The following is a 72,089-nucleotide window of genomic DNA, read 5'->3' on the forward strand; positions in this document are numbered from 1 at the left end:
ATGCATGGAGAAAGTTCATTAAAATGCCTAACCTGAGAGCTTCCTTTCACCCAGAAGGGGACTTCAAAGGCCAATATCCACCTGTGAATGTGAACATAAGACTCTGCTCTAATCAGAATCGAGATTCCTAGGGCCTATGGAAGTGTGTGATGGCCTGAGAAGTGGAAGGGAGTAGGAGCATGGAGTGTGTGAGCAGATGTGGGTATTTGGAAAAGACTCATACCATACTGGTGCCCCAGGAGGGATGCAGGGCAGGGGGTGGAGAGAAGTGGGGAGGAGACAGCAAGCTTGTTTTCTGAGTTCCTTTTCTTGGGATACTAATTCATCTTCTCTTTTTCCTTCTTTTAGGGCAAGCATATAGCCTGTGGTCTGTGCTTTTTCATTTATGATAGGCTATTCAGCAGAAGAAAGAACACCAAAGGCAACAGCCCTTCACTTCTCTTTGGGCTGCACATGAAATCAAACCTGGAACAGCCATCCCCTGTGTTACTCTCTCTGCTGCCCTGCCTGTTGCCTTTCTCTGCTCTAATTCTTTCTGTTTCTTCTCACATCCCCACTCCTGGGTTCCTTTATGTAGCTGTGCAGGTTGTGCACTGTATAACCTCTCCCAACCCCAATCCCCTCTGTGTTTTGCCTGCCATGCTTCCCCAGTCCCTTTAACCCCTTAGAGCCCTTCTTACTTCATTTCCTGCAAGTTCCTCTTCCCTAACTGCCTCAAGAGAGAAGAAGCCTGACCTCCTTAGAGCCTGACCCACATTCATGACCCTTGGCAGGGTAGGGCAGGGCCAAGGCCAGGTGTCTACTGCTCAAGAGAGTCAAGTGGCCTGCTTTCCCAGTGAGCTGCCCCAAACAGCTCACAAAGCCCAGAATCTTTTGCTCATCACAGTTTCGCCTTGCCAGATGTAAATTGTTTTCTAGGTTCACCAAAAGGCCAAAGAATCTGTTTCATAAATAAGCTTAGCATCGACTTTTGCGTATTCCCTTTAACCTGGCAGGCTGCTCCTCCCCTCCAGCACCAATTTGGTAGAACTACATACGTACATCCTTACAGCACCCTGCACAGTTCACAGCCTCAAGCATGCTAAAAAATTAAAGGTGACCTTGCTTTCTCTCCTTAACAATTCCATGATAGAGATATTGACCAGTTTTATGGAAAAGAAAACTGAGGCTTGGGTCACATCCCTGTGGCAGAGTCAGATTTGAACTGAAGTGTGCTTGTCCCAGAGAGATCTGAGGTCTGTCTGTGTTCTTAGTCACCCTAGATCTTTGCTCCCCTGAGCTGTCCCACACCTGCCTCCCACCTTCCCTGTTCCTCTCAGCACCTATGCTCATGGCTCATGGCCTTTGCCTCACCCATTGGACCTATGTGTCCAATTCCAATGCCTACCTTCTCTCCTCGATCCCATCTCACATTTGTCCTCCTGGACTGCTTTCAGCCACTCTTCACATAACACTGCTATCTGACCCAGCCCAGCCTGGGCACCTAGCACTTAGGAATATGCCCACAGGACTGGCATTCTTGCTGGGTGTGTCCCATCCAAATACACAAGATTTTCCTTTTCCCTCCAGCCCATGGCAGTGCCCTTCATCCAGTTCTATAGTATAAACTGGCCATAGGCCCACAACAACCCCTCTAGCTTGAGCACTGCCTTAACAAAATAACAACAACAACAACATCATCATCATCATCAATAACAACACAAGTCTCAACGGCTACCTGCCTCCTCTCCATCCCAAGCCTCTTTCCTCCTCCCTCTCTTCCCCCAGCCCTCAGGGACCAAGATGGGGAAATTGTCTTGTAATTGCATTTTACATGCATGTGCACAGGATCGAGGCATTTCTCTCATCTGGTTATCTTTGGAAACACTGGAAGGGAAGAGGATATTAAAGAAATCCTCCTCTGCTTCCATCTTGAAAAAAAAAAGCAGCACATTTTGATTCACTACCTTATCTTTAAAGAAACCCGACATGGAAAAGGCAAGGAGATAAGATCTATGACTTCATCAGCTTGTTCTCTGAAGTTGTTTCAAGCTTCACCATTCCCCGACAGGCCCCTTCATTTCCTGTTTTCAATATCTAATGGCAAAGAATACACAGCCGCTCAGAGCTAAGTGACCCTGGGGGTCAGCACAGGAAGCTGGCCAGGGAGGAAGCTTTTAAGATCCAAACTGGAATCTGGCCACAAGTCAGGAGCACATCTTCTTAATTCAAATTTTATTTTTACCTTCACTTTGTGGTCAGCAGCTCTCAGAACAGCTGCTGGTTTGAAATACCTTAAATGCAATTTGAAAACTCATAAGGTTTAAAATTAAAAGAAAAAAAATACTTTAGGATCTTATAACAGGAATTCTTGATAACCTGTTTCTTTCAAGATGCTCCAAATGCCTCCCAGACGTGATTGCGTCAGCTCTTGCCGCCTCCCACGGTGAGGCCGAGGAACCAGTACCATCTGAATCATTTTATGGAGGGGAAAACACAGACACCCACTTGTTCCTGCTTACCCAGCAAGTCGGCACAACATTGTGACAGGTGTTTTCCCGGGCCCAACCAGCCTAGAGTAGGGAGTGTGTGTGCATAATACGGGTCACAATCACAATGTTAAGAGCAAGGAAAACTAACTATCTTGGCTCTGGCCACTTGCCATAGAGGTGCACTTCCTGGCATTGGCAGTTTTCATTCCATCTCTTCTGTCACCAGAGGGGTCCTTGGGTGGGCTTTTGTTGGTTGCCATGGCAATACTGCCAGCTACTCTCTTGACAGTCAGGGAATAGTATTCCTTGCAGGAGGCATCACACATAAACATCCCCAGCTGCCAGGATCATCCACTATCTGAGGGGCTGAGAGCATGTTGCTTATATGGCAAACTGAACTGCATGGGGCACTAAGCTTCGTCTCTCTTAGATGGGTTTCCTCTTCCTGGTTCCTGTCCCTGATACTTCCCAAAGGCCAGAGGCCTGATCACACAGCTGTGGACCTTGGATCAGGGAGCAGATCTGCCACCGGCAACCCAGGGTGGTCCTCTATGATGTGGGTCTGGAGCATAAGCTCAGGGCCTTCTGCCTGCAAGGCTGATCTGAGGCAGTGTTGCCTATTCTGGAGGTTGTAGTAGATGCTGTCAGAATTCAGCCCATATCCCCTTGTCCTTAATATATATTTTTTTTATTATTGAGGAGTTATTTACTTGCAATTATGTAGTCACTTTTGGAATAGGTGTGATATGGTACTGATAAGAATGTATGTTTTGTGTATTTGAAGTGGAGAGTTCTATAAATGTTTATTAAGTTTACTTGTTCCGGGTCTGAAATCAAGTCCTGGATATCCTTGTTAATTTTCTATCTTGTTGATCAGTCTAATATTGACAATGTGATGTTACAGTCTCCCACTATTATTGTGTGGGAGGCTAAGTCTCTTTATAAGTCATTAAGAACTTGTCTTATGTATCTGGGTGCTCCTGTATTGGGTGCGTGTATATATAGGATCGTTAGCTCTTCTTGTTGCATTGATCCTTTTACCATTATGTAATGTCCTTCTTTGCCTCCTTTGATCTTTGTTGCTTTAAGGTCTATTTTATCAGAGGTGAGAATTGCAACTCCTGCTTTTTATTTATTTATTTATGTTTGCTCTCGGTTTGGTTGGTGAATCTTCCTCTGTCCCTTTGTTTTGAGTCTTTGTGTATTGTTGCATGTGAGATGGGTCTGGATACAGCATACCGATGGGTTTTGGCTTTTTAATCCAGTTGATAATGTATATGAGTTTAATACTGCCATTTGATGCTAGCTGGATATATTTTTGGAAAGGCTGATACTGGTTGTTCATTTATATGTGTAGTGTTTCTTTCAGAAGTTTCTGCAAAGCAGGCCTGGTGATGGTAAAATCTCTAAGTACTTGCTTGTTTGCAAAAGATTTTATTTTTCCTTCGCTTTTGAAGCTCAGTTTGGCTGGATATGAAATTCTGGGTTGAAAGTTCTTTTCTTTAAGGATGTTGAATATTGGCCCCCACTCTCTTCTGGCTTGTAGGGTTTCTGCTGAGAGATCTGCTGTTAAGTCTGATAGGCTTCCCTTTGTGGGTAACCTGACCTTTCTCTCTAGCTGCTCTTAGTATTTTCTTCTTCATTTCAACCCTAGTGAATCTGACGATTATGTGCCTTGGGGTTGGTCTTCTTGAGGAATATCTCTGTGGTGCTCTCTGTATTACCTGGAGTTGAATATTGTCCTGTCTTACTAGGTTGGGAAAGTTTTCCTGAATAATCTCCTGAAGAGTATTTTCCAACTTGGATTCATTCTCTTCGTCACATTCAGGTACATCTATCAAATGTAGATTAGGTCTTTTCACATAGTCCTGTATTTCTTTGAGACTTTGCTAATTCTTTTTTATCCTTTTTTCTCTAATCTTGACTTCTCGCTTTATTTCATTAAGTTGGTCTTCGAACTCTGATATCCTTTTTTCTGCTTGATCAATTCGACTGTTAAAACTTGTGCATTCTTCGCGAAGTTCTCCTGTTGTGTTTTTCAGCTCCATTAATTCACCTATATTCCTCTCGAAATTGTCTATTCTCGTTAGTATTTCGTCAAACCTTTTTTCAAAGTTCTTAGTTTCTTTACATTGGGTTAGAACAAGTTCTTTTAATTCACAGAAGTTTCTTATCATCCACCTTCTGAAGCCTACTTCTGTTAATGGAACACACTCGTTCTCCATCAGGGCTTGTTCCGTTGCTGATGAGGAACTGTGATCACCTGCAGAGGGAGAGGCGTTCTGATTTTGGGTATTCTCAGCCTTTTTACGCTGGTTTCTTCCCATCATTGTAAATTTATCTGCCTGTCGTCTTTGTGATTTCCGACTTTCAAATTAGGTTTCTGAGTGGACGTCAAACTTGTTGATTCCCAGCGCCGAAATCTGAGCAATCCACTGCGCCAGCCAAAATAGCGGCGTCAAGATTGATGGTGCTTTTCTGCCCAGGAATCGGCCAAAAGGGGACCCAGTCCCGCTCACTCTGCACCAGGAACTGCCATGCTGAGGTGCCAGCAAAACCGCCGCGCCGGCCACAAGAGTCATGCTAGTGACCCGTGGGGCTACTCCGCTGGGAATCTCCTGGTCCGTGAGCAACAAAAATTCGTCTGAAAGTGTGGCGTCCTCTCGTTCTCTGTACTTTCACTAGGAGCTACTATCCTGAGCTGCTAGTGGTCAGCCATCTTCCCTTAATATTTTAAAGAATACCACCCAACTTCCAGCCACCGATTCATTTATTCCTTTGCTTCAGGGCTTTCCTAGGACAAGAAGCCTACTTTACCTGTTGTTGCTGACAGCCAGAAGTACCAAGGATTAACATCCCTCCTAATCCTGCAGAGCAACCCTCAGCCATTGACAGATGGGACCAGGTGTATAAATACCCCAAATTCATCATCCCCAGGTGGGCTAACTCTGAGACACACGTTCTGTGCTGACCCTCAGTGGTTTCCAGCAGGATTAAGCTCCAGTTGCCCACAGTGGAAACTTACTTGGTGATGCCTTTTATTTCTCCACTCTCTTTACTACTGCTTTTTGGATTAGTTCCAAAATAAACTATTTTCACTTGAGTCCTTATCTCAATTCTGCTTCTGGAGAACCCAACTGAGTCAGAGGAATAACTTTTCTGCCACCCCAGCCACTGATAGGGCTGTCACTTCTAAGCCTGAAGCAAAGATTTCTGGCTAATTCTGGGAACTTTTCTGTCCTCTTCTTAGGCCTCTTTAAATCTCCTTTGCCATGATTCCATGATTCTTAAAGTCTTGTTCCCAACATCATCCTTAGCTACAAGGTATCATCAAGGTCTAGTACAATGTTCTCATTCTTAAGTTTTATAGAACACAAAACTGAGGCTTAGAGGGGTAATAAATTTGCTCAAATTTACTTACTTTGCAAATGTCAGGCAAAGAACAGACCAAAACCCAAGCATCTAGATTTATAGTCCACAGTACTTGTCACGTAAAACTATGTATGTGTAAACTTGGCTCATGGGTTTTTGTTCTGAATCCTTCTTCTTTTTCGTTACAGCAAAGAGTTGGATCCTGAAAGTAGCATACTCAACGGGGACTGTGAGCATGCATCACTTAATCAGTACGTGGGCACTGCACTCCCTCCTGGGCCAGATTGTATGTAGGTCAGCACCTCCAGTAGCTGAACACCCAGAAGGGCAATCACAAAGATCTGAGAATCTGTCTCCTTGAAGACTGTGAGAAGTGGTAACATAGACACAGCTTGGCTGGTAGCATGACAGAAGGTCTAGCGGGGCAACTGGGACTCCACCAGCCCAGGGACAAGGTCTTTGCATTTACTCTTTTTTTGGCCTAGAATGCTGTTCCCAGATGACCACATGAATTAGCTCCTCACCTGCTTCCAGAATTTGCTCAAATGCCATGCTCAGAGAGACCTTTCCTGATCACTGTCTAAAATAGAGCCTCTTGTCCCACGAAGTTTTTACCCCACTTCATTTTCCCTCTTAGCATTTGTCATCCACTACTTGATATTGTGTGTTATCTTTATTTCTGCCCCTGTATCTTAACCCCAGCCACGAGTATGTGCATTCCACAAGGAAAGATATTTATTTTCATTGTTTTTTCTACTGCTTTATTCTCATCACCTAGAAAAATGTTAATGGATCCTAGAAGCTCAAGAAATACATGTTGAATGAGTTAATTAAACACTAAAAGCGAACTATGGCTCAGTTAGGACAGGTTAGCTACCTGGGCCCAGGTAGCACATTCAGCTAACTGGGGCAGAGGAATGATGGAGCCCCAAGTCAGCTTAACTCCATGGCCTCTGGCCCATATTCTCTACCTTGTGCTGGGCTCATTAAGTTTCCAAGTAACATGGGACTCATAAAGCAGAAAACAAGGGGAAGAGAGATGGATTCTCAGTGGTGATAGGACATATTCCCTTCCCTCTCTCCTCCTCAACCTGCCTCCTCCCTCCTCTCTTATCCCAAGGAGCTCTTTAGGAAGAAAGCCATCCCCAGTCTCTCCCAGAAACTGCTCTCTGAACACTCGGATGCACAATCAACCAATTGTTAAGTCCTCGACAATACCTCATCAGCAAGCACAGCACTATAATTAAAAGTAAATCCAGCTCAAGCTCTTTAAAATAGGATCTAATTTAATTGGTGCATTTAATCTATCACTGTCACTCCAAGCCAACGGGGAGAGAATCTCATCGCAGCAGGAGGTGATGGGAAGACCTAAGCCGCCCCACTGCGGGGTCTCCCTGCTGCCCCAGGCCTTATGAACCATTGGGAAGGTAAGGCAGCAGCAAGACTGGGAACCACGTGGGTGCCAACTGGAACTTGGATGTGGCTGCCGTGGAACTGTCCTGACATCCAGCCACAGTCCCATGAAAGGCTTTCAATAGGGAGCCTGGGCAGGGGTCTTTTCCTCCTATCCACATATTCTCATACACAAATCTCAGGGCACCATGCAGAGAAACTTCAAGAGAACTAAGCTCCTCTTCACAAGGCTGGCTTTAGGATGTAAACTTTCTGGAGTCACTGTGTGTCTTCACTTTGTGTCACCATTAGTTTGAGACCCAACTCAGAAAAAAAACTTCTGTCTTTTCAGAGTAAGATAACACAAAGCACAGATCAGTTGGGAAATCATAAAGTTTTGTGCATGATCCTGGGTAAGCTACTTACTAATTTACGACTTTTAGGATATTTTAACCCCCTACCCCGCCTTCATTTCATTGTTTGCAGAGTGAGAATAAGAACACCTATTTTAAAGTTTTGTTATGAGGTGAAAGTGTCACACATGGGCTTCCACACAGAAGCTGTTGGTGCCCCTCCCACATCCCTGTGGTCCACTCTGGAGGTTAAATGTAGTCAGCTGTCATTCTGCTGGTGACTTCCTGTGTGTTTCTGCCTAAGCTTGTTCTTTGACCCTGGAGGAACCCTCCAACGATAAGAGGTGGGAGTTGGTGGATAAAAGCCCCAGCTTCCACTCCAAGGCATGTTCATGATCTATGCAGTCTCTGAGAGGCCTCTCATGGGCCTGAGACCCAGTAGCCCATGCTGGTAATACACACATACGCTCACTCTCCACTGACTTTCCTCTCTCCCTTTTTCACTGCTTCACCTTCTCATGGTGCCTCCTGGATCACTTCCCAAAAAAAATGATTGCACTTACATCCTCATCTTGGGGTCTGCTCAGGGGGAATCCAAGTCCAGATATTGGCAAGACTCTAAGTGCTTAATAAATAGACTGTGTCACTATTGTACTTCCTAGACACTCAAAATTCAATTGTGGATCTCTCTGCTTACATTTTGTGTTTTCTATGTAAAAAATTCCCTAAGGCCCTCCAGGAAGGACTCCTCTTCCTGTGGCTCCATGCCAGCCTTATGATCTGCAGCCATAGGGAGGATTGCTGGGCCAGTGCTCTCGAACCTTGGGGCTGTCATCCCAAAAACTCCTTGGGCTCCATACAAAAATTGACCTTAGGAACAGTGAGTTGCAACAACTCCATGTGAGTATTCGGAGGCTTTATAGGTTGAATTATAACTCTCCAAAGAGATTTGTCCTAAACCTCAATTCCTTAAAATGTGATCTTATTTGGAAACAGGGTCTTTGCAGAGGAAAGTTAGGATGAAGTCATTAGCATGGTCCCCAAATCAATATGACCGGTGTCCTTATTAAAAGTGGAGATTTGGACACAGACAGACACAAACAAGGAGAACACCATGTGAAGATTGGGATCATGTGGCCAAAAGCCAAGGAACTACCAGAAGGTAAGAGAGAAGACCAGGAGCAAATCCTTTCCTAGCGCCTTTAGAGAGAGTGTGGCCTAGTTGACACGTTGATTTTGGACTTCTACCTCCAAAATTGTGAGACAATAAACACCTGTTGTTTAAGCCACCAAGCTTGTGGCACTTTGTTATGTCAGCCCTATCAGATGGATACAGGGGAATTGTCTTTATGTATTGCCTATATGTGGTGGCAGGAACTGTGTGTATGTATAACAATGGGGTTTTCATGATGTTGGCTCTTTTTTTTCTGTGTAATTCTACAGATTCCTAGATAATATCAGGTGTTGACACTGGCAGCCCAGTCTGAGCTTTTCTCCAATGTCCTCCAACCCTGTATTTTCTTAGCCCTTTGTCTCCAGAGTTGTGTTGTCTCCCTTCCCCTCCTGTTGGCCTGTGGCTACCAAAGTTCCAACATGGCTTCATGGAGACATATGGGGGCTCCCTCTCCACAAGGCCCTTTTTTCTCAAAGATTCATTCAGGCTTTGTTTTTACATGTTATCAATGCTCCATTTTACACTGAAGTTAAAGGCAGATGGGAAACAAAGTCTTGCCTCTCTCAGAAGTATGTACTTATTAGAAAAAGCTCAGCATCCAAGAAATGATCCTCTAGTGGCAGGAATTTCAGCCTGGTGTCTCCCGATAACTCACAACCTCCACTAGAGAGTACCTCATGCTCTTCAAACTCCCTGATCTCAAAAGTAACTTTACCTGCTTCCACCTCTGGCCTGGCCAACTTCAGGGACCTCCTGGACTGGATATTCTGTTTGCCACTCTAGACTCAGTCTTTGTGCTTCTCCACTCTATTAGTCCATTCTCACATTGCTATAAAGAAATACTGGAGACTGGGTAATTTATAAAGAAAATAGGTTTAATTGGCTCACATTTCTGCAGGCTGTACAAGAACCATAGAATTTATGCTTCTGGGAAGGCCTCAGGAAGCTTCCAATAATGGCAGAAGGCAATGTGGGGAGTGAGACATCTCACATGGCAGGAGCAGGAGCATGAGAGAATGATGGGGAGGTGCCATAGATTATTAAACAACCAGATCTCGTAAGAACTCATTATCATGAGAATACCACCAAGACGTTGGTGCTAAACCATTCATAAGAAACCCACTTCCATGATCCAATTACCTCTCACCAGGCTCTAACTCCAACATTGGGAATTACAATTTGACATGAGATTTGGGCAGGGACTCAGATTCAAACTATATCATTCCACCCAGCCCCTCCCAAATCTCATGTCCTTCTTCAATTGCAAAATACAATCATGCCTTCCTAATAATCCCCAAAGTCTTAACTTGTTCCAGCCTGAACTCAAAAGTCCAAAGTCCAAAGTCCAAAGTCTCATCTGAGACAAGGCTAGAAATTAGAAAATTAGTTACTTTCAAGATACAATGGAGGTATAGGCATTTGGTAAATACCCCCATTCCAACAGGAAGAAGTTGGCCAAAAGAAAAGGGCTACAGGCCCCACGCAAGTTCTAAACCCAGCAGGGTAGTCATTAAATCTTAAAGCTCTAAAATAATTTCATTTGACTCAATGTCCCATATCCAAGGTACATTGACACAAGGGGTGGGTTCTCAAGGCCTTGGGAAACTATGCCCCTATAGCTTTACAGGATTCAGCCCCCATCACCTCACTCATGCATGGGCTGGTGGTGAGTGCCTGCAGCTTTTCCAGGCACAGGGTGCTGCAAGCTGCTGGTGGATCTACCATTCCAGGGTCTGGAGAATCATGACCTTCTTCTCACAGCTCCATTAGACAGTGTCCCAGTTGGGACTGCTTGTGTGAAATTCAACCCCACATTTCCCCTTCACACTGCCCTAGTAGAGATTCTCCATGAGCACCCTGCCCCTGCAGCAGACTTCTGCCTGGACATCCAGACTTTTCCATACATCCTCTGAAATTGAGGCAGAGGCTCCCAAGCCTCAACTCTTACACTCTGTGCATCTGCAGGCTTAATGCCACTTGGAAGCTGCCAATAATTATGGTCTGTCAAAAGGAGTGGCCAGAGCTGTACTTTAATCCTTTTGAGCCGCTACTAGAACTGGAGCAGTCCAGTTGCAGGGAGCAGTGTTCCAAGGCTGTGCAGGGCATCAGGGCCTGCAAAACCATTCAGTCCTCCCAGGCCTCCAGGTCTGTAATGAGAGGGGCTGCTGAGAAAGTCACCAAAAGGCTTTTGAGGTTTTCTCCCCATTGTTTTGGGTCTTAACAGTGGCTCCTTTTTACTTATGCAAATTCCTTCAGCCTGCTTGAATTCCTCCCCTGAAAATGGGCTTTTCTTTTCTACCATATGGCCAGGCTGCATACTCTCCAGACTTTTATATTTTGCTTCCCCTTTAAATATAAGTTCCAACTTTAGGTTATTTCCTTGCTCATACATATGAGCATAGGTTATTAGAAGCAACCAGACCAAATCTTGCATGTTTTACTGCTTAGAAATTTTTTCTGCCAGATACCCTAAATCAGTGGTCCCCAACCTTTTTGGTACTTGGGACCAGTTTCATGGAAAACAATTTTTCCATGGACAGGGTGGAGGGGGTTTGTTTCAGGATGAAACTGTTCCACCTCAGAGCATCAGGCATTAGACTCTCATAAGGAACATGCAATCTAGATCCCTTGCATGTGCAGTCCGTGATAGGGTTCACACTCCTATGAGAATCTAATGCCCCCAGTGATATGGCAGGAGGCAGAGCTCAGGTGATAATGCTCTTGCCTGCTGCTCACCTCTTTCTGTGCAGCCCAGTTCCTAACAAGTCATGGACTGGTACCACTTGGTAGCCTGGAGGTTGGGGACCCCTGCCCTAAATCATCATTCGTAAGTTCAGAGTTCCACAGATCCCTAGGGAAGGGTCACAATGAAGCCAATTTCTTTGCTAAGGCATAACAAAAGTGACCTTTGCTCCATTTAAGTTCCTCATTTCCCTATGAGACCTCTACAGCCTGGCCTTCACTGTCTGTATCACTATCAGCATTTTGATCACAACCATTTAACTGGTTTCTAGGAAGTCCCAAACTTTCCCTCATCTTCCTATCTTTTTCTGAGTCCTCCAAAGTCTTCCAATTGCTGCCTGTTTTCCAGTTCCAAAGTTATTTCCACACGTTTAGGTATCTTTATACAGGTATCTTTTACACCTAAACATGTGGAAGTGGTATCAATTTTTTGTGTTATTCATTCTTGCATTGCTATAAAAAAATACCTGAGACTGGGTAATATATTTTTTTTAAAAAAGAGGTTTAATTGGCTTATAGTTCTGCAGGCTACACAAGAAGTGTAGTGGCTTCTACTTCTAGAGAGACCTCAAGAAGCTTCCAATCATGGCAGAAGGCAAAGGGGGAGTGAGACATCTCACATGGCAGGAACAGGAGCAAGAGATTCATGGGGGAAGTGCTACACACTTTTAAATGGGCACTACTCACTGTTGGGAGGACAGTACCAAGCGAGATGGTGCTAAACCATGCATAAGAAACTTGCTCCCATGATCAAATTACCTCTCACCAGGCCCTACCTCCAACATTGGGAATTACAATTTGACATGAGATTTGGGCAGGGACACAGATCCAAACTATATCATCCACCCTGCTCTGAACCCCAGAAAGACTGGCCTTTGTGGGATGCATCAACTGGGAAGCCCTGCCATCTGGCTTCTGGTTGGATTTTACCAAGGAGAGTTTCTGGCAGGAGCTAAGAGGGTGAGCAGGCAGACAAGTGGGAGCATTTGTTCCCCTGGCTCCCCAACCCTCCCTGCCAGGTTGAGGTTGGTTCTGGCTGCTTTCCTCCACCTAAGGCCCCAGCTCCTGTTGAGTGGCCCTCTCCTATAGCCATGGGACTCTCTGATGTCTGGGAACTCTTCCACTCCTTTTGAGAGTGCCATCTGTTTCCTGCCCAGAGCGTGGCTGGCAAAGCTCCTAATCATGATCTTTGGGATCCAATTTCACCTGTCACCATTCAACCCACCCTCCAAGCTGCTCTCTGAGTGAGCTTGCTAAAGCTCAGAACATGTCACTATTTAAACACTGATGGGCCCTTATTGCCTCATGGGGGCTGAAATGTAAACATCTTCTTCAGGTAGATTCATGTTCCTGCACAATCTGGTCCGTGTTTACATTCTGGCCAACCTTTTACTGCTCCGTATAATGGAGCCAATGTTTTGGCCAGGCCAGGCAGCCTGCACTTCACACTGCACATGCCTTGCACACTCAGGCCTCACTGCTTGTGCTCCCTGGTGTTCATTGCTCCTCCTTCTGTGCCTGAAGAATGTTCATCCTTCAAGGATTGGCCCAACTATTGTGTCTTCCTGGAAGACATCACTGATTTTTCACTTCTCCCAGCCCAAGGTGAATTACATGCCCCTACACGGGTTTTATGGATCACCAAGCCAAGACTTATCCCAGCATCTGGTGGTTAGATGGCTTGTTTGTCTTTACCATGAGCTGATGAGTTTTTTGAGGGCAAAGGTAACATGTTTAATTCATCTGTCCATCTGTAGCAGACCCTGTTGCTGTCTGATCCTCAGCCTGTATCACCTTGGCCCACCTGAGTTACCCTCAGCCACAGTATATGGTTCAAAGCACACCAATAACTTCCAACCTCAAGAGCCTGCTTTTTTTAGCTTCTGTGCCTCAGGGTTTCCCCAGAACCTTGGGAGTGTGCTCTGCCGCAGTAGGCATAACCCTATAATTTAAGGAAATTAATACCTCTGGGACCAAAGCAGTTAATGCCCTGGAGATGAGACTTGGTGGATTGATGCCCCAGGCTTTCCATCCTCTTTTAAGAGTATTCCCAGGATGTTCTACATGGTGCCTCAGAGAGTCCTCGGGGAGATCGTGCCCAAGTTGCCCAGTGGTAACCTGCTTATTAAAGTCACTAGCTTTTCTTCCTTCCCTGCCTCACTTTTCTCATTCCCTTGCTTGTGCCTCCTACGTATTCTCTTGAATAAACAATCTGTACCTTAGACCTTGTCTCAGGACTTGCTTTGGAGGGAACCCAAACTAAGACAACATCGTCAACACCCACACAGTGTCTGGCACATAGTAGCAGCCTAATAAATCAAAGAGGAATAAGTGATTAAGAACACAAGATCTGCTGACCCAATTTGGCCACATGAAGAACCTCGCTGGCATTCAGAAACTGTGTTGTTTTGAGCAGTTGGGTGCTCTCTTAGCCAGGAAACGCCACCCACATCTTAGGGGGCAACCTGAGCCTTTTCCCAAGCAAGATGCCTCCTGGGAGGACTAGTGCAGACAGACAGTTCTGATTATGTATGCAAATGCAGGTCTGGCCCTGAAGCTTATTTGAGAGCCACACAGCTCAGTTAAGCCACCCTGGAGAAAGAATCTTACAAAGAATACTAAAGAGCATCCAAGTGTGAAGAATGAAGCACATGTGAGTTTTCTTTTTTAAAAAATGGAAATCAAATTGTACTTTCATCTTGGCTTTCTTATAAGTCAGCAGTACCCAAATAAGCCCTAAAAAGGCAGAAAAAAAGACTTTATCCAGCTTTCTGGCCTGGATTTAGACCAGTCATTAACCTTATTAGAGCGAAACTCATGAAATATTATGTGTCTATTCCCAGAGATGAGCCCCAAGAGAATGAGGAAGGGACAGGCTGGTGGGATCTGATTCCCATCTCCACCTTCACAGAATGCACATGAAGTCCAGACATGGCGTAGCCAGGGAGACCCATTAAGACCACCAAAAGCTTGGAAATAAGGATGCAAGGGCAAAGGATGGCATTATAGGCAGCAAGAATGGCATGCACCAAGTCATGGTACTGTGTGGGGTCTGGGGGATGGAGGGAAAAGAAATAAGAATGAAGAAGTAAGCATGGGCTTTATCAGAAAAGACCCTGTGCATCTTTCCTTGGAAATTCCATGAGGAATCCCTGAAAGTGGATCCAGGAACCAGTTTTGAGACTGCTGCAACAATCCACATGGGTGCTGAAGCCAAAGAGGTTTGCATATGGATGCAATAAGCAGAGATGGATTTAAGGGGTTTGAAGAAGGTAGAATGAAAAGGACTGAGTTAACCAGATGGAAAATGTGGTCCTTTAGTGAGTCAGTGTATCCAACAGAGAGAAATGAAAGAGGTTATTTTGGTGGTAGTAGTGATAGTGTGGGCTGATGAGCTCATTTTGGATCCAATAGATTTGAAGCACAGGTGAGAACCTCCAGATGGATGTGTCCTGTGAGTAGTTTGATGGACAGTCTCAAGGAGACATGGAATTTCATACTATCAACATGTAGATGGTAATTGAAGTCATGCGAGCAGATGAGTTCATCCAGGGAAAATAAGCAGAGGGAGGAACAAAGAATGTTGAAGACAAAAATTCAGGAAAGATAAACATTAAAGGAGTGGAGCCAGCAAAAATGATTGAGGAATAGTTGAAGAGTTCAGAGAACAGGAGATGATTTAAGGGAAGTCAAGGGAGTAAGGAGGTTCTGTAAATTGGCCAACAGTGTCAAATGCTACATAGACACCTAGAAAAGTGAAGACTGGCAACTATTCTCTGTATCCTATTACTATCTCAGTGATTTCTTGACTTGGTGCTTGGCGTTCCATATGTACCTGTCAATTGTTGGGGGAGGAGGGTTTATTGACCAGTTTATGGGCTACCCATGCCCTTTGTCTGCTCTCTTTTGAGTCATTTCACAGTTTATCAGCCCTTCAACCAAAGGCTGGACAAGGGAAATAAACTTTCCCCAGTAAATTTTATGACATAATCTATCAGTTCTTTGGAAAGATTTAGCAGAGGAATAATTTGAAATGATTAGTTGGTTTCTGTTTGTTGTTGTTGTTGCATTGTCTATGAATTTCATCTTTCGGGGTAGGGCTGGTGGTCTTCTTTGGTGTCAGCCATACCCTTTCACTACATACACAAAATAAATATCAAACGGATTAAAAACAGATGTATAATTTTTAAAATATCTAGTAGAAAAACCAGAAAGAAATAGAAATGTATATTTAACAAACCTGTAAGGGAAAAACTTTCTATGTGTTGAAATGATAGAAGACACCAGAAACAAAAGAGACCAACCAGTTTAACTTTATAGTTATTCATAGTTAAAAATATTTGTTTAAAACAAGCCCATTCAAAAATGGGCGAAGGATATGAACAGATACTTTACAAAAGAAGACATACATGAGGCCAACAAACATATGAAAAAATGCTCATCATCACTGGTCATTAGAGAAATGCAAATCAAAACTACATTGAGATACCATCTCACGCCAGTTAGAATGGCGATCATTAAAAAATCTAGAGACAACAGATGCTGGAGAGGATGTGGAGAAATAGGAACACTTTTACACTGTTGGTGGGAGTGTAAATTAGTTCAACCACTGTGGAAAACAGTGTGGCGATTCCTCAAGGACCTAGAAATAGAAATTCCATTTGACCCAGCAATCCCATTACTGGGCATATATCCAAAGGATTATAAATCGTTCTACTATAAGGACACATGCACACGAATGTTCATTGCAGCACAGTTTACAATAGCAAAGACCTGGAACCAGCCCAAATGCCCATCGATGATAGACTGGACAGGAAAAATGTGGCACATATACACCATGGAATATTATGCAGCCATTAAAAAGGAGGAGTTCACATCCTTCGTAGGGACATGGATGAACCTGGAAAACATCATTCTCAGCAAACTGACACAAGAACACAAAATCAAACACCACATGTTCTCACTCATAGGCGGGTGTTGAACAAGGAGAACACATGGACACAGGGAGGGGAGCACTATACACGGGGGTCTGTTGGGGGAGGGGGGATAGTGGGGGGGGTGGGGAGTTGGGGAGGGATAGCATGGGGAGAAATGCCAGATATAGGTGAAGGGGAGGGAGGCAGCAAATCATACTGCCAGGTGTGCACCTGTGCAACAACCTTGCATGTTCTTCACATGTACCCCAAAACCTAAAATGCAATAAAAAAAAAAAAAAAAAAAAAAAAAAAAATATTTGTTTATATATATAACATATATGCATACAACATTTATAAAATACAGCAGCAAATTTATTTTTATATAGAAATCAGAAAATGGAGAGAAAACAAAAGCACTCGGTTGTTAATATTTCAATGGGCAAAGAGCATGAGTAGATAATTTGCCAAAGAGAAAATACAGCTAGTTCACAAACATTTAGAAGAATGTCATGCCTCATTAGTAAGAAAATAATTGCAAATTAAAATAATGAGGTGCCTTTTTTTCCCTATAAAATTGCCTAAAAACTTACCTAGTGCTGATGATGGTGTGGTGAAATTATTGTTGAAAATGATGTCAATTAATAGAACTATGTTGGGAAGGCATTTGGTAAATACAAATTAAGATCCATAAAAATTTTCGTATGGCTAGACTCAACAATTCCACTTCTATCCAAAGGAATCTAGTCTTAAGACATGATCATAAATCTGGAAAACACTATATGCATTGGAATGCTATAACAGCAGCATCACAAATACAAAAATCTAAAACTTTCAGCTACAAGGGACTGATAGAATAAATTGTGGTGCATTTACCAGATGCAACATTTTGAATATATTAAAAATGGTGGCTAGGAAGACTGGCCATGGCCAGTCTTCCTAGTATCATGGGCAAAGGAACATTGTATAATGTTGACTGGGAAGGGGAAGAAAATTTGCTCAAAGCACTATGTGATAATTACATAGACTCATACTCACAAACACACACAAATTACAACATGAAAACAGGCAAGGTAAAAATACACCCAAACACTATGTTACAATTCTGCTTTTGAGTTAACTTTTTTCTTTTCCATATTTTCCATATGGTAAAATGATTATAAACTTGGATTCAGGGTATCAAATACTCTTGGGTTCAAATCCTAGTTTTATCGTTTGCTGTGTTATATTGGTTGAATTGCTTAATTGAAGCTTTAAGTTTCCTTTTCTGTAAATGGAGAATTATAACATCTACCTCATAGGAGTGTTAGGAGGATTAAGTGGGAAAATGTAGTAAAATTGCTTGTGATTGTGACCACAACATAGTAAGCTATCAGTAAATGGGAAGTTTTATTATTGTAGTTATAATTACTTAGATAATGTAAGGAATCCTACAATTTTAGGAACTTGCTGAACCCCAGGGACTAGGAAGTATGTCCTGAATCGAAACAATATTGTCTTTTATTTCCTGTCCCCCTTTTGTCACAGTCAACTACCAAGAAAAAGTTTCAGTGTTAATTTTAGGGAGGGAAATGTTTGCTTTGCTTAATGAATGGGAACTTCTTCATTTTTCTGGTTTGTTTTTCTTTCAAGTTGTTTTTATATCAACACCACCCAGGAAGGATGTGTCAGGTGACAAGACTGTGGGAAATTCCACATAAAAATAACTTTCCCATTTCACACACTGAGATGCCAGGCCTCGGGGCACTAACAGTTTGGGTCACTCAACATGCCCAACATTTCTTATTATCTCAAGTCTGGGTGACTCCTTTATTGTTTTCCACACTCTCAAGCCTGTCTTTCTCTTTTAGTGAGCATTAGCAGTCACCAGGGATTTTGTAGGATGTCGTAGCAAGAAACCTTAGCAACACAGGGATCAGAGGACCTGAGTAAGACTGTGTGTGAGTGTGTGGGGGTGTGTGTGTGTGTGTTGGGTGGGTGGGGACCTTCATGAGAAAGGTCAGCACTATGGTTTGAATGTCCCCTCCAAACTCATGTTGAAATGTAATTGCTATTATAACAGTATTGAAATGTTGGCCCTTTAGGAGGTGATTAGGTCATGAGAGCTCTGCTCTCACGAATGGATTAATCCTATTATTGTAGGAGTGGGCTAGGCATTGTAGGAGTTTGACCCCCTTTTTCTTTCTGTCTCATATGCTCACTTGCCCTTTTGCCATGGAATGACAGAGCATGAAGTCACTCACCAGATGTCTGTGCCATGCTTTCGGACTTCCCAGCCTCTAGAAACATGAACCAAATAAAGTTATATTCTTTATTCTGAAGTTATATTATTTATTTTAAAGTTTTAAATTACCCAGCCTGTAATATTCTGTTACAGGAGCAGAAAATGAATGAAGACAACCAGGTAGGAATTAGGTAAAGGCAGAATTCAAGTGGGTAGTCAAGGGCCAAAGAAATAATATTGTGTGTACATCCCTTTTCTGGCCAAGATCAGTGTATGTGTGAAAGCTGCTAGCTCAGAAATTTTCTTCTTTAATCACCATTTTCTGTCTTCTCACTCTCTCATTCCTTTGATCTAACACTCCTGTGTCCACCAGGCCCCCAGGCTCTCCTCTTCTCCCATTCCTCAGTAAACACTCTTTCCTCTTTTTCCCAGACTGGCTTGGACCTCCCCCACTGCCAGTCATTAGCATTATGACCTTATCAACATCCTCAGTATCCTTCCCACTTGATCTTTTTTTTTTTTTTTTGAGACGGAGTTTCGCTCTTGTTACCCAGGCTCACCGCAACCTCCGTCTCCTGGGTTCAGGCAATTCTCCTGCCTCAGCCTCCTGAGTAGCTGGGATTACAGGCACGCGCCACCATGCCCAGCTAATTTTTTGTATTAGTAGAGACGGGGTTTCACCATGTTGACCAGGATGGTCTCGATCTCTTGACCTTGTGATCCACCCGCCTCGGCCTCCCAAAGTGCTGGGATTACAGGCGTGAGCCACTGCGCCCGGCCCCCCACTTGATCTTTACACCAGAATACTAAACCTTTGTTTTCTTCTCCATTACCAGTCACCCTACTGAAGAGAATCTTACAACTATGTCTGAGAAGGAGATTATAAACTGATCTTTTTCCACTTTAGCAGGACTACTGACAAAAGGTGGTCATTTTTTACCCAGCCTAGGGAATCCCCACCTAGCCCCACTGTCCCCACTCACCATTTCCCATTACGATGGCTGCTCCTAACTTTTTCTTCTCTCTTCAAGCTCACAACCCACCTACACCTCCCTCAGTCTTGTTAGGTGCCCTAATTTCCTAATTGGAAGACAAGTTAAAGGCAAGTTGAGGCATAAATTCTCCAGATTCCATCTCCCCTGTCTTCAAACTTTACTTTTTTCTGTTTTTCATTCTTTTCTGAAGAAAAGCATCCCCTTTCCTTGCCAAGAATAACTCCTTTTCCTTGTTCAGAATAACACCTCCCTTGTCCTGATTCTTAGCTATGTGTAGCTAACATGCCGTGAGCAATTCACTCTGTTCCAGCCATGCTTTCAATATTTTTCTTTAATACTAAGAAAAACTCTAAAAGGTTTGTTCTATTATTTTCTTCATTTTAAAGGTGAGAAAACTGAGGTGCAAAGAGGCGAAGCAGCTTACTCAAGGCCACCTAGTAGTGATTGACAGAGTGAGGACTTGAACACAGACCATCTGGCTCCAGAGCCCGTCGTCTTGGCAACTGCATGATGCTATCCCTCTTGGTTTTCTCAGGAAATTTGTCCCATCAATTATTTATTTAATCTCTGCCATCTAGTCCTCTCTACACATTCAATTTATCTCTCTTCCTAAAATAAACACTTGCTTCCTACACTTCCTCCTCAAGGTGCCCTGTGTTCTTGAAATACCAAATTACCTATGAAAATACACAACATGTTCTATCTACCTCCTTATTGTTGTTTACCCCATGCTCCTCTCAACATAACTCTTTGTCCCACAACATCCCTGAAAACTGAAAACCTTATGGCAGACTATATTTTCCAAGATGACCATAATATGCTTCCTCAAACCATGTGATCATCTTATAATGTGACATTGACAGTTCTGTCATATAGACATGGGGTTTCTGTTTCCCCAACCTTGAATCTGAGCATGACTATGACTGTAGTGGAAGTGACAGTGTGTGATTTCTTTAGCTTTCACCTGTTGAGATGCTCACTCTTAGAATCTAGCCACTGTGCTGTGAGGAAACCTGCCCAGCATCCCCACAGAGGGGCCACATGTTGGTGCTCTGGCTGATAGTTTAGCTAAGGTTCCAGCCAGCAGCCCATATTAACTACGAGACATGTGTGTGAAGATGCTTACAGATGATTCCAGGCCCCAGACTTTGAGTCTCCTTAGTGAGGCCCTGACATCATGGACTAAAGACAAGCTATCTCTGCTGTGCCTTGTTTGAAACTGAGAGGTAATGAAATGATTGCTGTTGTTTTAAGGCACTAAGCGTTGGGCTAATTTATCATGCAGCAATAGAAACTGGAGCAGACCTCAACAATTACCAAGACTAATGGTATCTTTATAATACTCATCCCACCAGACTTATCTTCAGTATTTGACTTGGGCCATTTCTTTCTCCTCAAATTCCTCTCTTCAATGACTAGAAGACACTAAAAAGACACAAGTAAATGTAAAACATGATATCATGGATTGGATCCTGGAACATAAAAAGATGACATTAGTGGAAAAACTGGTGAACATGCATGAAATCAGGAGTTTAGTTAATAGTATTGTACTTATGTTAACTTTCTGATTTCAATAAATGTACTATAGTTATGCAAGTCATTAAAATTACAAAAATCAGAGTGAAGGGTATATGAGAATGCTGCACTATTGTTGCAACTTTTCAGTAAGTCTAAAATGATTTCAAAATAGAAAGGTAAATAATAACAAGAATAGCACACAAAATAATGATAATATTTATGAAAAAATCTCTTCTCATTTCACATCTGTGGCCCTAGTTTCCTTGTTTCCTGTTGGTAAGCATTCTTTGTTGCCACCTAAGGTCTCAGCATTCTATTTAGCCCTTCTGCTCTCTCTATGCACCCCTAGTGCACCAGCCACACCTACCACCTGAAGGGTACTTCTTCTGAGTTCTGGACTGAATACCCACCTGCTTCTAGTATTCCAGATTCATCTGTTGATCAGGCAAAATCCAGATTATTGCTTCCCTCATCCCCTCCCTCTGGCTGCACCATCTGGTTCCTCTTGCTCATAACTTCATCTTAGCAAGTAACCTCACTGTTAACTGTGGCCCCTGGTACAAACATCAGTTACACTAATGCAAATGACTCAGCCACCTAAATTGTTTTGAAATTTTGTCATCTCCATTCCACTCCTACAGCCAGATCCCTGTCCTCTCTTATTTAGAAAAATGAAATCGTCTTCTAACTGGTTCTTCTGTCTCTTGTTTATTTCCTCTCTTTCAGCTTAATGATTATCACCAGAGATTATTCTGTAGTACAAATCATGGTCATGGCACTTTGATGACTCTGGCTTTTTGGAATAAAGTTTAACCTCCATAGCATGGGATGCAAAATCTTTCTCAAGACTGCTCCCAGATAATCTATCCAACCTTATCTCCTACCAGCCTTTTTCCCATTTCCGCCATCTTAAGTATCAGCTGTTTACAACCATTCCTCAAACTTCAGAGTGTTTCTTCACACCTGAAAATCCTTGTTTAGGCTGTTTCCTCTGCCAGGAATGATTGGTGAAATATATAGTATCTTCCAGGCCCAGCTCAAATGCTCTCTCATCTAGGCACCATTTTTTGATGCTACCAGTCAGTTCATCATTAATTCTTCCTATTCTATTTCCCTGGTAAAGTTTTTATCAAATGCTCTTATCTTTATATGCTAAAGTGTGAATGTCCAGAGGATATAAAGTGGGACTTACTCACCACTTTATCTCTCAATAAATGTTGAATGAGTAAAGAATCAGATAGATATGTAAAATGATGAATGGATTCTGGGAGGGTGATGTGTGGGTGGAAGGATGAGTGAATGGAGAGGTGGTGGGTAGCATACTTAAGTAGGTGGGAGATGGGTGGGTTTGTGAATGAATGTCTAGGTGGATGGTGGATAGAAGGAAAAAATGAATAGGTGGTGTCTGATAGTCAGATAGAGGGCATGTGATTGGATGGATGGTCAGTGTACGCATAGATATAGAATGGGAGGCAAGTGGGTGGACCAATAGGTGGATGGGTGGTGAATAGGTGGACTGGATATAGGAGTGGTTGTAAGACAGTAGATGGATGAAAGATAAGTGGTGGGTGAGTGAATGCATGAGTGGAGAATGGAATTTTGGGTTGATATCAAGAAAAATCTTAGAGGAAATAAAAAAGCCTTATCAAAGAGTTATGTGCCCTGAAGTCATGTGGTTCAGGGTGGGCTCAATGTCAACTCAAGTCCACCTTGCCAACCTAACTCACACTTAGGTCTCTTGGGTCAGAAACCTGTGCTGATCATCCCTGTCTTCCAGATTCAACCACAATTTCTGCCTTCCTCAAAACAGAGGCTTAATCAAGACTTATTTAGTGGAACTCATGTCTTCTCAACTTCCTCTGATGTTTAGAAACAGAGGGCTTAAATAACTGTTCCTTGTTTGGTTCAGGGGAGAGATCTGGCCTGCCCTTCATCCTGCCTAGCATGCCACGGCTTTGTTCTTCTTTTTCAACAGGGACCAAGGGTCATTTTTTACCTTTTCTGGGCACAAACTTGGTCATCTCTAAAATGAGTCTTGTGCTAAGTCAGTTTGGCTAGCTTGACATCCCTTGACCCAGGATACAAAGGAGGTAAGTAATGGGAAGGCATCTACTGTTGTCAGTATTTCCAAAATCCAGATGGGGAACCATGTGTTTGTCTTTGAGAAGCCCACCAGGCAACTCACAAGTCAAATACCTTTGCTTTGGTGTTGCATACGTCTTCGCTGGAATAAACATGGGCAAACTTTAGATTATGCTAATCAGAAGCCCTGTTTTATAACTGTATTTCTTTTTATTATAAAAACTGTAAATGAGTGAATTATTATACAATAATTGTAGCTAAGTTGCAAAATCCTTCCAAATGTGATGATCATGGAGGGAATGTCTATCTCCTCGTGGTCCTGAAATTCTGCTGGCCCACCCACATTGTCCAGACCACCGGCCTATTTCTGGTAATTGTTGGCCAGCTCTCCCAGACCCCCAGTTCTTCCCACAATTCCAGATCTGCCACTGTGTCTTGTAGATTCATGGCTCCCCTGGGTCTACACCTGCTTTTGGTCCACGTGATTTGTGGAAGCTTCCATAGTTTCCTTCCTTTGAAATACTGGTTGCTTTCTCATTAAATATTCTCTACAGCCTCCTCAACTGAGAGATCCTGTCTTTTTTCCTGTGTCATTGCTCCCTTCTGCCCAAATTCACCCTTCCTCCCTACCCAAGACTGCACTGAAGGAGAAGAATGTGGACTGGATCCATAGACGTGGAGGCCTCTGAGGTCCCTTCTCTCCAGAAACCTCCCTCAGCATTGTGAGACGGATCCTCATGACCCAAAGCCAGAGCAGTTGTAGCCACTGAGGGCAGAGCCATAGGGGACATCCCAAATTACAAACATGTGGTCTAGGCCTTTGCTTCTCAAAGTGTGGCACCTGGACCAGCAGCATCAGCAGCAGCTGGGAGCTGGTTAGAAATGCAGAATGTCAGGTTCCACCCAGACCTCTTGAATCAGAATCTGAATTTTAACAAGATCCCAAGGGGATTCCTGTGCACCTTTAACTATGTGAAGCCCAGGGCTAGATGACAAAATCTCAGTGTGATTTAGCCAGTAAGTCCAAACCTGTCACCAGCTCCAAAATGTCTTACCATTCACCTGTCAACAAAAGTCATCTACACCCCATGAAATTATCACCACAAGAAGTGTCTTTATTGTAAAAATACAATTAAAATCCAGGTTAGTGTACTCAGCCATTTATACCTTAGTATAATTTGGTTTTCAGTCACAAGCAAACTAGGCATTCAGCATAGGTCTGAGGAAATGGGACAATAAACAGGTAAGCATTGATAGGAAGGACAAAGGGAGCTAGCAGGGTTAGAGCACAGCCAGATGAGCATTTGGTGGTGGGGGCGGGGGAGGAGTAGAGGAGTGGAATGAGGTAAGGAAGTACGGCTGGAGGGGGTGAGCAGACCCCAAATGAGGAAATAGGGGAATCCCTACCAAATTCACATGTTGAAGCCTTAATCCCTAGTACTTCAGAATGTGACTGTATTTGGCCACAAGGCCTTTAATGATATGATTAAGTTAAATGAGGCTATTAGGGTAGATCCTTTATCCAATAGGGCTGATGCCCTTATAAGAAGTGGAAATTTGAACACAGAGAGAGACACCAGGAGTACACATGCAAGACACAGGATGCATGGTGAAGGGCAGCCCTCCACAAGGCAAGGAGAGAGGTCTCAGAAAAAACCAACTCTGCCATCACCTTGATCTTGGACTTCCACCCCATTGAATTGTGAGGAAATGCATTTCTGCTGCTTAAACCACCCAGCCTGTGGTACTTTGTTATGGCAGCCCACACAAATGAATACATCACCTTGGCCTGTCTTATTGTTTTACCCAGAACTAGTAAAGGAAAGAAGCATGTCATCTCTGTTAGCACTGTCCCCCTACATACAGAGCCTGCTTCTCCTCACAATGAGTGCTGGGAATAAATGTAGGCCAGCTGAACCCAGAACAAAAGCTTGCCATTCCTTAAGGTTTTCTCTTATACTCTTATGCACACTCCCCATAAAATTGCCCACACTATTATAGCCGATTGTCTGGGTTCTTTAAGTGGGAAGAGGGCTGAGCACTTCATAATAAAAAGAGTTAACACGTCCTTCCATAGCACCTACTTTGTTCCAGACACTGCTGTCATCAACATTGTATGCATATTAAGCCACCTAAGTTTGTGTAGTTGGTTCCTGTATTTATGGTCTGCAGTGGAAACTGTATGCCTCCCCCAACTCCCTCAACCTCTTTATGAACAATAATTTCTTTTTCTCTGTTCCTCTCCCCATCTTCTTGCTTGGAATGGCTGTCTACAGATGGCCCTAAGCTATCAGTCTCTTCAGGAATGCCTGATTTCAAAAGAGTCAGTAACCCTCATGCAATACTGATCAATATGAGTATAAAGGCCCAACTTTGTACCCGAACCCTGGATCATCCCAATGTCAGATCCCCCCAAGAGGGAGGTCTGCTGAGGCGTTCATTGATGTGATTCCTTTACATCTGTAGTTCTCCCTTGGCCCGCATTGCTTCCTACCTTTTCACAAGTGTTGGTCTGGAGAGTGTGTCCTAATAACCTTCCTGCATGCCAGTCTCCATCTTAGGATTGGCTTCCTGGGCAACTGAATCTTCCACATCCCACTTTTACAATTCAAGAAACTGAGGCCCAGAAAGAGGTTGCACAATTGTTCCAAGTTCACATCATTAGCAAGTGATAAAGCCAGGACTTGAGCCTAAACAGTCTGGCTCCAGAATTCAAACTTTGAACCACACAATCCCATCCAGTGGATAGCTGATTGCTAACCCTCTTTTTGATGGCTGGTGATCAAGAAAGGGTGGCAATCTGGACTCTCCTCTCCTGTCTTCCTGCAAGTCTATTAGGAGTCAAGTGAAATGGATTTTCTCAGGGCTCCATTCTTCTAAGAGGCAGCCAGCCAGACCACCTCCTATGGAGGCTCTCCCAACATCTGCAGCCGGAGTGGCTCTTTCCAGGTCAGGAGTTATGAAGACAGCCTTCCTTTCTCTGACCTGTTCCTCTCTGCTGCTACCCACCTCATGTAGGAACACATCATAAGTGCTCGCCTTGTGGAAGCGAACCAAATCAGTGTCCCTCTGCTACCAGCGTTAGTGACAGGTGATTGCATCAGGACACTGGAACAGCAGCCAGGGCCTGGATGCCTGTGTTATTTACTGGCCCATCATGTATAATTTCAGAGTTTAATTTTATCTTCACAAACTTACAGGTGCAAAATGCAGGATAAAGTTCTTTAAGGGGCCCCTGTGAGAAACCAGGCTACACTTGTCCTCCCTCCCCACACCCGCAAGAGCTCTCAGGGTGGCTCACTCAAATTAAATCATTACTGAGGAGGAATAATCCTGGTAGGTTCAGAAAATCAGTTTTAAATTCAGCCTGCTAGCAAAATTCTGAATGTATTTACTTTCTAGATTTCATTTCTCCATCCATATTAAAGCTCCGTGGCATTATCAATTATGGGTTTATTGCAAAGCACAATAGGATTCAATCTGGAGGATGCCTCGGGGTATGTCTTAGGAGGACGATAAAGCTAATAGTAATGGGTCTACAACTTCTAAGGCTAATTTCCACAGTTAAAAATTTCATAAATAAATAGAAGGCATGTCAGTTTCCAGTCACCCAGCTTGAGGTCTCTCAGACTGATAAAACAGGACCTTCCAGAGATCAGGGGGCTTCTTTCTGAGTCTTGGTGGGCTGACTCAAAGTTTCTCAGATCCCCCAAGGAAGAGAAATGATGATCACTTGAGATGGAACCCTTTAGGACACTTCTGCTGACCCTCTGACCAGGCCATGAGTTGGTTTTGATGAAAATGGACACAAAAGCACAGCCAACCCTGGAATCCGGGAGGATGGTGGTACAGGGTCAGCTCAGAATCCAGCCAACCTTTGCAACTTGGTTTAAGATGGGCTGTTATGCACTAGTGCTGCCATGCTTAGCCAGGCTTCAGGACTCCAGACAGGTTGGAGCTGTGTTTTATTCAGTCTGAGGCCTCTGTTGTCCTCCAGGAAAGAACAGGCAGGAAGGACAAGGAGGTGGTGGTATAAGGGAACAATTTCTACCCTCCTGTCTGTTCTCAGCTAGGTGCCTCTTATACAGAGAGGATGGGCCCTATCCACTGCTTCTCTGATGCCTGTACTCACATACCTTTCACCTGGACTGCAGTGTGGTCTCAGACACTCTGGTGTACAGAGCTGCATCCTCTGGCAAGCTTCAGCTACAGGCAGTCAGTTTCTTGCAAGCTCAGACTCACCTCCAACTGTCAGCATTCCACCTCATGTGCAGACCTCTAGTCTTTCCATTTTTCTACTCCAGGCTCAAATAGCACCCTTGGCTAGTGCACAAGTACAACCCAGAAGTGCAAGGTTAACACCTGAAGGGGCAATCTTCAATCAATGCAGGACAAAAGCCAGGGATAAATGCTCTTGCCTCCTTTATTTCAGGTGGACAAGTCCAGAAGCATTCTATATACTTCCCAGGGTGTCCTAGCAGGGTCAAATCCTGATTCCTGTGGAAGCAACCCTAAAACACACTTCTAATGTACTGGATTTCCCCTTTTTTGTCTCCTTCGTGCTCCCTCTCTTTGGGATCCTGGGATCACCTCTTGAATGCCCTGCACGCAAGTCTAGATCTCAGGTTCTGACTCCAGAAGAAACAAACTAAGACAGATGCACATCATTGGATTCATTCCTTTGAATGAGATAAAGGCAGGGTATCTTCCCATAGCTCTTGTAAAAGTGCACACATATAACTTGGCAGGGGGAAGAAAAGTCCTCTCCTCTTTCTTATTCATGTGGAAGTTCCACCAAGGGAGTTATTTGTCACCTGGGAAGGCAGAGAGAGAGGATAATCAAGAGATGTAAGATTATTAATGGGAGGGTGGAGAGGTGGAAGGGAACAGGGAAAAAGAGGTCCTGGGGAACCAGGACTCAGCAAGAGTGACAAGAGCAAAGGCAGGCAGCAGGCCACGTGCTCCAGGTTGTGAGTGTGTGTGCGTGTGCACATGTGTACAAGTGCCTATGTAGAAGGGACTTCACAGCTTCCAGGCAACATGAAGGGGCATTCTTAGGTGAGAAAGGGCCTCGGTCCTAAGACAGTGTACTAGGGTCGAGACCCAGTGACAAAACTTTGCCTGAAACTCGATTCTGACTGGACACAGCTTCTGTCCTCAACAGTGACCTCTAGATGCCAGTAGGGTCCATGAGGTTGTACAGTCACAGCTGGCCCACATGAGGTAGATAAACAACAATGCCAATGCAGAGATCAGTCAATAGATGTTTCAGGAGTCTTTGAAAGGTCAACTCAGTCTAAAAACAACACCTATTAGTGGTGGCTGACATTGATTACAAGCTTACTATTGTCCCAGGAACTGTTCTAAATTATTTGCCACTATTAGCTATTTAATCCTCATGACAACTTTATGAGGTAGGTACTATTATTATCCATTATCTACAGATGAGGAAACTGAGGTGGAGTGACTAAAGTTACACAACCAGTAGTGGTAGACTAGGATTTGAAGCCAGGCAATTATATGAGCAAGACAACATATTTGGTGCTTTGGAAACATAGATGTCATGTGGGACACATTTCTGGCATTCAAGGAGTCTAACATTTATTGGGGGAGACAGACATTTACACAAATAACAAAGATATGAAGCAAAAGGAAATAAGCCTCATAATAGCCTCTAGGGTACTATCCTCTTAAATAGTCTCTGATTCTATGGTTTATGTCTCTTTCTAGCTTTATAAGAACAGATGCTTGGAAGTTTTGGGGTGGATGTCCTTAGGGTCCCAGGAGTGGGTGAGGTTAAGTTGATGTTTCAATTCAGATGAAGTCATGCCTTGTTGATGCTGCTTGGGAAAAGGGCTGATTTTCCTTTAGGGATTCTTGCTGAATCACCCCCATATGCATCTTCATTCATTCAATCACTCATTTATTCTGTAAACCCATATTAACCCCTCTAGCTCCTGTGTGCATACCCCAACTTGTTTCAGGCATCATAAATGTTCTGGGAAATCATTCTAGACAGGATCTCCCTATGTCTGTACCCTGCTGAGTAGGCAGCAGGCCAGAGAACCCAACACACTTCCTCTCCCAGAGTTGACTAGACCAAAAATGGTCAACTGACTTATGGCGGTAGAGCAGGGTCGGTAGGTCTTCCGTAAGCTATGCTGAGCCAATTAAACTGTGATTCTACAAAACTTGAAGCAAAAGGAGCAGTCTTCTTCCCATCTGTAGTTGATACTGAAACTTGCAAGGGCTTATAGATTCAGGACTTGGGTGGCTCTGATAGGGTATGCATATTCAGTAAGTGAAGGAATCCTCTCAATAGGAGCCTGAAGAAGGCTCATGCAGAGAGTCCTGGATGAAAGATATCATATGGTCCGTCAGATAGAGTGAGTCCCTCAGTTCCTGAATTTTTATTCCTGGTTCCAGTTTATAGCAGACTTGCTGGTCTCCATTTCCTGCTCTTGAGATTTTGTGAGATCTGTGTATTCACAGATTTTTTCCTTTACAGACAGAAAAACTTTTTATTATTTACTTTTTAGACCAAATGGAATTAACTGTTACATTGTGGTATACTACAAATAATAAGAAAACATGTAAAAGAAAGCAAGGGAATGTACATAATAAATGTTTTCTTCTAAAATATAGAAAAATGTTTTCCTTTAAAACATAGAAAGAACAGATGCAAACATATGAAGTCAAAATCCAGGCTCTACAATACAATGGGTCCAAGTGTAATAATGATAAATGTTCGCAAAAGGAAACACTAATTGTAAATTCATGTCTAGGAGAACATTACACTTTACAACTACAATTGAATTTATTCATTCAGACATTAAAAATACATTTATTGAGTACCCATTATCAGCCAAGAACTTTGTTAAACTTAGGGAATATGGGGTTGAATCTGTCATAGATTATGACCTCAAAATGCTTACAGTCCAGACAAGAAGACAATAAATTAGATAAGCAATAAGAGTATGCCTAGAAAGTTCAGGGAATTACAGTAATACAGTAATACAAAAATTAGTACAGGCTGGAAGTGAAAGAAATGAAACTCCTGAGGTGCCAGGCTCAAATTAAAAGTGAAGTTTGAATAATAAACTCATGAATTGATGCTGCAGCATTGAGACTTCTATCAGAAAGACTATAGATAGGCCTTAGTAGTTAGGGGTTAGAGTTTGAGTGTGGATGTGAAGTCAGAAAAGATGGTCTTGGTCCCTCATAAAATAAGAGAGCTGAAACAGATTTTTGCATAAAGTTGATACCTTGTAAGAATGCAAAAAGGTAGTGGACAACTTTGCCATCAGTCCAGGATAGTGGCACGTATCCTCTTCTCTTTTCCCAGAGCTCTGAGTCGTAAATAAAAAGTCATTTATAAGAAATCAAAGCCATTTGGAGTTTAATTTACACTATATGTATGATATAAGAATTCCACAAGGCATAAAATTACATAAAAGACAAAACTCCTCTGTAGCAATACTGCCACAGTCCAGGGTGAAAAAGACTCCCATGCAACCATCTAAGAAAGGCTATTGAAGATGACTTCACAATTAAAAGACAATTACAAACCGTATGAGGACATGATTCACCATGAGGAAGAGTCAACAAAAAAACAAACACATAAATAAAATATAAGCACCCTAAGAACATGAGGTAATAGGACAACTAAGACTGTTAACAAATTTAAAATAGTTAAATCAATAAAAGAAGTATAAGTTACAATTAAAAAATGTGACAGTATGTAAAAACATAGCAGATACAGTTAAAAAAGAAACAAGTAGAATTTCTGAAAATGAAAAATAAAGGTTACTGAAATTAAAAATCTAATAGATGAGTTGAACAGAATAAGAGACAGAGCCAAGGAAAGGATTTGTGAACCTTAAGATAGAGCAGAAGAAAGCACCTACAATATACAGTGAGATAAAGCGACAGGAAAAAAAAGAGTTGGAGAACATGTAAGATATAATGAGAAGGTTTAATGTATATCTAATAATGTCTCCAGGAATACAGAGAATATAAGAGTATGGCTAAAGTATATACGCTGATGGCAGATAACTTTTCAGAATTAATGAAATGCATGAATCCTCAGATTCAAAACATAATAAGTCCTGAGAAAAATGAAAATTAATCTACAATTAAGTGCATCATAGTGAATAGCAAAGACAGATAGAAAATCTCAAAAACACATCAAGAGTAAAGGAAAGGCCGGGCGCAGTGGCTCACACCTGTAATCCCAGCACTTTGGGAGGCCGAGGCGGGTGGATCACGAGGTTAAGAGATCAAGACCATCCAGGTCAACATGGTGAAACCCCGTTTCTACTAAAAATACAAAAAATTAGCTGGGCACGGTGGCGCGTGCCTGTAATGCCAGCTACTCAGGAGGCTGAGGCAGGAGAATTGTCTGAACCCAGGAGGCGGAGGTTGCTATGAGCCAAGATCACACCATTGCACTCCAGCCTGGGTAACAAGAGTGAAACTCTGTCTCAAAAAAAAAAAAAGAGTAAAGGAAAAGCATTTACAAGGAGCAACAATTAAATGACAGCAGCAGATTTCGCAGCAGCATCAGTGTAGGCCAGAAGAAACAATGGCTGAAGAGCAGAGGGAAAAAGAGTTGCAGATTCAGAATTTTATACCCATCTCAACTATTACTCAAGAGTGAGAATGACAGTGATCAAGCATAGCATTACTAATAGTGAGTCCACATGTGCAGCCTCATATGGTGCAATATGAAATAGGTAGTGTCACCTATGAAGTATTCTTGTCAAAAAATGTTTAACCTAAAAAGAAAGAAATGAGGGGGCTCTTCGGGTTTAAAAGGGATTTAGGAGACATAACAGCTAAATGCAGTATGTGATCCTTGGATTGAGTTCTGATTTGAATGAATCAGCTACAAAACCCATTTTTGGAACAACTGGAAAAATGTGAATATAGACTCAATGTAAGATGATGTTAGAGAATTACCCATAATTTTATTTGTTTGTATGATAATGATATTATGTTCAGGTTTGAAAACTTTGTGTGTGTATGTGTGAACTCTTCTAACTTTATTTTTTAAATTATTATTTTAGGTTCAAGGGTACATGTGCAGGTTTGTTATATAGGTAAACTGTGTGTCATGGGGGTTTGGTGTACAGATTATTTTGTCACTCAGATAAGCATAGTACCCAATAGGTAGTTTTTCAATCTTCACCTTCCTCCCATCTTCCACCTGCAAGTAGGCCTTGATGTCTGTTCTTCCATTCTTTGTGTCAATGTGTACTCAATGTTTAACTTCTATTTATAAGTGAGAACATGCAGCATTTGGTTTTTTGTTTCTGTGTTAGTTCACTTAAGAGAATGGCCTCCAGCTCCATCTATGTTGCTGCAAAGCACATAATCTCATTCTTTTTTATGGCTGCATAGTATTTCATGGTGTATATGTACCACATTCCTTTATTCAGTCTACCATTGATGGGCACTTAGATTGACTCCATGTTTTTGCTATTGTGAATGGTGCTGCAATGACAATACACATGCATGTGTCTTTATGGCAGAACAATTTATAGTCCTTTGGGCATACACATAATCACAGGGTTGCTGGGTCAAATGGTAGTTCTAAGTTCTTTGAGAAATCACCAAATTGCTATTCACAATGGTTGAAATAATTTACATTCTCATCAGCAGTGTATAAATGTTCCCTTTTCTCTGCAACTTCTTCAACATCTGTTATTTATTATTTTTTGACTTTTAATAGCCATTCTGACTGGAGTGAGATAACCATGTCATTGTGGTTTTGATTTGCATTTGTCTAGTAATTAGTGATGTTGAGCATTTTTCATATGCTTGTTGGCCACGTGTCTTCTTTTGAAAAGTGCCTATTTGTGTCCTTTGTCCATTTATTAAATGAAGTTGCTTATTTTTCCCTTATTAATTTGTTTAAGTTCCTTTTAGATTCTGGATATTAAACCTTTGTTGGATGCGTAGTTTGCAAGTATTTTTTCCCGTTCTGTAGGTTGTTTGCTTACACTGTTGATAGTTTCTTTTGCTGTGCAGAAGCTCTTTAGTTTAATTGAGTCCCGTTGGTCAACTTTTGTCTTAATTGCAATTGTTTTTGGTGTTTTCACCATGAAATCTTTGCCAGGGTCTATATCCAGAATGGTATTGCCTAGGTTATCTTCCAGGGCTTTTATAGTTTTGGGTTTTACAGTTAAGTCTTTAGTCCATCTTGAGTTGATTTTTGTATATGAGATATGGAAGGAGTCCAGTTTAATATTTTGCATATGGATAGCCAGTTATCCTAACACTATTTATTGACTAGGGAGTGCTTTCCCCATTGTATGCTTTTGTCCACTTTGTTGAAGGTCAGGTGGTTGCAGGTATACAGCTTTATTTCTGGGCTCTCTATTCCGTTTAATTGGTCTATGTGTTTGTTTTTATATCAGTATCATGTTATTTTGGTTACTGTAACCTTGTAGTATTGTTTAAAGTTGAGTAATGTGATACCTCCAGCTTTGTTCTTTTTACTTGAGATTGCTTTGGCTATTCAGGCCTTTTTAAAGTTCCATATGAATTTTAAAATAGTTTTACTCTACTTCTGTGAAGAATGCCATTGGTAGTTTGATAGGAATAGCATTGAATCTGTATATTGCTTTGGGCAGTATGGACATTTTATCAGTATTGATTCTTCTGATATATGAGCATGGAATATTTGGCCATTTTTTTATGTCACGACTGATTTCTTTTAGCAGTGTTTTGTAATTCTCATTGTAGAGAACTTTCACCTCCTTGGTTAGCTGTATCCCTAGGCATTTTATTCCTTTTGTGGCTATTGTGAATGGGATTGCATTCTTGATTTGGCTCTCAGCTTGGATGTTACTGATGTATACAAATGCTACTGATTTTTGGTGGCTGGCAAGATGGCTGAATAAGAACAGCTCTGGTCTGCAGCTCCCAGCGAGATCAACGCAGAAGGCAGGTGATTTCTGCATTTCCAACTGAGGTATCCAGCTCATCTCATTGGGACTGGTTAGACAGTGGGTGCAACCCACAGAAGGTGAGCCAAAGCAGGATGGGGCATCGCCTCACCTGGGAGGCACAAGGGGTTGGCGAACTCCCTCCCCTAGGCAAGGGAAGCCATGAGAGACTGTGCCATGAGGAAATGTGCACTCCAGCCCAGATACTATGCTTTTCTCATAGTCTTTGCAACCCACAGACCAGGAGATTCCCTCAGGTGCCTACACCACCAGGGCCCTGGTGTTTCAAGAACAAAACTTGGTGGCCATTTGGGCAGACATCAATTTAGCTGCAGGAGGTATTTTTTTTCATATCCCAGTGGTGCCTGGAATGCCAGCAAGACAGAACCATTCACTCTCCCAGAAAGGGGGCTGAAGTCGTGGAGCCAAGTGGTCTAGCTTAGCAGATCCCACATCCATGGAGCCTAGCAAGCTAAGATCTACTGGCTTGAAATTCTCACTGCCAGCAAAGCAGTCTGAAGTAGACCTGAGACACTCGAGGTTGGTAAGGTGAGGGGCATCCACCATTACTGAGGGTTGAGTGGGCAATTTTCCCCTCATGGTAGCCACTGTAGCCAGACTGCATCTCTAAATTCCTCCTCTCTGGGCAGGCCCCAGTCAGGGGCTTATAGATATAACTCCCATCTTCCAGAAACAGAGCACCTGGAAGAAGGGGTGGTTGTGGGCACAGCTTCAGCAGAGTTAAACATTCCTGACTGCCAGTTCTCAAAAGAGCAGCAGATCTCCCAGCACAGCACTCGAGCTCTGCTAAGGGACAGACTGCCTCTTCAAGTAGGTCACTGACCCCCATGCCTCCTGACTGGGAGACACCTCCCAGCAGGGGTTGACAGACACCTCATACAGCAGAGCTCCAACTGGCATCTGGCAGGTGCCTCTCTGGGACAAAACTTCCATAGAAAGGAACAGGCAGCAATCCTTGCTGTTCTGCAGCCTCCACTGGTGATACCCAGGAAAACAGGGTGTGAAGTGGACCTCCAGCAAATTCCAGCAGACCTGCAACAGAGGGGCCTGACTGTTAGAAGGAAAACTGACAAATTGAAAGGAATAGCATTAACATCAACAAAAAGGATGTCCACACAGAAACCCCAACAGAAGGTCACCATCATCAAAGACTAAAGGTAGATAAATCCATGAAGATGAGGAAAACCAAGTGCAAAAACGTTGAACATCCCCAAAACCAGAACACTTCTTCTCCTCCAAAGGATCACAACTCCTTGCCAGCAAGGGAATAAAACTGAATGGAGAATGAGTTTGATGAATTGACAGAAATAGGCTTCAGAAGGTGGGTAATAACAAACACCTCTGAGCTAAAGGAGCATGTTCTAACCCAATGCAAGGAAGCTAAGAACCTTGAAAAAAGGTTAGAGGAATTGCTAACTAGAATAACCAGTTTAGAGAAGAACATAAATGACCCAATGGAGCTGAAAAACACAGCATGAGAACTTTGTGAAGCATACACAAATATGAATAGCTGAATCAATCAATCAAAAGAAAAGATGTCAGAGATTGAAGATCAACTTAATGAAATAAAGTGTGAAAACAAGATTAGAGAAAAAAGAATGAAAAGGAACAAACAAAGCCTTCAAGAAATATGAGACTATGTGAAAAGATCAAACCTATGTTTGATTGGTGTACCTGAAAGTGATGGGGAGAATGAAACCAAGTTGGAAAACTCTCTTCAAGATATTACCCAGGAGAACTTTCCCAACCTAGCAAGACAAGCCAACATTCAAATTCAGGAAATACAGAGAACACCACAATGATACTATTTGAGAAGAGCAACCCCAAGTCACATAATCATCAGATTCAGCAAGTTTGAAATAAAGGAAAAAGGGCAGCCAGAGCGAAAGGTCGGGTTACCCGTAAAGGGGAGCCCATCAGACTAACAGCAGATCTCTCTGCAGAAACCCTACAAGCCAGAAGAGAGTGGGGGCAATATTCAACATTCTTAAAGAAAAGAATTTTCAACCCAGAATTTCATATCCAGCCAAACTAAGCGTCATAAGCAAAGGAGAAATAAAATCCTTTACAGACAAGCAAATGTGGAGAGATTTTGTCACCACCAAGCCTGGCTTACAAGAGATCCTGAAGGAATCACTAAATATGGAAAGGAAAATCCGGTACTAGCCACTGCAAAAACATATCAAATTGTAAAGACCATCGACACTATGAAGAAAGTACATTAACTAATGGGCAAAATAACCAGCTAGCCTCGTAATCACAGGATCAAATTCACACATAACAATATTAACCTTAAATATAAATAGGCTAAATGCCCCAATTAAAAGACACAGACCAGCAAATTGGTTAAAGAGTCAAGACCCATTAGTGTGCTGTATTCAGGAGACCCATTTCACATGCAAAGACACACATAGGCTCGAAATAAAGGGATAGAGAAATATTTATCAAGCAAATGGAAAGCAAACAAGCAGGGATTGCAATCGTCTCTGATAAAGTGGACTTTAAACCAACAAAGATCAAAAAAGACAAAGAAGGGCATTACTTAATGGTGAAGGGATCAATGCAACAAGAAGAGCTAATTATCCTAAATACACATGCACCCAATACAGAAGCACTCAGATTCATAAAGCAAGTTGTTAGAAACCTAAAAAGAGCTTTAGACTCCCACACAATAATAGTGGCAAACTTTAACACCCCACTGTCAATATTAGACAGATCGAGACAGAAAATTAACAAGGATATTTAGGACTTAAACTCAGCTCTGTGCCAAGCAGACCTAATAGACATCTACAGAACTCTCCACCCCAAATCAACAGAATATACATTCTTCTCAGAACCCCATGATACTTAATCTGAAATTGACCACATGATTGGAAGTAAAACACCCCTCAGCAAATGCAAAAGAACAGAAATCATAACAGTCTCACAGACCACAGTGCAATCAAATTAGAACTCAGGATTAAGAAACTCACTCAAAATCACACAATGACATGGAAGCTGAAAAACCTGCTTCTGAATGACTACTGGATAAATAACACAATTAAGACCAAAATAAATAAGTTCTTTGAAACTAATGAGAACAAAAACACAACATACCAGAATCTCTGGGACACAGCTAAAGCAGTGTTTAGAGAAAAAATTATAGCACTAAATGACCACTGGAGAAAAGATCTAAAATCAACACCCTAACATCACAATTAAAAGAACTAGAGAAGCAAGAGCAAACAAACTTAAAAGCTAGCAGAAGACAAGCAATAACTAAGAGCAGAGCAGAACTGAAGGGGATAGAGACACAAAAAAGCCTTCAAAAAAAGCAATGAATCCAGGAGCTGTTTTCTTTTTGAAAAGATTAACAAAATAGATAGATCACTAGCCAGACTGATGATATAGAATAAAAGAGAGAAGAATCAAATGAACACAATAAAAAAGATAAAGGGGATATCACCACTGATCTCACAGAAATACAAACTACTGTCAGAGAATACTATAAACACCTCCATGCAAATAAACTAAAAAATCTAAAAGAAATGAGTAAATTCCTGGACACATACACCATCCCAAGACTAAACCAGGACAAAGTAGAATCCCTGAATACACCAATAACAAGTTCTGATACCGAGGCAGAAATTAATAGCCTACCAACTAAGAAAAGCCCAGGACCAGATGATTCACAGCCAAATTCTACCAGAGGTACAAAGAGAAGATGGTACCATTCCTTCTGAAACTATTCCAAACAATAGAAAAGGAAGGACTCTTCCCTAACCCATTTTATGAGGCCAGTGTCATCCTGATACCAAAACCTGACAGAGACACAACAAAAAAAAGAAAATTTCAGGCCAATATCCCTGATGAACATCATTGTGAAAATCCTCAATAAAATACTAGAAAAGCGAATCCAGCAGCACATCGAAAACCTTATCCACCACGATCAAGTCTGCTTCATCCCTGGGATGCAAGGCTAGTTCAACATACACAAATCAATAAATATAATCCATCACATAAACAGAACCAATGACAAAAACCACATGATTATCTTGATAGAGGCAGAAAAGGCCTTTGATAAAATTCAATACCCTTCATGCTAAAAACTTTCAATAAACTAGTTATTAATGAGACATATCTCAAAATAATATGAGCTATTCATGACAAACTCTCAGCCAATATCATAATGAATGGCAAAAGCTGGAAGCATTCCATTTAAGAACTGGCACAATACAAGGATGCCCTCTCTCATCACTCCTATTCAACATAGTATTGGAAGTTCTGGCCAGGGCAATCAGGCAAGACAAAGAAATAAAGGGTATTCAAATGGGAAGAGAGGAAGTCAAATGGTCTGTGTTTGCAGATGACGTGATTGCATATTTAGAAAACCCCATTGTCTCAACCCAAAATCTCTTTAAGCTGATAAGTAACTTCAGCAGTCTCAGGATACAAAATCAATGTGCAAAAATCATAAGCATTCCTATACACCAATAATACACAAAAAGAGACCCAAATCATGAGTGAACTCCCATTCATAATTGCTACAAAGACAATAAAATACCTAGGAATACAACTTAAAAGGGATGCGAAGGAACTCTTCAAGGATAACTACAAACCATTGCTCAAAGAAATAAATGGAAAAACTATCCATGCTCTTGGAGAGGAAGAATCAATATCATGAAAATGGCCATACTGCCCAAAGTAATTTACAGATTCAATGGTATCCCCATCAAACTACCACTGACTTTCTTCACAGAATTAGAAAAAATTACTTTAAATTTCATATGGAAACAAAAAAGAGCCCGTATAACCAAGACAATCCTAAGCAAAAAGAACAAAGCTAGAGGCATCATGCTACCTGACTTCAAACTATACTAAAAGGTACCAGTACCATGCTGTTTTGGTTACTGTAGCCCTGTAGTATCTCTGTTTTGATACCAGTACCAAACAGCACCAAAATAGACCAATGGAACAGAACAGAGGCCTCAGAAATGATGTCGCTCATCTACAACCTGACAAAAACAAGCAATGGGGAAAGGATTTCCTATTTAATAAATGGTGTTGGGAAAACTGGCTAGCCATATGCAGAAAACTGTAACAGGACTCCTTCCTTACACCTTATACAAAAATTAACTCAAGATGGATTAGAGACTTAAACATAAGGCCTAAAGCCATAAAAGTCCTAGAAGAAAACCTAGGCAATACCATTCAGGACATAGGCATGGGTAAAGACTTCCTGACTAAAACACCAAGAGCAATGGCAACAAAAGCCAAAATTGACAAATGGGAACTAATTAAACTAAAGAGCTTCTACACAGCAAAAGAAACTTTCATCAGAGTGAACAGGCAACCTACAGAATGTAAGAAACTTTTTGCAATCTATCTATCTGACAAAGGGCTAAAATCCAGAATCTAAAAATAACTTTAACAAATTTACAAGAAAAAAGCAACCCCATCAAAAAATGGGTGAAAGATATGAACCAACACTTCTCAAAAGAAGATATTTATGTGGCCAACAAACATGAAAAAAAGCTCATCATCACTGGTCATTACAGAAATGCAAATCAAAACCACAGTGAGATACTATCTCACACCAGTTAGAATGGTGATCATTAAAAAGTCAGGAAACAACAGATGCTGGGGAGGATGTGGAGAAATAGATATGCTTTTACACTGTTGGTGGCAGTGTAAATTAGTGCAACCATTCTGGAAGATAGTGTGGCAATTCCTCAAGGATCTAAAACCAGAAATACCATTTGACCCAGCAATCCCATTACTGGGTATATACCCAAAGGATTATAAATCATTTTACTATAAAGACACATGGGCATGCCTGTCTATTGCAGCACTGTTCACAATAGTAAAGACTTGGAACCAACCCAAATGTCCATCAGTGACAGATGGATAAAGAAAATATGGCACATATACACCATGGAATACTATGCAGCCATAAAAAAGGATGAGTTAATTAACACAAGAACAGAAAAGCAAACACTGCATGTTCTCACTCATAAGTGGGAGTTGAACAATGAGAACACATGGACACAGGGAGAGGAACATCACACACCAGGGCCTGTTGGGGGTGGGGGATTAAAGGACGAATAGCATTATAAGAAATACTTAATGTAGGTGACGGGTTGATGGGTGCAGCACTTGTATACCCATGTAACAGATCTACACATTCTGCACAAGTAACCCAGAACTTAAAGTATAATAATAATAATAATAAAGAAATGCTACTGATTTTTGTACATTGATTTTGTATCCTGCAACTTTGCTGAAGTTGTTGATCAGATATAGAAGCTTTTGGGCAGAGACTGTGGGGTTTTCTAGGTATAGAATCGTATTGACTTCAAACAGAGAGAGTTTAACTTTCTCTTATTTGCATGCTTTTTATTTCTTTCTTTTGCCTGATTGATCTGGTAAAGACTTCCAATAATATGTTGGATAAGGTTGGTGAGAGTGCGCATCCTTTTCTTCTTCTGATACTCAAAAGGACGGCTTCCAGCTTTTGCCTATTCAGTACGGTGTTGGCTGTGGGTATGTCATAGATGGCTCTTATTATATTGAGGTATGTTCCTTCAATGCCTAGTGTGTTGAATATTTTTAACATGAAGTGATGTTGAATTTTATCAAAATCCTTTTCTGCATCTATTGAGATAATTATCTGGTTGTTGTTTTTGGTTTTGTTTATGTGATGAACCACATTTATTGACTTGCATATATTGTACCAACCTTCTATCCCAGGGATAAAGCCTACTTGTTCATAGTGAATTAGATTTTTGATATGTTACTGGGTTCAGTTTGCTAATATTTTGTTGAGGATTTTTGCATCCATGTTCATCAAGGATATTAGTCTGAAGTTTTCTTTTTTTCTTACGTCTCTATCATGTTTTGATATCAAAATAATGCTGGCCTCATAGAATGAGTTAGGGATAAGTAGCATTTCCTCAATTTTGGGGAATAGATTCAGCAGGAATGGTACTAGCTTTTCTTTATACACTTGGAAGAATTTAGCTGTTAATCTATCTGGTCCTGGGGTTTTTCTGGTTGGTAGATTTTTTTTTATTCCTGATTCAATTTTAGAACTCATTATTGGTATGCTTAGGGTATCAATTTCTTCCTGGTTCAATCTTGGCAGGTTGTATGTTTCCAGGACTTTATCAGGTTCTTCTAGGTTTTCTAATTTATGTGCATAGAGGTGTTCATAGTAGTCTCTGAGGGTTTTTTGTATTTCTGTGGGGTTGGTGGTAATGTCCCCTTTATCAATTCTGATTGTGTTTATTTGGATCTTTTCTCTCTTTTACTTTTTTACTCTAGCTAGTAGTCAATCAATTTGACTTTTTCTTTAAAATAACTGACTCAGAAGAATGTATATTTTGTGGATTTGGGGTTCAGAGTTCTATAAATTTCTATTAAGTTCACTTGGTCCAGATCTGCATTCAAGTCCTGGATTTCCTTGTTGATTTTCTGTCTCACTGATTTGTCTAATATTGACAGTGGAGTGTTAAAGTCTCCCACTATTATTGTGTGGGAGTATGTCTCTTTGTAGGTCATTAAGAACTTGCTTTATGTATCTGGGTGCTCCTGTATTGGGTGCATATACATTTAGGATCGTTAGCTCTTCTTGTTTTATTGATCCTTTTACCATTATATAGTGCCCTTCTTTGTCTCTTGATTTTTGTCAGTTTAAAGTCCATTTCATCAGAGACTAGGATTGCCACCCCTGTTGTTTTTTTTTTTTTTTTTTTTTGCTTTCCATTTGCTCGGTAAATCTTCTTCCATCCCTTTATTTTGAGTCTATGTGTGTCTTTGCACATGAGATGGGTCTCCTGAATACAGCACACCGATGGTTCTTGGCTTTTTATCCAATTTTCCAGTCTGTGTCTTTTGATTGGGGCGTTTAGTCTATTTACATTTAATGTTAATATTGTTATGTTTGAATTTGATCCTACCATTTTGTTACTGGTTGGTTGTTTTGCCCTTTGGTTGGCGTAATTTCTTCATTGCATCATTGATCTTTACCATTTGGTTCTTTTTTGCAGTGGCTGGTACTGGTTGTTCCTTTCTGTGTTTCGTGCTTCCTTCAGGAGCTCTTGTAGGACAGGTCTGGTAGTGACAAAATCTCTCAGCAATTGCTTGTCTGCAAAGAATTTTATTTCTCCTTCACTTATGAAGCTTAGTTTGGCTGGTTATGAAATTCTGGGTTGAAAGTTCTTTTCTTTAAGGATGTTGAATATTGGCCACCACTCTCTTCTGGCTTGTAGGGTTTCTGCTGAGAGATCTGCTGTGAGTCTGATGGGCTTCCCTTTGTGGGTGACTCAACCTTTGCCTCTGGCTGCCCTTAGCATTTTTTCCTTTGTTTCAACCCTGGTGAATCTGATGATTATGTGCCTTGGGGTTGCTCATCTAAAGGAGTATTGTTGTGGTGTTTTCTGTATTTCCTGTATTTGAATGTTGGCCTGCCTTGCTAGGTTGGGGAAGCTCTTCTGGATAATATCCTGAAGAGTGTTTTCCAGCTTGGATTCATTCTCCCCATCATCTTTTGATACACCGATCAAGCATAGATTAGGTCTTTTCCCATAATCCCATATTTCTTGGAGGCTTTGTTCATATCTTTTCACTCTTTTTTCTCTTTTCTTGCCTTCTTGTTTTATTTCATTGAGTTGATCTTCAATCTCTGATATCCTTTCTTCTGCTTGATCAATTCAGCTATTGAATCTTGTGTATGCTTCACGAAGTTCTTGTGCTGTGTTTTTCAGCTCCATCAAGTCATTTATCTTCTTCTCTAAGCTGGTTATTCTAGTTAGCAATTCATCTAACCTTTTTTCAAGGTTTTTAGTTTCTTTGCATTGGTTTAGAACCTGTTCCTTTAACTCAGAGAAGTTTGTTATTACCCACCTTCTTAAGCCTGCTTCTGTCAATTTATCAAATTCATTCTCCATCCTGCTTTGTTCCCTTGCTGATGAAGAGTTGTGATCTCTTGGTGGGGGAGAGGCGTTCTGATTTTTGATGGTTTCATCCTTCCTGCACTGGTTTCTTCCTATCTTGTTGGATTTATATAGCTTTGATCTCAGGTAGCTGCTTGGGGAGGTGGCCTTTCTTTTGTCTGTTTGCACACAAAGAGTGGAGTGTCACACACTGCAGTCAGTTGCAGGGGCCTTGGGAAGGGACAGCGGGGGGTGTGGAGAGTGGAGAGATAACTTGGGGAGAAATACCAGATATAGGTGATGGAGGGATGGAGGCAGAAAACCACCTTGCCATGTATGTACCTATGCAACAATCCTGCATGATCTGCACATGTACCCCAGAACCTAAAGTACAATTTAAAAAAGTAAAAAAATAAAAAATAAATAAATAAATAACCAACTCAGAAATTCATTGATCTTTCATCTGGTTTTTTATGTCTCAATTTCTTTCAATTCAACTCTGATTTTGGTTATTTTTTGTCTTCTGCTAGCTTTGGGTTTGGTTTGCTCTTATTTTTCTTGTTCCTCTAGGTATGATGTTAGGTTGTTAATTTGGGATCTTTCTAACTTTTCAATGTGGGCATTTAGCACTCTAAGCTTTCCTCTTAACACTGCTTTAGCTTGTCCTACAGATTCTAGTATGTTGTATCTTTGTTATCATTAGTTTCAAATGATTTTTTAATTCCCCTCTTAATTTCATTGTTTGCCCCAAAATCATTCTGGAGCAGGTTGTTTAATTTCCATGTAATTAAATGGTTTTGTATGATCTTCTTAGTATTTGTTTCTATTTTTATTGTGCTGTGGTCAAAAAGGGTGGTTGATGGGATTATTTTTAATTTGCTAGGAATTATTTTATGACTGAGCATGTGATCAACTTTAGAGTATATGCCATACGCAGATGAAAGGAATGAATATTCTGTTATATTTGGATGGAGAGTCCATTTGGTCAAGTGTCAAATTGAGGTCCTGAATATCATTGTTAGTATTCTGCCTCAATGATTTGTCTAACACTGCCAGTGGGGTGTTGAAATCTACAACTATTATTATGTGTTTATCTACATCTGTTTGTAGGTCTCTAAGAATTTGTTTTATGAATCTGGGTGCTCCTGTGGTGAGTACATATATATTTAGGATAGTTAGGTCTTCTTGTTGAATTGAACCCTTTACCATTATGTAATCCCCTACTTTGTCTTTTTTGATGATTGGTGGTTTAAAGTCTGTTTTGTCTGAAATTAGAATAGCATCTGTGGGACCAGATGAACGGGGCAGACATATGCTGTCTCTACTATTACTGATTAAACAAATATAAGTTTGATTTACTTATTAGATTATAGAGTTCATAGTACACTGAAATATATATCCTGAAATAAACAATAGTGAATGAAAAGCACAGCACAAAAGAGAACAGCTTGTAGCTTGTAAAAGCACGAGCAAAAGCAGTAATGGGAGGCCTAAAGTTAGAGTGTCTGAGAGTGCCCCATTAACAGTGGCACATCCACAGTGTGGTTGCAAGGCAGGAAAACACTGCATTGTTCCCACGAACTCCTTTCCACCATGAGGTCTGCACAGGGGTCTTGTAAAGAGGGCCTGTGTAAACACCTGGGAAAGGTCAGTGACCTCTGCTCACAAGATCCGGGAGGGTCTATGCAGATGGGAGCTGGCAAGGCAGGAAGGCCTTGTGGGCAGAGATAGTGGAATACCTCCTGCTCTGCCTATGTTTTCAGAATATGGGGTAATCTTGGTTGCCCTATGTCCATGGTGCTCGGGAGATAAAAGCCCCTTAATGCATTGTGTGTGGTCAGATCAGGTGGCACCCTACATGCTGTGTTCTGGTGCAGCTGCATATCGATAAGATCGGTAGTAAAACTTGGTGTACTAGATTAGCTTCTTTTAGAAGAGCCACCTGTTTCATTGTATTCTAATGATGTGTGCTTCTCCCCCTGGCTATCTTGCCCCACAATAGTTTCAAGGCCTCCCCTGATAAACCACTCCCCCTGCTTTCCACACCTCAACTAACAAGTGTGTGCACCTAATAAAAACTTGTGGAAACCAGAACTAGGGGCCAATGTGGTCCTCACACTTTACGTTGGTCCCCTGGACCCACACTTAAACTCTGTTTCTGTGTCTTTGTCTTTATTTCCTTTCTCAATCCCTCATCACTGCTGGGGCTTGGGGCACCCATGAACAGGGTTGGGGCTGGTACCCAACAAGGAACCCCTGATTTGTTTCTGTTATCTGTTTGCTTGGTAGATTTTTCTTCATCCCTTTACTTTGAGATTTTGGGTGATGTTGCATGTGAGATTGTTCTCTTGAAGACAGGATACAGTTGGATCTTCCTTCTTAATCCAATTTGCCATTCTGTGCCTTTTAATTGGGCGCATTTTGCCTGTTTACATTGACAGTTTGTATTGATATGTGTGGATTTGATCCTGTCATCATGTTGTTATCTGGTTATTATGCAGACTTAATTGTGTGGTTTTTTATAGTGTCAATGGTTTACATACTTCAGTGTGTTTTTGTGGTGGGCAGTAATGATCTTTCATTTCCATATTTAGCACTTTCTTGAGGACTTCTTGTAAGGCAGGTCTGGTGGTAACAAATTCCATTCGAATTTTCTCTTCTGAAAAATATCTTATTTCTCCTTCTCTTACGAAGCTTAGTTTAGCTGGATATAAAATTTTTGGTTGTAGTTTCTTTTCTTTAAGAATGCTGAATATAGGACCCCAATCTCTTCTGGCTTGTAAGGTTTCTGTTGAAATGTCTGCTGTTAGCCTGATGGGGTTCCTTTTGTAGATGATCTGCCCCTTCTCTCTAGTTGCCTTTAGCACTTTTTCTTTTGCAAAGGAGTTCTCTGCATTTCTTAAATTTGAATGTTGGCCTCTCTAGCAAGGTTGGAGAAGTTTTCATGGATGATATCCTCAAAGATGTTTTCCAAGTTGCTTTCTTTCTTTCTCTCTCTTTCAAGGATGCCAATGAGTTGTAGATTTGGTGTCTTCACACAATCCCATATTCTGCAGAGTTTTGTTCATTCTTTTTTATTGCTTTTTCTTGATTGTTGTCTAATGGAGTTAAGTGAGAGAACTGGTCTTCAAGCCCTGTGATTCTTTCCTCAGCTTGGCCTATTCTGCTTTTAATACTTGCAGTTATATTATAAAATTCTTGAACTGATGTTTTTCAGCTGTATCATATTAGTTTGATTCTTTCTTAAAATGACCATTTCATCTTTCAGCTCCTGTATCATTTTACTGTATTCCTTAGATTCCTTGCATTGGGTTTCGAATTTCTCCTGAATCTTGAGAAAAGGTTTTTTTGTTTTTGTTTTATTTATTTATTTATTTTGACATGCATATTGAAGTACTTAGAAGTGTGGATAAAGTGGAATAATAGAGAAGGATTTAACAAAAAGACTATCTATACAGTATAGTCAGGAGATAAGAAACCAACAAAGTATGTTGAAGCACCCCAGAGCAATAGGGGTTCCTAATCACAGGTCTTAAGAGACAGGAGGGAGCAGTTACTGGGACCTAAAAAAAAAAAGCAGCTATGGCTGTAGTTACAGACAATCTAGTGGCAGAAGCTGTGGACTCTAGTGGGAACACACAACCACTGCTCACTCTTGGCCCACCTTCTGATTTTCTGTCTGATCCTCCCATTGGCCAAACCCAAATAAGAGCAAGAGGTCAAGGGAGTGTGAGTATGCAGTCCAGAAAGGTCAGTTTCTCAAGAAAAAATCAGGATGGAGAAAGGGATAGGGTCAAAATAAAAGTATTCTGCTCTGGCAAAAATGTGAGGATGTCTGTAATAAATGAAGCAACATGGCATATGTTAACAATTGTTAAATCCACATGGATAATATGCATGTTTGCTGTATTATTTTTCCTACTTTTCTATAGATTTGAAATTTTTCATAGCAAAAAGTGGAAAGAAAGTGAGGGTGAAATAAACGTAGACATTTTAAAACAAAGTCTGAAAGAACATACAGTTATGATCCAAACTGGAAGAATTACTGAAGTATTGACTTTAGAAATGAAACCCAGAAATGAAACCCAGAAGGAAGCTATAGGAAGTGAAAAGCAATGATGAGTGATGAACTTGGTAAATATATGAGTAAATCTAAATGAGAGTTAGCTCTTAAGAAATAGCTGGAAATTACAGATCCATGTGTAAAGTGATATTGTAGATGTAGAACAGAAAAGAGGACATCTAAAGTAGAAAGAAAAGGAGAGTTGTGGAGGGCTTCTTGAGAAAGGAAGGAATAACTGATTGACCAGACCAGTGTTAAAAAGTTAAATTGGATTTATCAAAGAGGAATTAGAGGGAATGAAAAATCCAGGTAGAAGGAACAGTATGAGAGACAGCAGGGATGATTCCGAAGATACTTTGCACTTGAGACACTTGAATGGTAAGAGATTCCTTTGGGGGATATGTTAAAAGCTTGATCTTTAGGGATCTAAGCCAAAGTCTTGGGAGCAACTGAAGAATTTTATGCAGAGAAATAACCTGATCGGATCTGTATCTTAGAAATGAAACTCAAGCTCACTTTTGGAGGACTGATTTGAGAGTTCAGATGGGAGGCAGATAGCAGTTGCAGCAATCAAGGACATTGAAGCAATCAAGGTGAGGCAGAATGAATGTCTGAACTAAGGAAGTGACAGTAGTGATAGAGAAGAAACTGATTCAAGAGATAGTCTAGAAGTCAAATGAATAAGACTTGGTGATTGATAGGATGTGAGGCAGTGGGGAATGGCCCTCAGCTTTGCCTGGGTTACTGATGTATGTAGGTAAAATCATAGGACTATCAAATTTTGGAAGGAGCAGTTTGGGAGGAAAGATGATGGTTCAGTTTTCTTCAAGTCTGAATACTTAAATTTGAAGCTATGAACTAGGAGGTAAAACCATAGACATCAAGTCTAAATTCAGAAAAGGAGAAAGTGCAAGGAGAGCCATAAAATCTTGGCTATTTCTTATATCAGAAAGAAAAAATTTCCCAGAGCATATCCCCCCCAACACACACACATACATATTCTTTCCCTTACATCTTCTTGGCTAGAATGAATTGAGTCATATGACATCCCTAGCATCCCAGGAGGCTGGGAAAATGGAGAAGAAAATTGTCATAATTGACTTAGACAAATCATTGTCCAATGCCTGGGAGTAACATAATGCTCCCAAACAAAATTGAATTTCTGTTAGCAAGGAAAAGCAGGGATGGGTACTAGGCAGACAACTAAGAGTGTTTGACCCATATAATCATACTAACCAGGGCTGGGGTTTGGGAACTCTTGAAGATGAACTGCAGGGGAAGGGAGATAAGCTACCACCAGACACTCTACTCCAAAGCATAGAGGTCAGTGCCAGGAGATTCCTAACTTTCTGGTGAGCTTAAAGAATGTGGAGAATTGGCTTCATGTCAAGATACATCAGATTGAGGGACAGACGCCAACAGTGACTGAAAATTTCTTACCTCAATAGGTTGTTCTGGAATCCAGGACTGTGCTGAATGTGTAGAAGGGAAGTTTGATGGACCCAGCTGGAAGAATTCAGGGAGGCAAGGAGTAAGTGAAAAAAAATCAAGTTAATATTAGGTTTGCTCTTAGATGCAGCTTAAAAATCATTCCTAACTGATGCAGTGTGCTACAGCTTTAGTTTTGTTCCAAATTCCAATGTCAATAACTCATCCTACCCCTAGGTTCTCACCTTCATCCCCACAAGGTCTCTTGGGTCTTCCTTGGTTTTTGCTTATCTAGAGCAGGAGTCTAGTCCCCATGTAGAGCCAGATGCCTGCAGCCCCTCTTTCTGAGAATCAATTTCATGGATGCTACCTGCCTGCCTTGACTGCCCAGAATTGCTGTCCCAAAGCCCATCACAGCCCTGCCTGGCTGATCTTCATTATAGTAGAAATTCCTTGAGGAAGAGTAAAAATGGTATCTCTCATCCATCTTTCCAACTTCCATAGTGCTTCATACAAAGTTCTCCTGAAAACTTTTATTATACTCAATTGCATTAACTTGAAGAGGAATATAATTTAGTGGTTAAGAAAGCAGTTTCCAGAGCCAGACATTCTGGGTTCAAACCCCAACTCTGCCACTCTCAGCTATATGATCTTGGGCAAGCAGTAGTGTTCAGCAATACCCTTTGAGCACGTAATAATAGTACTAACTTCCTTAAAGATTGCTTTGAAGACAAAGTGCACTTGGATCAATGCCTGGCACACAGAGAGCACTAGGTGTTTGTTCTTTGCATTAAAGAAGCAGTTAGTCATAAGTTGAGGGCATCAAGGCAACTCCTGGGGAAAGAAGACATTATTTGGCTTCATTCCCTCCCACCACCCTCTCCTTTATTCCTGTCTCCTTCTATGGAAACCTTCTTTCTCATTTCCCATGTCCTTATTGAAGTTTCTCCCACCTGCCCCTGCCTTCCAGGCCAGTAACATCTGCTCCAAAATGACTTTCTTGCCCCTGAATCTTCTAAACCTCTTGGTCCCTGCTACTTGTCACAGAAGGAAGAAGTCTGATCTTAGACACTATTTTATTCTGAAGTGTTAGTGTCTTATACCAGATTAATATTTCACCCCTCACCTCTGCAAGGATGTTTTTATATCAGTAGAGCAGACTTCAACACAATAAGTCAAGGGAGATATTTTTAGAAAGAGAATATTAGGGAACCCTGCTAGGTGCCCTTAAATTACCACCTAGGCTACTGTCCACATCAGTTACTAGCCAGCTGTCAAATGAACTATCCATTGTGTGGGAGAAAGGGCTAGGGTATGGTTGACAGGGCACTGTGGGAACTCCTAAGTGGACCACTTGCCCTTACTGGAACTAAGGATCCAAACAATTTCTTCTGTCTCTGATCAGCCCAGCATCCCCAGAAATATGTCCTTTGGCAGAGCCTCTATTTGCTCCAGTACCAGATCATGAAGGGATACCAGTGATTGAATTCAGGTCAGGAGACTAGAAAAAGGAGACTCTGAGATCCCTTCTGGACTGTCTTGAAGCAAGCTGGTACCCGTCTCTTTCATCTCACACTCTCTCCTTCCTCCCAAAGGGAAAACTAGTTCAAAGAAGAAAATACAAGGGCACACAGAACTTAGAATAATGTCATACCACTACTAATAGTAAGATTATGTCTTAGTTAGGGCTTCTATAACAAAATATCATAGACTAGGTGGCTTACAAAGAACAGAAATTTATTACTCATAGTTCTGGAGGCTTGGAAGTTCAAGATCTGGATGCTGTCATGGTCTTGTTATGGGGAAGCCCTACTTCTGGGCTGAAGACAGCCAGCTGACTTCTCCTTGTATTCTCACTTAGTGGAAAGAGAATGAGATAGGTTTCTGGTCTCTTTCTTGTAGACAGGACACTAATCTTATTTATGAGGGCGACACCTTCATGACCTAATTACTTCTTAAAATAATTACCTATTGATACCATCACACTGAGTCTTACAGACTTGTCAAATTAGGATACAAACCAACAAAGAGAGATTTACCTATATACCATGTCTGTCAGCTGTCCCTCTGCTCTTAGATCCATCCCTGCTGCACTTTTAATGGCAAATAACTACATATCCCAGACTCCCTTAACTTTTAGCTTCCAGTTCAATTTGACCAACGAGAGACACTGGTGGAAGATTGGAGAGCAGGAGGAAGAGAGAAGTGAGAACACTTCATTTCCCTCACTCTCAGTTTCCTATGGCATCTGGCAGCAGAGACATTCCAGCTCCCACACAACAACCCCTCCTTCTGTGGTCACAGCTCTCTAGGGAGTTCTCACCATGGTTTAAGCTCACCCTAGATGGCTCCAGGCCCTGAACTCCATAAGGCCATCCCTTCCCTGTGTCCTTTGAGACTTCGAGATGGTAGCAGCTCTTCCCATGTTGCTGATCTCTGGATTGCCTCATGATTCTCTGTTTGGCTTTTTCTCTCTTCCAATTTCTGTGTGATCAATTCCCTGAATTAACTTGAAAGGCTTGGAGAAGTTTCTGTTTTCCTGTCTAGATCCTGATTGATAAACATACGTTGTACCCATAAAACATATGTATATATGTACATACTCTTGGAAAAATACAAATATAACATGAATGCATGTCTCTTTGTATAATCAAAAAGTTAAACATGGAGCTCATTCATGACTTTTGGTGTTGGTTTCCCTCTGTTTTTTCAGAAAAGTACCAACACCTCCAGTGTTGTGGCTTGCCACTGGAAGTGACACTCAGGTCACCCTCTGATCCCACAAGTGAGAACAGTGCCCTGTACAAAAGGCCACAATTAATTTTTATTGCACATACATGTGGGGAGATACCTGCTTGGCATCCGTGTGAGAGTCATAACTCTCTTAAATTGATGTGTCAGCGAACTAAAACTCAATATTTTTTTCACACAGTGTATTTTACAGTCAGAGGCCCTTCCCTAATCGGAATAAAGCAATTTGGCTCCCTGTCATTGCTCACTGAAAACATATGAGCTGGTTGGCATTTCTAGCAGCCCAGATTTATCAGGGTCTCTGATCTGGTGCACGGGAGGTTCAGGGCTGTGGCATAGACAAAAGTGGATTTTTTATGATAGCATTGTGCTGCACCTCTGTATAACTAGATTTATCCCTTCATCTCAGAAATATTTCTACTGTCTTTAGTCCCAAATCTACTTCAGTTTGAAAAGATTCCACACAGTTTGCATGAGGGTTGGGGGTCACTCTGTAACTTGCAAGCTTGAATTTCTATCTTATTAAAAAAAAAAAAGTTGCTGAGTTACTCTCTTCAGCACTGTGGATTCTGGGAGTTAGAGCTCTGAAATACTAAGTCTCCTGCATTTCAGCTGTCAGCAGCATTAGAATGGGCCAAAGACAAGACTTTTGGAAACTGAAGACCAAGTTGTCATCCACAAAGTCTTGTAAATCTATATCAGAACAGAGCCAACACTCACACAAGTGAGACTGTGCCATACCTCCCTAAATTTCTGTTCTCTTGAGGGAACCCTTAGTCAATGACTGGAGGGTAAGGGAGAATGAAAATTCCTCTCCCTTGCCTGGGGTCACCACAGAATATGAGGTGATTTACACACCAGAGCTTTCCTGTGGGATCAGGCTGAGGCCCGGACTTTCCTTGACATGGAACTCTTCTTTGGCTTCATTCCCTTCTCTATCCTGCTTCTTCCACTTCCTCACTCCCCCTGCCCTCAGGGCACATTTCATTACTAAATCACTCAATCTACGACAGTATGTTAAAAGTTTCTTATTGCAATCACGTATAGGATACTACAACATTCCTTCCAAGTGATCATCAAGCATCTACTTACTTACTTCTAGAGAAGGGCACTCACCACCACCAAGGATAGAAAACCAATGGTGCAGGCAACTCCATTCAGCAGAGAATTATTGGATATAAAAGCTGGGAGCAGCCTTGGAGGTGATCTAGACCAGTCTCAATTTTGATATGAGAATGATGTTAATGCCCTGTCCCATGTTGCCTCAGCACACTTGATTTCTAGAAGTCTTGGACAACCTTTGGCATGCACACAGCTTTCCACTTCAAGAGTTTGCCCTTCATTTCTCTAGAATCATGAGCACAACCCAGAAATGTGGGTAAGCTGATGCCCAAGGGGAAATCTTGAATGAGTGGGGAATAGGAGTTGGTGCTCAAATGCCCCAGCCTTCCCTTCCTCCAGGGGGCTGATTCGGAGGTGTGATCCACACGTTGTTTTGCCTGGCTCCCCACAGCATTGAATCTTAATTACCTTCAACATAACCAGCGTATTAACATGCATTTATTACCTTTCTTCCCTTCTATCACTTTCCTTGTTTCCTTACTTGCAATTCTTGAGGCTACCCTGCAAATAAATGACCTATACCCAATCTTCATCTCAGCATCGGTTTTGAGGGAATTCAAGCTAAGACAGGAGCCCAGAGAGGCTAAAAGATTTCTGTTCCTTTCCCCTGGGAGGCTATTCCTCCCACTAAATGAACTTCTTTTCTGAAGATCCACTGAACTGGCAGAATCCATTCAATGAGAGATGATGAGCCTCAACCCCTGAAGCTCCAGGCCAAGGCTCTTGACATGATTCTATGCCATGTGCATTCATTTTGTTGAATAAACCACAGTTCAGCTTTGTTTGGTAATGCTTTACTTGAAACTTTCCTCAATATATTATTTTTTATAACTCATTTACATAAACACATAGTATTTTATTTATGTTTATAGCATATATATTTTCTTAGGACACATTTTCTATGCCATAAATTAGATTCTGTGCTGGTTTATGTTACTTGTGTTACTAATGAGGGGACGAGTTAGGCCTCATGATCCCCAAGTCCACACACATTAACCCACAGTGGCCACCGACAGCCCTACTAGGCTCCCCTAAGAGCTCAACAGAGAGACTTCCCAGTAAAGTTCCTTTGCTTAATGCCATATGACTTTGACCTCAATTCCCTATGCACCCATGTGTGGAACCCCGGGATCTAGAGAGCATGGCTGAGTCATGGCAAGCCACAGGATTCCATTGCCCCTCTTCCCTAAGGCCCAGACTGAAGTATGTCCATGCATCATCTTTTTCTCTGACCCATCCAGTTCCTGCCAGGGTTCCTTCCATGTGGAAAGGGCCACTCCTGTGACACCAGCCACAGAGGATTCTCAAAAGGTTGCATTCCCAGGGAAGGTAAAAAAAAATCATGCACATGCAAAACCCATTACCCTCCTGGCTAGGCATAGTCAAAGTTCACCTACCCACACCCGGGTCCAATAATATCCTTGACCTTGACCATTTCTATCAGTCCTCATCCTCCCCAGTGCAGAGAGGGAGGAGAGAGAAGCCTTGAGCTCCCCCTGGAGGTTATATGTTTCCACTTACTGTTTCTTCATCAAGTGTTGGGAGTTTGTGAAGAATAAAGACACTTATCTCCGGAAGAACAGGCTTAGGTAGGGGCTACATATTGGTAATACACATTATATGTACCTCATAATTTAATATCTGAGTCCAGCATGATTAAAAACGAAGTATGAAATATATAATCTGTGTAATGCTTAGAATAACAATTGTCAAGTAAATACTATCACAGTCTCACTCTTGAATAACAAAACTATGTTATTATATGTGTGATTATAAATTGGAAATACGTAATATGGATGACTATTTAGTAAAGAACTAAGGAACATTATTGTGAATCTTGTCTCCTGCTACTAGGGATAAATGTAAATTGGGTGAGGTCATCATTACTCAGGCACCATTTTGAGTTCAAGATGAATGCACATAGGCAGATGAAGACTGTAATGCTCCCTGTGGCCACCACAAGGCTAACAAAATACCTCTATGCAAGCAATAGTGCTACAGAAACAAACCTTGCACACTCATATTATTTTTTTCTGGGTACCTAGTAAGAACCTTTATGACCGATATGGCCTATAACACTTTCCAATCTAAGTGTAGAAGTCTGAATTTCAAGCTCCAGCTCAACCACTAAATAGCTGATTAACCTAATGAAATTTGCTTAATGTTTCTGAACCAGAAATTCCCTAATGGTGATGTGAAGCTAATAGTAATGGCTCTATGTCTTATAATATGGCTATTGAGTATCACATGCAAGAATGTATAGAACTGACAATCATGACCCATTTGTGCCCATCAGTGAATAGGCCATTTCTACAGAGGGGTGACAATAGGTATACAGATGTGAAGGCTGATTTGAGGTATGAGAGGAAGGGTGGCCATAGGACATGTTTTCCTTACTTAGCTTGAGATTTTTTTTTTGAGAAAAATATAATATAGGCTTCCATAGATATATAGATAACAGGCAAATAAGATACATGACTAATAGACAGATGATAGGTAACATTAGAGTGTAAGATCCATATGGACATGAATTTGCTTCCTTTGATCACTGCTATAACTATGCACTTAACACAGAGCAGTTAATTAACAAGTATTTATTAAATTAATTGATTTACTATTTCTTATGTGCTTGTCTTTCCAGTTCATACAGCTGGGAAGACAATCCCCAAAGGAGAGCCCTCGTGTTTTTTAAAAGAGAAGTGAAGGCAGCTTGTGTAAAACTTGTGCCAGGTGCTGTCTGAACAAGTGTTCATCTGTGAGCACAGGGTGGTGCCCAGGTCCTAGAACTGAGAATAAAGAAGAGACCTCAGAGCAGAGAAACTTCAGCAGCACACTTTTTTTTCTTTTTTTGCACTGCTGCAGTGGAGGTTGAGGCTTCAGACACTAGAGCACAGGAATGTCCGGGCTAAGATGGGGACTCAGAATGAGTGAACCTGGTGAAGCTAAGTGGGTCTCCATCAAGTCCGTCATCAGTATACACTCTGGGTGCCCTATTATAAGAGTCTTGAGAAAAGAAGTGCCTGGATCAACATCGCCCCAAACCAAGTAGATGCTAGAGCCTGTGGGTTTGCTACTCAGAAAGAGTCTCCTGAAATCAGAATGATCTACTCAGAAGAACACTGGATAAAGGGAAGCAACCTGACACTGTAAAATGTTTACTGCAGATTAACAAGGGGGCTGGAGAAATGATTCTCATTTCCTGACACCAGATTGGAGGGGGCTTAAGGGTCATGGGAGGAGAGGAATTAGAGATGGCAAGTGTAGACAAAAGCAATTTTACTGTAAAGATGGGGAGGAGAATGGATGGTAGCTGGAGAGATGTGTGCACCAGGAAGGTTTTTAAACTATTTTTAATGGCAGGTATTATAGCATGTTTTTATGGTGATGGAAATAATCCAGTGGAGAGAGAAAAATGGAAGGAGCAGGAGAGAGAAGAGATAATTGCAAGACCAATGCCTTGAATAAGCAATAGAAGATGGGTCCAGTTCACACTTGGTGGGGCTAACCTGGCACAAAACAACACAAAGTTTATCCATTTTATGGGAGGAAAAGCAGAGTTTGTGAGTGTAGATTTGGGTAGGTAGGCAGATGGTGTGGCAGAAAGGAAGAAAGTTCTCCTCTGATTGCTTCGGGAAATAGGGAAGAAGGTCATCAGCTGACAAGAAGGAAGGGGGAGGAATTGTTGGAGGTTTGAGTAAATGTGAAAAAGTATGAAATAGTCATCTCAGAGAATGAGGAAGGAGAATTGACTGGGGAAATGGGATAAGATTGCTTGGCTGCACTGAGGTCCCACTTGAGGCCTGCCACCATAAATTTCAAGTGAGACCAGTCAGCAATGGTTGAATGTTTTTCACCAGCCACATTTAGCTGCTTAGGAGCTGGGTTTAAAGAGGTGGCAGGCTGGAATTAAGCAAGGCTGAGCTTGCTTATCAAGGGCAAGAAAAATAATGGAATTGAAAGAATGTACAAGGAATTGAAAGTATGTGCAAGAAGTGGTTATGGGAATGGGCTGTGGACTCTAAGGTGAAAAAGGAGAAGAAGGAGAAAGTAAACGAGGTAAGATGCAGTGAAAAGTTGGTGCAATGACAGGACTGGGGACCCAAAGGTCCTCCAAGATTGATTGACTCCAGATCACCAGAGAAAGAGATCTGGGATGATACAAGGTGGGAATATGGGAAGCTGGAAACTAAGGTTTGGGAATGGAGCAGTTTTGTTAATGCGACGTTGGCGATGGGTAGCTGAGATGGAGGTGATAAAGACCACACAAAGTGAGCATGTCAAGGCAATGAGAGGTCACAATGTTGGAAGGGCTCTCTAGGTGTATGTTGAAATGGCGAAGAGTTAAGAAAGTTGTAGTGGTGGCGAGAAAGATAGTGGTCCTGGTGATAAAATCCAGTAAAAAGTGGTGGTGGTGTGTGTCTGATGGAAGATGATTGCAACAGGGAGACTTTGGTAGTCACAAGAATGTCCTTCTCAGACCTCTGACTGTCAGGAGTATAACTGACCTGTGGCTGCACTCTGAAATCCATTACCACATTGAAGCTACACCCTCCACTAGCTGCTCTCAGCCATGAGAGCACGACAGGGATACTGAGGCAGGCACATCAATCAGAGATGCAGGACTCCTCTGATCTGCCCCTTTGGCCCAAGGACTCCTCATTAGCTTTGCCAAAACTTTCTTAGATATGCACTAAATTCAGACTTTTCCAACCACCCTTCCTTCTACAGAATGAGATCTGCATCATGTGCTGAAGGCTCTCTCTACTTCCTCAAGTTCCCTTTCCAGTTTTTCCCCTCAAAGGTAGTTTCTCCAGTAAATCTCTTGCATGTCTGATCTTGTCTTGGTGTCAACTTTTCAAATGATCTGAGCTAGCAGAGAGAGGATATGGGAAGTGTATTGGTCCATTTTGTGTTGCTATAAAGGAATACCTGAGACTGGATAATTTATAGAGAAAAGAGATGTATTTGGCTCATGGTTCTGCAGGTCGTATAAGCATGGTACCAGCATCTTGTCGGCTTCTGGTGAGACTTTAGGGAGATTACAATCGTGTCGGAAGGTGATGAGGAGCCAACACATCACATGGTTAGAGGAAGCTAGAGAGAGAGAGAAGAGGTGAGGTGCCAGTCTCCTTTAAACAATCAGATCTCTCGTGAACTCATACAGAGAGAACTCACTCATTGTGATGACAGCACCAAATAATTCATGAGAGATCCACCCTCATGATCCAAACAGCTCCCACTAGGTCCACCTCCAATGTGACATTGGAGGTCACGTTTCAACATCTAAACCATATCATAGAACGTGATCTATAAGAATTGCTTCCAGGAATCTGAGTGCTTTAGGGATAAAGGAGGGACAAAATAACCTGCAAGTAAAATCTTTATCCCTTCTCCAGGCCCAGGATTCATGGGCTTTGGGTGTGACAGGTGGTAAGAAAATACCACTTCTTGTAAGGGTTGAATGAGAGGTAGTGTTTCCGGGATTGAGACAGAATTCAGGTAGGCAAAAAGTGAAAGGAACATTTTGCCAATCCCTGATCTGACTACCTAGCCTGATGATACCAATGGTGCCCTGATAAATTTCTGTAACCCTAGCTCAGACTTATGGCATATGCAAGAGATGCAGCTGGACAGCATGATTCTCAAACGGTCAGCCTACATGCACAGTAAATTATCCCTCCTCCCCAGGGTTCATCTGTCTAACAAGCCCAACTATCACCAGCCTAAGAGATTTTGCTTTTCTAATATGGGATGGAAACACTCAATCTTTTGGCTTTAAGAGACCTGCCTTATTCCTCTCTCCCTGAACCTCATCTCCCACAGCCTAGACTCCATGCTGGATCCCGTTACTCCTTAGCAATAAAACTTCTTCACAAAGAGCTCAATCTTTGATCTTTATTTTATTTTCCTTTAAGTTTAGTGAAGAGCTTGAGAATATAAATTATTATGTGGATAAAGATCACATGTTCAAGAGGGCAGAGTTGAAGTGTCCACAAGGCTGGGGGCGGGGGCAGGTTGGAATTGGGAGACCGAGTCAGCTTGGGGAACATTCAGAGCCATTTGAGAAGAGGGGTCTTAGAGAAATCTGAAGGAATAGGACAGTGAGTAATGGCCAAGATAAATCAGGATGTGAGGCATGATGGGACAAGTACACATGGTCTCTTGGGAAGGAGTAGATGATTAGTAGTTGCAATTGTGGTTCTGTTCTTGGGACCCATATGGGTGTGTGATAGAAGGACAAGGGGTAAGAATTTCAGGAGCCCACAGAACTCTGGGAAGCCCTCTTCAGGTCTATTTTGGGCCTTGTCAAGGTCAATGGAGGGTCAGCCCTGGCAAGAACATGCTGAACACTGCAGGCCTTGCCTATACAGTGTTCAACAAACATTCTTTAGAGATCTACTATGTCACAGACTAAACTAGGTGCTAGGGACATATCAGAATAAGACACCATCTCAACCTTCAAGAATCTTAAAAAGCAAAGAGAGCAACACACACAAAAATAAATAAGCTAGAATAATAAAGTACATTGTTGTAAAAGTCTTCTTGTGGGACATGAATGAACACATGCATGGGGACTCTTAACTCAATATTGAAACCTCTGATTTGACCCCTCCACCACCAGGCATTGTAGGGATTGAAGTAACATGTGCAATGCCAGTCCCCATGGCTGCGCCAATATCACTTGCTGCCAGCCATCCCTGTCACCTTTTCTCCCAAATATGAAGACATCCGCTTGCCATTCACTGCTGTACTTTCTGAGGCCCATGTCCTTCAGGCCTGGCTCCCCTCCTCTTGTCTGCTGCTTGTGCCTATGAATATTGCTGCCAACAATTCCTCCCATCCTGTACACAAATGACTGCTGTGATCTGAATGTTCATGTCTTCTAAAAATCACACATTTAAACCTAATCCCCAGGGTGATGGCATTAAGAGGTAGGGCTTTTGGTAGGTGATTAGGTCATGAGGTTGGAGCCCTTATGAATGGGATTAGTACCCTTATAAAAGAGGCTCCAGGGAGTTCATTCTTCCCTTCCATCATATGAGGATGCAGGAATAAGGCACCATCTATGAGGTATGGGCCCTCACCAGATGCTGAATCTGCCTGAACTTTATCTTGGACTTCTTAACCTGCAGAACTGTGAGAAATAATGTCTGCTGTTTATAAGCCACTCAGTTTATGGTATTTTGTTATAGCAGTCTGAACAGACTTAGACAATGACATTCCTCTCATTAAGAGACAGTCTGTTTCCTCTCCCCTTGAATCCAGACTGGCCTGTGATTTGCTTTGCCCACCAAAATGCAGTGGAAGTAATACCATGCCACTTCCAAGCCTAGGCCTTAAGAGACCTGGCAGCCTCTGCTGTTACTCTCTTGCTGCCTGCCTTTTTTTGAGACATGGTCTTGCTCTGTCACCTAAGCTGGAGTGCAGTGGCACAATCCCAGCTCACTGCAGCCTTGACCTTCTGAGCTCAAATGATACTCCCACTTCAGCCTCCTCTCGAGTAGCTGCAAAGACATGCACGCACCACCACATCCAGCTAATTATTATTATTATTTTTTGTAGATACAGGGTCTCACTATGTTACCCAGGCTGATCTTGAACTTCTGGGCTCAAGCAATCCTTTCATCTGGGCCTCCTAAAGTGCTGGGATTATAGGCATGAATTGCTACTTTGACTCACTATGTAAAGAAGTCCAAGCCACCTACTTAGAAAGAGGGGCTAAGAAAAGAAACCAAGTGGAGGAGGACTGACATGCCCAAGGGTCCAGACAAATAAGTGAGGTCATCTTGAACTTTCCAGCCTAGCTGAGTGAGCCTAGCCAATCACATGTGGAGTAGAGACAAGCCATCCCTCCCAAGTCTTACCTGCAGGTAAACTCAATCAGGGTTCCATTCTCTCTCCTGCTTATGCTTTAGTGTAGTGGCCCCATGCTCATTATTCAGGAGTGATGAAAATTAGCTATTCACAGGCCTCATTTCCTCTTCTTTCTGGGCATACAACTATATTTCTCAGGCTTTCTTGCAGTTAGGTGAAGCCATGTGACTAAATTCTAGTCAGTGGACCAGGAGGGAAGTGATGCATGTCACTCTCAGACCTGGCCCCTAATGACAGGGACTCTCTCAGCTGTTTTCCCTAATCCTAGCTTGATGTAGATTAGTGACCTTGGAAGACTTGTGCTGAAAATGGTGAAGCCATATAGAGTTTGTATCTCTGAATTCACTTAGAGAGAAATATCTCATGAATCAGAGCTACCTGTTTTGGGATGTTAAGTGAGCCAGAAATAATCTACCATGTTTGAGTATTACACATGTTGATGATTGCTTCTTACAATAGTTAGCATAATCTCCATCAACAAATCAGTTATTTCTGATATAAACAAGGCATTTTTAGCATCCTTAAATTTGGAACTGAAAGATGGAAAGTTATTGGATAATAACTCTCTATGCACAATATGGAAAACATTTAAGCTGAAATAACTAAGCAGTTAAATTAAGTAAACTCATTTGGTCTGGGCAGCGCTGGACCAGGGTAGCCTCAAATACCATCCTCCTCCTCCTTTTCTAGTTTTCCCTGTCAGAGCCACCAGCAGATAAAGGGCGGCCCAGGTCTGTAAAGGCCCTGATAGCTGCAGAAAATATGTCCTTCAATCCAGAGAGTCTTGGCATTCTGTCATCCTGGGGGCCCAGCCATCTACTACTTGACTTATCTTTGATGCTGATTAGACCTGGTGCCCAGATTAGCTCGCAAAGCCTCTGGGTCATTGTGTTGACTCTTCTTCCTCCAGGCACTTGAATCAGCCGGCAGAATTGGAATCCTTCCCAGGACTCCATGTTTATTTTTGGTTCATTGTTTTCTTATTTCCTCTCCCTTTACCCAGACCAAAAACTTATACTAAACCCAAGGTTATCTGTTTGGGATTATAATATCCTGTCTGCCTTTTGCAAATCCCTATCCTTCCCCAGGAATGGGATCTTTTTTGGTGTCCCCAGCTCAATTGTTGGGGTCTTCATTAATGACAGATGTTCAGGAAACATCCTCTCCCAACCCCTAAGGATTTAGCCAACTTCTGAATTTGAGATGCATCTGAAAAATTCTTGAAGTAAGACGAGGCTACAGCAACTAGTGGACACTACCTGAGCCTTCTGAATGGCTTTTCCAGGGCAGCTGATTATTTCCTCAAATATACTTTCACCACTTTCTGTGGGCCTTGTACTGCAGAGTGACTCATGACTGCATACTTGAGTCTACACAAGTCCTGCCACTGTGCTAGTGTCTGAGTCTCTTTCTGCTGTCTCCAGCATTGCCCCAGGCTTTCCACATTGTCCTTATCCATTCCCATCAACTCACCTGGCAGTTATCCCATGTAGTGTCTTCATTTTGTTATGTCTTGTAACAGTCATTGCTGGTGTCTCTATTCACATCCCCTCCCCAAGCTCACCAATAAGGTTCCCTGTGGACCTTATTGTCAGTTCCCACGTACATGCACTGTGAATCCAACTGCTTTCCAACTCAAGCATCTGCAACTCTCTGCTTCTCTCAGGGATTCCAGTAGCACTAAAGGAGCCCAAGTAAGGACAGCCCAGAGGAACAAGGATTTGTTATCTCCATGCAGCAACTGTTAAGCAAAGGGGATTCAGAGTCATTAGACTACATACTCCAGGAGCTTCCTCAGTAGGCCAATTCTAATGGGTAATGTACTGGATTTAATGATGGCCTCCCAAAAGACATGTCCACCTGGAACCTATAAATGCAAACTTATTTAGTAAAAGGGTCTTTGTAGTTTTGATTCAGTTATGGATCTTGAGATGAGATGATCTTTACAAGAGAAGAGGAGAGAAGACACAGAAAAGAAAGTGATGTGAAGACAGAGGTGAAGACTGAAGTGATGCAGTTACAAGCTAAAGAATGCCAAGGGATACTGGCAGCCACCAGAAGCTTCTGGAGGTAGTCTTGGAATGAAGTAGTCAATTCTGCCAACAATTTGATTTAAGACTTCTGGCCTCAAGAACTGGGAGAGAATAAATCTCTGTTGTTTTTGCCTGTCAAGTTTGTGGTTATTTCTTATGGCAGCCCGAGTGAATGAATCCATATATTCTATACAGTTTCTCAGAGGGTTCCTAGAAGTTTGAGCCCCAGTTGCTCACAGGGATCTTACACTTATTAACATATCTTTTATCGGTGTCTTCTTCCTGTCTTTTTTTTCCCACTCCCTCACTTGAGTTACGTGGAATCTGCATCCTCATGTTAAGTTCTGCTTTTGGGAGAACCAAAAATAAGGCATGTGCATAGTAGGGAATGCTTCCACCAGTAACTCAAAACCTGACCATTAATAGGATTTGCTGCCCTCTCTAAAAACCCATAGATGCTCTATCATTGGGTAACTCACTTTGCCCTTCTCCTTTCTCCTCCTCCTCTTCCTCTTTTCCTTCTTCTTTCATGTATGTTTAGTTTCTTTCAGTCAATCATTTTTGTTTCATTCACTCCTGCTATCTGACTGGAGAAAGGACTCATCTATCCTTTAGAAAACCAAAAAATTGGGACAGGAAAGATTTGGCTTCTAGAAATGTTCTGAAAAATGTCACTTCCTCAGGAAACAATGAAACAAACAACCTTACCTATTTTCTATGGTACTTGCAGTTCCTTTACCCCCAAAGCACCTCAAAGCTATAATGGTTCAGAAGCACTTCATGATCTCAGCACTTTAGGCTTTTAAGCTTGAACTGCTTATTCCATCAAGGTCACACTGGGGCCTCCCCAAACCATGTGTCCTTCCCTCTGGGTCTATTTGACCTTTGGATTCCAGCCAGGTCCACCACTGGCCCAGCCTGCTACTGACAGGGTCATGGGTGGGACAAATGTGTTTGTTCCTCTTCATGCATCTAAAACTGTCTTTGAACACATTCTAAAGCAGTAGAATTTGGGTTTTAGTTGCTGACCTTCATTATTTGAGCTGCTCGCTCTTCTCTGTCAGAACTCATTGTAGATATTTAAAGTGAACTGTTAGTTTCAGATAAAAGTGCAGGAAAGTTTACAGTTGGAGAGTAGTCCAAACTCTATTCATTTATCATTTGCCATCTATTTTATAGTTCAGGTAAGAAATATGTATTTTCCCTGCTTTTATTTTGATTTGTCTCCATTTTAATTCAAAAGTTTCAAGTAACTCATTCACTCTGATGTCATTTTGTTTTCCCAGATGTAGAATCTTTGATTCTTGGATGGAGTGGAAAAAGACCTGGGTGAAAATCTAAAGGGAGCTTCTACTTGGATGTTTAAAAGTTAAAACTAGAAGGGATCTTGAAGAGAACCTAATTCAATCATCTTCTTAAAAAAAAAAAAACAATTGGGGATCTTGATATGTGACCAGGCTGGTCTCAAACTCCTGGGCTCAAGTGATCCTCCTGCTTCAGCCTCCCAAGTAGCTGGAACTACAGGTGTGAGCCACCATGTCCAGCCCAACCACCTTATTTTACAGGAAAATTGAGACTCAGAGGAGGTGAAATTACTTCCCCTAGGTCAAATGACTAAACGTAGAGTGAGTTGCAGAACTCGGAGGAGAAATGCAACCCTATAGGCCACAGTGCTTTCATGACCAAGTAGGTTGGGGGCTGAAAACCAATGCTCTCTCAGTATCTCCAACTGACCAGGCTGAGGTTGCTGTCTGTTGTCTACATCAGCCTTATTACTTTCTCTTCCAACTGTGCTTTAAACATCTCTTCTTGTCTTCTCATCTCTTAATAGAGTCGCTATTAAATTCAATAGGGGGCTTACTCTCTTTTGTCTGCAAGTTTCCTCTGTAAAACATGAAGTAGTCAATATTTTTTTTCAAATCCAGCATTAGGTAAACCTACCATTAACCAAACATTTTTCCTTAGAATTGCCCCAGAATGTCTTCACTATTTTTTGCCCAATGTGAGGACAACGACTCAGACTGGATATTCTATCACCAATGCCTCTGTTCACACTGAGGCCAGAGAAGAGGTTTTCTTCTAGCCTAAAATAGGGAGGTACCATCCATTTGTTAAAATGAAATAAATGTTCTCTGTAGCTTGGGCTCCTGGGCAGTAGACAAGCCAAATAAATGTGGAATTGCTCTTTTTTTCTCCAATTCTATGGTTTCAGACAGAATACAATATCTATCCATTGTCTAACACAGCCCATTAGCCACCTGGCTGACAGAAAATAATCTTAAATGGACACTTTGAAGATGGGTCAGCCCACGGCTTTTTTCTCATAGGTTTCAATCTTAATAGAAAACTATACTTAGCACTTATAGAACCTTGTCAGTCAAAAGTCAGGGACTGTACTGCGTCACAATCTCTTTTTGCTAAGAGAAAAAGTAGCACTTGGATATTGTTATTTGTATTATCATTATTAATGTTATTTTTGAGAACACAGTAAGATGTCCATTTAATTCTTTTAGTATTAACTACTTTTTAAAATTAAAAGTCTATAAAAATTACCAGGTGTACAACCTCTCAGCTTCACTTCTCTCATCTATAAAAAGTGTACAATAATAGTCATCTGGCAGAGTTGTGAGGGTTAAACAAGAAAGAATCCATACAATAATTACCTGATACAGAATCAGTGTTTCTTAAGGGTAAAACATTTTTTTTCCTCTTAGCCATATAATCTTTCTGAAGGTCACTTTTGCCCTTTTCCCACAAAGCTAAAGGATGCCCCCTAGATATCCACAACAGGCAACCCAGTGCTTTTCTCATGACAGGATGACAGTAAATTTTGTTGAAAAAGTGGAAATGGAGCTTGATGTGACATCCTTCCCTATGACTGAGCTATAGAACTCTTTCTCTATTGAAGGTCATTGGCCCATACAGAAAAATCAATCAAAGGTTCTGACCTGCAATGTAAATTAGCATTCTTTTAGAGAAAACCACAGGAACGGTTGAACTCACATCATTTCAAAAATCAAGAAAAGGTAGTCATGCTCCCAGTATGGCTGAATAACCTCCTAAGCTCCTACTGGATTAACTCTGCCATAGATAACAGTTACATGGTCTGAACAAAATACAACAAGAAAACTACCTGAAGGGTCTGGAAGGCAGCAAAAATAAGCAAATCCTGCCATGGAGTCAACCTTGGGAAGCAGGGAGAAAAACTGGATGAGCTTCTGATTTTTACAGTTTTTAGTCTGAGATTAGACGATAGTAGCATTTAGTCTGAGATTAGACAATAGATAATGCTGAAAGGGGCTGCTGAAACTCCTATAGAATATCCAGTCTTCCCAACATGAATGGTTCAGGGCAATCTGAACCCATAGTCATTAGAAAATGAGGCCAAGTGTATATACTTGGTCCAAATCTCCATCTGACCCTTGAATCACATGTACAGGGAAGACTCAAAGTATCCCAGGTAGAGACAAAAGAATTAAACTGAGATATAAGTTAGCACCTAAAAGACAGACTTTGCAGTTTCAGTACAACCAATTTAATTGTCTTCTTGAAAAGAGAAATAATCTTTGGAGGAATATAACAGAGAGCAGAGTCCCCATAACATTCACAATGTCCGGTATACAATCCAAAATACTCAATATACGAAGATCCAGAAAAATGTTAATTACTCTCAAAAGAAAAGACAATCAATTAATTAAATCCCCAAGACAACCTAGATATTGGAATTAACAAACAAGAATTTTAAAGTCATTATTATTATAACTATGTTAAATGACTTAAAGAAAAATATGCTTGTGATAAATGAAAAGAGAGAAAATTCTAACACATAAACTATAAAAACAAATAAGAATACTTCGATTAAAATGTATAATATGTGAAACAAAAGTTTGTTTGTTGACCAAATCTTTATGACTATATTTGCTTTATATTATGTTATTTAAAGAGAAGATAGAGTGAGGAAACAGAGAAAGAAACAAGAAGTAGAGACAGAGGGGATGCTAAAAGAAGAACTGGGGAAAAAAGTAGAAAAAGAGTTAAGATCAAGGCAGCTTCCAGAAAAATAAAAAGATACAGAAGAAATGGAGAGAAGGAATAGATGGAGGCTGAGGGAGCAAAACATAAGAAGAGAGACTTGAGAAGAAAAGTTTATAAAATCTTAAGGCTTATGAACTACTTTTGTTTAAGTCACTGTTCATTTGGCATGAACTGGAGAGGTTTATGAAAGACCTGAATATATGGCTTCTAATCACCTTTAAAATGGCCTTTTAAAATGTCAGTTATGGCTTAATAAATTGTTAATCAAACTTAAAAGAGATGCCACTCTTAATTATTTCCTTGGCTTCAATGGTGGAACCTTAAGTCATAGTCATCTGAATAGAGGTTAGATTCTTCATCTTCACACCACACAAACCCCAGAGCACCTTGGGTCACATCTATCACCTGTGACAACTGTTTGGCTAAGGAAATTCCAGCAAAATGGGTCCTCAGAAATGACTTCCTCTCAATACTGTGAGTGGGGTTGGCAAGGGGGTGCCTATCTAAGGGTTGTTAGAGTAGCTTGAGAGCCTGAGAGGAAAGCACTATCTAATCTAAAATCAACTGATAACTTGCATATTTTCTGTGCTCCAGTTCCCTTGGCAAAAAACTGGCTGCCAAATAAGCCTGTCAGGGGCAATTTACAGTTTAATAGAGGATTCTGGTTAATAGATAATCCCTGAAATTTTTAATGATAATATTTCATAATGGTAGAATTTCAGAAAAAAATAGAATTTTGATTGGGAGGTAAAGGCTTCTCAGACAGCATGGTCCCTGTCTCCTGGGTCTGGAGACCAAGTTGGAAAGTGACCAACTGACCCCAAACCATTGATAAACCACTGTCCAGCTGTGGGCTCTTAGTTCACATGCAATGAGAACCAACTGATCAATTTCTAACTCTTCTATACTAGTGTCACTTTTCAGATTCAGAATCACATATTGGATTGACATTGTTGTATTTTTTATTTTCCATTTGATTAAGCTTTTAATCCTCACCAAATATGACTATTTTCATACTTATATCCTTATATGGCAATAATGGTCTTTCTTCCTAAATTGGATGTGTTATTTCTGTAAAATGTTTTTGATCACAAGCCATTCCTTATTTGCTTTGAGAAGTGATAAGAATTAGTTCGTAATATCACTGATGAGGGAAAACGTTAATGGGAATTTTAGCATCATACAACATCAACGAAAATAAAGGGAGCTTGCTAGTCTACATTTATTCGCTAAACTGCATTTTCGCAGAGCCATGAATTCAGGAAAGGTTGCATGATAAAGAGAGAATACAATAACAGTTGGCTTTGATATAAAAGCTCTTTGTGTACAAAGCAGATGCAGATCTGTAAACAATGCAAGCTTCTTTCAATAGATGTCCTAAATGAATTTAGGCTGTGCTTTGCTTTGTTTTTCAACAGAAGCAATTTTAGCATTTTGAGGAAATTCATTACTTTCATCAATAAGAATAGACTGAGTTATGGGGTACATGAAATTCTGCTAAATACTCAAGATATTGAGCTTTTTGTGGAAAAAAAGAATATTAACAATTTAAGAATATTAAGTGCCATCTTAATATTATTGGATCAATCAGCCAAAAAAATTTTAATGACAGCTCATTATATTTTAAGCTGTATGGATATATATATATATATATATATATATATATATATATGAGACCTCGATTGTCAGACCAGCTGTCCAAAGCTCTACTTTGTTGTCAAAGTAGATACAGGAGCAAGTCTTGAACGTGGAGTTGACTCCACTCTTTCTTCTATGACCTACCTGAGCAATTTCCTACCCACTTTTTAAAGACAGATTTATTGAGATATAATTTACACACCATTGTGTATTTACAATTGCATAACTACCACTATTATCTAATTTTAGAACATTTTTATTATACTAGAAAGAAGTCCCATACCCACTAGCAGTTGCTCCCCATTCTTCCTTCCTTTCAACCCCTGGCAAACGTTAATCTACTTTCTGTTTCTATAGATTTGTCTATTCCAGCCTTTTCACATAAATGGAATTATATAAGATGTAGCTTTCTGTGTTTGGCTTCTTTCCTTTAGCATAACATGTTCAAGGTTCACACATATTGTAGCAGGTATCAGTACTTCATTCCTTTTTATGATTGAATAATATTCCATTGTATAAATGCACATTTTGTTTATCCATTAATCAGTTGATGGACATTTGAGTTGTTTATACCTTTTGCCTACTATGAATAATGGTGCTATGAACATCTGAGTACAAGTTTTTGCATGAATATGTGTTTTCATGTCTCTTGGATAGGCACACAGGAGTGGAATTACTGGATCATATCGTAACTTCATATTGAATATTTTGAGGAATTTCCAAACTGTTTTTCCAAAGTAACAACATTTTAGTTCCCATCAGCTCTATATGAGGGTTCCAGTATCTCCACAACCTCACCAACTTTTATTATTATCTGTCTTTTTGGTTAGTGCCATCTTAGTGAATGTGACATATTATCTCATTGTGGTCCCCCTCCACTTTTAAGTGTCATTACTATAAATATTCCTGGGCCATCAGTTCCAAAAAGACTTTTACCTTCACTGTGTCCCTGAGTGCACCTCTTTCCTTGTATCTGGTAGCAAATCTGATGAAGAAATTATTCATTTGTTCATTCATGTAATATTTACTGAACATTGGCTGTGCAAGACACTGGTGATAAAACAAGAGAAATATAGTCCCAGTCCTCATAAAGCTCACAGTCAACGGAGCAGGTGGGTATTTATACAAAGGATACATTATGATACGGAGAGTATCTGGAGGAAAAATCCAGAGTCCCTGTTGTGCACCAATAGAGGATGGCAGGAATGAGGATAGAGTGATGAAGTGTGTGGGAAGATCATGAAAGGCCCTATGAGTCAGGTTAGGAAGTTTGGACTTTAAGAGCATGTGTAAAAATAAAAGTTTATCCAGACAGAGAAATCGCTTAATCAAATTTGATGGAAGCAGAAATCTAGAGGATAGAGAACCACATAATGGCAAGTGTGACCAGCCCTATGGTAACTTAGTTCCTACAGCAGAAGGAATTCTTCCAAGTCTCTGGGTGGACCCTTGCAAAACTGATCTTGTGTTCTTGGCCTCGTGGCTGAAACTCCTAATTTTCACACAAATCCTATTAATAACCTGTTCCCCTTTACTCAAGGCAATGGTTCTTAAAATGTGGGCCCTGGATCAGCATCATCAGTATCATCTGGGAACTTGTTGAAAATATAAATTCTTGGGCTTTACTCCAGATCTACTACATCAGAAATTCTGCCGGTGGGCCTAGCAATCCATACTTCAACAAATCTTCCAAGGGAATTCTTATATACCTTCAAGTTTGAGAACCATTAAAATAACTTCACCAGGTTTCCATTTTTTGCAACTATTTTACTATTACAGGATGGAGTAGTTCCATTCAAGGAGATTCTACAAGGTGATACATATTTAGTTGTCTAATGGCTTAGATAGGGGTCTGCAAACTGTTGCCCATAGGCCAAATCCTATCAGCCCCCTATTTTTGCAAATAAAGTTTTATTGGAACACAACCATATCAATTTGTTTAAATATTGTCTCTGGCTGCTTTTGCATTGCAATAACAGAGTTTAGTGGTGATTACAGAGACTATATAACCCACAAAGTGGAAAACATTGAACATTTACTGAAAAAGTTTGCTAACCCCTGGCCTAGACTAGTTGCATGATACGGGAACATTTTAATGAGTGAAATGTCAGAGTCCAAGTAATAAAATAAATACAAACACATGTGATAATAAACTATAGTATCTCCAAATATGACACTAGATGACACATTGCTTGGTGAGGAGAAGCAGTTTGACCATATTGAACTTCACAAAGATCTCAATAAAGTCAAGACCAGGGAATCTCAAACTTAAGGGGATCTTCTAAAATGCTCATTAAAACTCCCTCTCCATCATGATTCAGAAGTGTGAATTTGAGGTAGAACTTAGAATTGTGCATGTTTACCCAGTGCCCTAGAAGAATCTGACACAGGTTTCCTGACTACTCCTAGATGAGCACTGGGCTGGAGGCTGGTCAAAGGACTTTAAACACACAGTACCATGAAGCTGCACAATCTTGCCCACAAAGCATGCATTGCTTTCTGAAGCTCACTCGTCTTTTCCCATCCACGTAGGATGCAGGAAAAAGAAGAAATCCTTCTTTGATTTCTGTTTTATTTTATTTCTTGCTTTTTTCTGACCTTTAAAACCCACCTCCCAGCATCATACTTCAGATGTCTGGTTACTGCCGAGCCTAAGGCAAAGGAGAGGCTAAGCCTTCTCTAACATGCCTGAAGCTCCTCCTTGAGTTCTGGGTCCCTATCTAAGGACTCACCTTTCTGGGAATGACCTTGGATTTCAGAAAAGATCATCTTCTTGCCCATGAAGATGTCTTACTTTGCTGATATCAAATGATGAGCCTTAACAGAATACAATATAATTATTGAAGCATTCACTCAAAGGAAACTGACATACAGCATAAGGGTCATCTGCTTATGAGGTCATGACATCTGGACAGTATTATCAGAGAGTTTATGGGATGTGACAGACAGCCAGCTCAGTTGTACTACAGGACAGCCAGATGACTTAGCATGGCCTCCTTTGTGACTGATATGTCCACACTCTTCAGATCTAGCATTGTAATTCTCTTTTTACTTGTCCTAGACTGTAAGTTTCTTGAGGTAAACTGTGTCTCCTTTATCCTTGTATTCCCAGTGTTTATTTTATAGCAGTCTTTCAACAAATATTTAATAAATGAACAAGTAACTGCATGGATGGTTTACTGAGTCATGTTATTCTGTTAAGCCCAAGGGTGAATATGGTAGTGGTTTCTTTCTCCTGTTTAAAAATCTCATTGCATTAACTAAAGCATTCCATCAGTATAAATAAATTTGTCAAGGTGATTGTTACAGCAGGATTTTCATATAATTTTTTTCTAGTAAGCAAGTCTTGGGAAACCCATAAGCAGTGTAGACTTTTAAATCCAATTTCAAGCGCAGCCTATCAAAGGCATCTACTTCATGTCCTAAATCCAGATGGCCCCAAAGTGTTGTTCTAGTATCTTCAGTCAAAGATAAATAAAGGGCAAAATATTTCAACCGACAACTTACCTACATTCTAGTTGGCCTCACCAACTCAGAATTTGGTTCATTTATCAAGTTTTCTCATTTGAGGTTTGCTGCATAATTTCCCTTTTCTGAATGAATCTTACTTGGTGAAACACTTCACTGTCAATCTTAGTTTGAGTTTAGTGACTTTGGAATCATTGGCAGATAGACCAGTCATGGCTTACAATAAGAATAAATTCTAATAGGAAAAAAAAAGATTCCTGAACAGGGAGGAGGGAGAGGGAAGGAGGCAGAAAGAGATCATTTGTCTCCAAGTTGCAAGCACAATAGGTGAGTGAAAAGATGTCTATGCATGAAAACACTCCTTCCACATGACTTAACATAACATATCATGTAGTTTAGTGTAAAGGTGACCTCAGCAGTATGTGGAAAATCAGGGGTCTCACCCTATCATCACCACTCCCTTGTCATGTGTATAATCTTAGGTACATTGCATCAGCTGTCAGGGGTACCAGTTTTCCCATATGATGACCTGAAGGAGTTCAAAGTTCTTTTCAG

This window comes from Aotus nancymaae, unplaced genomic scaffold, assembly GCF_030222135.1.
Source record: "Aotus nancymaae isolate 86718 unplaced genomic scaffold, 86718_ANA_hifiasm-v0.15.2.pri h1tg000058l, whole genome shotgun sequence".
NCBI classification, from domain to species: Eukaryota; Metazoa; Chordata; class Mammalia; order Primates; family Aotidae; genus Aotus; species Aotus nancymaae.